This window comes from Bipolaris zeicola (assembly GCF_000523435.1).
Source record: "Bipolaris zeicola 26-R-13 unplaced genomic scaffold scaffold_37, whole genome shotgun sequence".
Taxonomy (NCBI): Eukaryota; Fungi; Ascomycota; class Dothideomycetes; order Pleosporales; family Pleosporaceae; genus Bipolaris; species Bipolaris zeicola.
Window position 1 is genome coordinate 1 of NW_006912086.1, and position 65,985 is coordinate 65,985.

Below are 65,985 nucleotides of genomic sequence, written 5' to 3' on the forward strand. Positions count from 1 at the left end.
TATATCGTAATAGTTTATTAACTATGATAAAAGTCTGTTGTAATAACTTGAAGTTGACGCGCTAGTGTAAAGTGGCCGACTCGCTTGGGTGGCCGACTCGCTTGTGAACCACGTTACCAAATTCTGCTACCTTTTTTTGGGGGGTTGAAACTGGGCTGGCTGTTTTTTTTAAACGCTGAGATATATATATATATATTCATCTTGATATTCCGAATCCCCCCCCCCCCCCCTCCATTCGGGAACTTGAATATGCAGAGAGAAAAGAAGTACATGTGTACCTTGTTCACCGACATAATGTTTAATTCCTAACACACCAAATGGCCAATCTCGCAATCTCATCCTCCAAATCTAGCACGAACCCCATGGTCAAGCGGAGAAACAGCAAGCGCTGCTCTAGATACACGAGGACGTCAAGATCCGTCTCGACGAGCTGGTGGGGCGTGCGGCCGAGGAGCTGGCACCATGCATCGTCTGAGAGGATGAGTTTGCCCGAGCCGATCTGGCCTGTTTCGTCTAGTATGGGACCGAGCTGCGTACATTTGAATATCAACTGTTTGTTCATTTGGTCAAGGACAAGGAAAAAGAAGACTCACGATTCTAGGATTGATACGTAGAGTAACTACATTCTCACAGTGCTTACATTTCATATTCACACTATTGGCGAAGAGCGGAATACCGCAGCACTCGTTGCTCATGAGCATGTTGCGCTTGAAGGGCGTGACGATGTTGAGGCCTGTGATGAGGACGCTGAGGTAGCCGACTATTCTTTCCTTTCTACTGGAATTAGATAGTGAGCGGGCGACGGTGTCGACGTCGGCAAGCGTGTAAAGTGCCTTTATAGCTGCGTTCTCAAAATCTTGGATTGCGGTTTGGGGAATGGTGAAGGGAGGGTTCACGTGTTCCCGCTTTGTGAGGCGTTGTGCCATTGCTCGGAGGCGCCGGGCGTCGCCCATGTCCGGGTCGATGTCGACTCGCGAACCACTTGTGATTGTAAGTTTGGCCATTTTGTCGATGCGCCAGCCGGGGTTTGAAATGAGTAGGATGGTCTTGAAAGGTGTGAAGAGCGATGCTGAGTCGCACATGGAGGAGTACAGAGTCAGGAGGCCATCAGCTGTGTCGTCAAAGATGCCCAGGGAGATGAGCTCGGAAGTTGTGCCGTTGCGGTTCATGTCTAGTGTGGTCAGTTTTTAAATAGTTGCATATAAGAAGAATTCCGACGTACACTTCTTTTTTGCTCCAATGCTCCTCACACAGACAAGCAGCTTGGGTTCGTCAACATCATACCCGCCATCCATGAAGCTTTTCAACGTCATCAGCCCAGCCAGTGCCCTACTCTCTGTCACGCCATACGGCCTCTTGAATCTGGTTCCATCATCACTACCCTCGTATACCGCAAAATGGCAGTTTCTCTCCCCTTCAGGAAACATACTCGTGAACAGTGGTGCCGTACTGGGTGCCAGTGCGTTGAATTCAGACGAGTTGGAAATGTGCACTGTCCATATGCCAACGAGCTGGCCAAGCTTCAGCTTGTATCGAAGTTCGGCATACCAGAGGCGTACAGTGAGTACCCCTGTGTCGTCTGCAATCATGACTTTGATGCATCCTTGGGCAGCTTTGTGTGACTTGCTAGGTCTCATTTGGTCGTTGAAATTCACTATACGGCCCATGAGAGCGAGGTTACATGGACCAAGTTTGAGAGAGCCTATATCGGCTTCTTCGTAGTCCAATGTGGGCTATGAGTTGTTAGCAATGATCTGATAGGGGGTGTTGAGATATCGTACTATCCATATACCTGCTGTGTCTACTGCTGCCGGGGCAAGAGCGGACTGCATTTCCCCTGCAGTAAAGCCATCACTGTTCTTTGATGGCGAGGATGAAAAGTAGAATTGTATTGAAGACGGTGATGGCATTATTGAGTGTGGGTTTCGGGTTTCAAGGCAAATGTAAATAGTTTGAGGTGAGGGTTGGTTCGAAAAAATACAATCGCTCCTTCCTCTTCCAACTACCTGACTAAAACAGCATCAACACCTGCCTGTAGCGTAAGAATTTTGAGATTCATATCAAAGTGGGTGCACATGCCCTGTAACTACAACGTTTGTTAGAAGACATTAGGAGTCGACTCGATTTTCTTGTCATGATGGTGTCCAGACATGGTCAAAGAAGGCTTTGACCTTTAGTGTTAAATATTTCTAGCGACAATCACATATCACGAAAGACATAAAGCAACTTTGGGAAGACATTTTATATTGCTTTAACGAGAGTAAAGAGTTGGCCAAACAAATCACAAGCACGTCTAGCCGTGCAAATCGTCAAGTCAGTCAAACAGCTGGTGCATACCAAGTAACCATCATGTGTTATTAGACATCTAGAAGAGCTTGTGCTCAAGAGTCATGTCGTTCTCAGGCTCAAGACCGACACAGGCACGGAAGATGTTGGTGAGAGCTGCACGCTGCTTGGCAAGAGCGTTGACGACTGGAGTGCCCGGAGGGGTGAGAGGAGCCTGGAATAAGTTAGTTGAATGAAAGGCATAACAGTATGTTTGACGTACCTTGAGCATGTAGCTGAGGACGCTAAGCACGCTATGGAAGTTGTTGAACTTGGCATCGCTACCTTCACCAGCCTGAGCCCTCCACTGTACACGGGTCATCATCTCGGCGACGAGCACGAGATCGATGATCAGAGGCGAAGCCAGAAGGGAGTCCTCGCAAACATTGAACAAGCTGATGGTCTGGTGACCGTCAAGGAAGATCTCAGCGTAGTACTCGTCCAGAGCACGCTTGTCGTCTCCAACAGCAGGCATGTACTTGATGACGACGCAGTGGTCAGGGTGCTCTCCATCTTTGTACAGAACGTTGTTGGCAGCGACCATGTCGTCGACAACGTTGGACTTGGAGATCTCCTTGGAACGGAACTGCTTCTGAGAGCTGAGGTTCATACCGTCGTTGTTACCCAGATGGTTGTACGAGGCAATCGAGGTGAGCTTGATACCAGCGCTGATCATGAAGTCAACGAGGGCAGACTTCATCTTGGTCTGGCCAGACTTGAAGTCATCACCACCAATGAAGGCATTGTGCTTCTCAGCGAGCTGAATCGCACCAGGGACAAAGGTGTTTTGAGGAGAGCCGTTGATGAAGGGAACACCCTCGAGGATCGAGGCGACGGCGAAGACAGTCGAGGGAGCAACTTCCTCGTGGCCAGATTCAATGGCTTTGAGAAGGTTGTCCGCAGTGTCGTTGACGCCCTCCAGGATATCGGCATAGCGCTCAGTGTTGGCAGTCCACTGTACAATCACCTTGTCGAGCCCGTTGGCAGCCTTGAAATCACTATTAAGATGTTAGCAAGGATAATCATGTCATGTTTAGAACGGCACTTACCGGATGTCCTTGCGGATCTGCTCAACATGGGCCATAGAAGCCTTGGTACCCTCCATGACGTTGTCAGCACGCTCTTCCTGGTTGGCGGCGATAAAGTCCGGGTAGTAGATGCTGGGAAGAGGCTTCATAGCGCTCATCTCCTTGCGAACCAAAGACTTCAGAGACGGGGACAGGACCTTGGCGCGGTCCATGGCGTCAGCCAGGTTCATGCCACTGATATCCCATCCGCCAACGACAAGGTCATTGGGATGGACCATAGGGAGGAGATCATGGAACGGGATATGAATCTCTTGGCCGGTCTTGCTGTCGACACCAAGCTTGGTAGTAGAACTCATGATGACGGAGCCATAGTAGTTGGCACCGCGCTTACCCTCTTTGGTTTCCCAGACAAGGTTACGCTTGTTAGCAATGATGCCGGCCGTGACCGTGGTACCGTTGTTGCCGCCCCAGCCTACCAGCATGACGCCAGTCTTGGGGACTTTGCGGTCAACCTTGAAGTCGTAAAGGGTCTCCTTGGGAACAGCGACATAGTGGCCGTCGGCGTTCTTGGTGACGTCCGTGGTGCGGTAAGTGTACTTTGTCTTGATGGTGTCCTCGGTATACTCGACATTGGGCGAGTTGACGACAAAAGGAGCCTTGGGGGCCGCCTTCACCTCCAACCCATTCGCGTTGCCGACGCTTTCTTCTGCGTGTGGTGCCATGATGATTTTAATTCAAGTTCTTGTTGATTTGGTGAACTTAGTTGCGGAAGTCTAGATCCGACGCTGCCCCAGAAGGAGAAGTACGTCGGCCGGCGAATGGGTTGTGGATCCTGCGGGGTGTTAGTCAAATCCACCTCCACGTCGTGATATCGGTCCCCATGGGGTTGTGGAGGGGTACTTACGAGCTGAGGAGATTGGAAAACGTCTTGACAGCTGGGCAATGGCCCGAGGGAAATTTCAGGTGTGGTTGATGGAAAGGGGAGATTGTAAGCTTGTCAGTTGGCTATGGTCTACAATCAGAGAATGTTGGTGTGTGAAGGTAGGCAGCAGCTGGGGCGCAGTGTAGTCACTTAAATGCTCTCGTGCCGCTGCTGACTTATCACTACCACTCGCAACCGCTCCCGCCTGCAGCCGGCCAACGTGTTCACCCACCGCCTCTTTGCCTTTACCTCTTGGTTCTCCACTTTTCGTCGTCGCCATTATTGCCGTAGTCCTCTTGAGGCGTAGAGACACCAATCGACGCTTCGCATGAGTCCTCGCGATATTCGCCATGTGCCGCTATTACCCCCACTAACTCGCCATTATGCAGCAGCAACCTCGTTGGGTTTGGCAAAAGATGCAAGCGACGTGGGACAGAGTGCGGTATGAGCCTAAAGAGACGGTACATTGCATGGACAGCTGTCGCTGTATGTGCTCGGACGCAGTCCTACAATCTCTGCTACAAAGCTCAACACATCCCGCCTTCTTGTCGAGTACCCCACCATCACGTGTTTACTACTAGTCGAAGCGGCAGGTATCTCGATACTAAGGCATCACTTGGACACCTTGCAAGAGCGCCTAGCATTAGACGGAGCGTTAGGCTTTAAGCTAAGTTATTGCCTTGGCGATTTCTACTTCATCAGTCTCCATGGACCACACCCAAAAGACCGAGTCTTCTCCAGCGCAGAAGTATGACGACCAGCTTCCTGAGCCAGATGTTGTTTCAAAGCTCGGCCGTGTCGCCAGTCGAGGACAAAGGTGGCATCCGAAACGCGATGAGCTTCAAAAATGTTTGCACAACGGCAAAGGCACGCGACGTGGTTGGCAGCAGAAAAAAAACGGTCACCAGGGCAATCAGAGGCTATGCAAGATATGAGTCCTGCCATCACACAATGTTCTAACATGGAAAGTATCTTGTACATGAATTCGTCACGGAGCCGCGTTATTTTAGCCGTCTGGGAAACAGACGAACATGTGTGGGGCCTAAACCTAGGTATTTGGGAGCAGGAACCCTGATACCGCTTGCATCAGGCCGGATACGGTAGGCTGCATGTGGAAATGAGCGATCGACCTGTGGACCATGTGAGGGCGTATGTGTGTGTGTGCGCAACATTTGTTGTTTGCGCCGCCATTGCTTGTTGCTCGCGCCATGAGACGATTCGAAACGTCAGGTTCCGATCTGGTGATGCAACACACTCATACACTTTGGCTCACTGTGTGTACTGACGTAGTAGTCGAGGGATAGAGTTTGCTGATTGTGGGCAAGTAGGTGTTATTTACGTTGCGAAAGGGGTGGTGAGGTGCCAATAATCTATTGTCTGCAACGTAGATCGGGCAGCTGGGAGCGATGTCACGTAGAGCCAATCACCCCGGGCGACTAATGCTGGTCCCCTGACGGTTGTTCGGCGCAGGGACAGGATGCGAACAAGGAGCCTCGGAAGGCCGACTCGCCAGCACAGTCAGTACAGTCAGTGTTCGGTCGATTCTTGACGCCTCGCAGTCTGGCCGCCGTGTGCGACAAGATGCAGGGCCAGGTGGCTCGCTCGAATGGCGGGCCCGTCATGGTGACGTTGGACACGGGCGACGCTGTGTGGTTGTCTTGAGATCCGGCGCGGGACGGGTTTCATGACAGTTGGCAGCTGTAATGGATGGGTATAGCTGGGTATAGTGGTGTGGATGGTGGAACGGCGAGAACCGCACGATTCAGCCGACAGTGCAAGCTGCCGCCCCGTGCACGCCAAAGGAAATGCCCGCCGAATCATCGCGCGCACGGCGGACAACCCCCCCGGCACGCCCAATTCCCCCAGGGCGCGAATTGCGTGCAGACGACGACGATAACCCCCGCGGGCGGCCACATGTGCCGGAGGCGATTGGCCGTTCGTCTTTGATTGCCGGCGAGCGTTGTCGCGTGCTGGCCTGTCTGTATGGGCAATGCGCCGACGCGGTCATTACCGTGTCGTGATTGCTTTCTGTTTAGCTTCGCGATACCCAACATTGCGCGTGTCGATTGTGGGGCCCGACACCCTCTAGGACTGCTAGATATGGACGTGCTAGGCCATTTTCCAGCCGCTGCCCTTCTAAGCTCGTAGCCTTTTCGGACCCACGCCCGCATGCTGCCCCTGATTGAGCATGGTCCACACCGTTTCTGAAGATCAAACAGCCCTGTGTGTCCAGCGTCGTCGTTCGGCGCACGCTTGTAGCCGTCGTCGACCACTGTCTACCGCCCGCCTTGCTCTTCTTCCATGTCACCACCCTCAAGAAATACAATCACCCCCCGCTGGCTACGAACAATCCCCATACTGACTCCGGCAACGCTTGCCTCGTTATCGCTCCCGTGCGCGAGCTCTGGATGCCAACATGGATCGAATGAGCACGCTTCCAACAATCAAGTGCTCGTCGTGTGCCGTCGACATTGATATCCTCCATCTGGCCGACCATGTCTGCGCTGCAGTCCCGGCGCCCGGTGAGTACCATACAACTCTGTATTGCCCACCCAAACTAATTCCCCTCTTAGCAGCGCCAGTGCCTGAGCCCATGTCTCCTACCTCGACAGTCGTCACAGACTCTCCTCAATCTCTTCTTTCTCCAAAAATCAACCGCGCAGCAACCTTTGGTGGCCCAACATTCAGCAATCGATCTGACCGGCCAGCGCCCTCTGGCCGCATGCCTCCCCCTGCCCGCATTGATTCCAACGCAGCGAGTAAGCAATCAGAATGACATCTAGTCTGCAGAGAAACTTGCATGCTGATTTGTGCAGACAAGCCATTCAGGCCATTAGAGCCTTCACCCATCAGTGACTACAGCAACCCTCCAAGTCGCTCTCCAGGACTGGCACCACCAAAGTCTCCTTACAAAATGAATCGCAGTGTAACATCACCGGTAGACCAATCAAGGGCACCTCGCTCGCCAGGCCTCAGTTCGAATCTAGACTGTGCGTTTCCGCCATTTCGTCCCAAGACACCAACAAGCGCCAAACCTCAACCACGAGAACGTCTGGATCCCTACCAAAACTACGCCCAACCAAGCCCGTTATTTGCACCACTTAGCCCACGCTTTGATGGCGGGGAAAATATCACCAAGCGTATGAACACTATTGCACCAGGACCGTTTGATGGAAAGAACGATCGAAGGCCAACTAGAACAAGCGCATCGAGCCAAGCCGTAGATGCATCTACAGGCGGCCACCAGAGGACAGGCACACAAGGCAGCATCTCAAGCAACAGGAGCTTTCCTCAAGTACGGTCCTCTGTAACGTCGAATACTTCGCGCAGCTCTGGATTTTCTAACCGCAGCGTTGGCCTCCCTTCCCACCCAAAGCTACGCGTTGGAAACATAGAGGCTCTGCCCCCGCACCCACAGGCTGACGAGCAGACTGAAGGCATCGATGCTTTCCTGGACCGCTTGCAAAAGGAATCTTCGCGCTCTTCTCAGCCAGTTCCGCCAGCTCAGGAGAACATCACGGCAGAGCCGGTGCGACAGAACAGCCGAGGCAAGAGAGAACCACCACCACGGCCAAGAAGGCCCTCAGAAAGAGATTTGCCGCCGATGGATATGAGCGACTTGGATACATCCGATTTTTTCCCTCCAGCTAACATGTTTCCTTCACCGGGCCCAAGCCGTAACGGTTCTGTGAGCGACATGCCGCGAGGCCTTGCACCATCTCGCTCCTTACGTCCTCCGCCACTGGCTGCCGCAGGGCCCAGTGATGGACAATTAAACTCGCTTCACACGCCTTCAGACTCTGGCTTCTCTGATGATTCCTATGGCAGCTCTGGTATCCGAAGCACGGCCAGTTCAAGATCAAGCCCGCCAGAATCGGAAGCTGCACACTCACGCCAAGCTTCCAAAATAGGCCGCCCAGACTATGCTGCCGAAGAAAATTCCAGGAGAAGTCCAAGCCCTAACGGATTAGGATCATACCCGCGAGCGCTATCTCCAGGCCCTCGCCAGCCCATGTTCCCACCAGGCATCAACATGCAGTATCCAGAGTCTCCCATAGATCCTGCTGTACAAATGGGTGCACGAACCCCACTAGGCATGTTCCCCAAGGACCCAATGACTCAGGACTACAGCCGAAGCCCACTTAGGAGTATGGCTGAGCCTGAGGTGCGCCAGCAAGATGCGCAGCGGCCCAAACCTGCTAGCAAGGGCAACTGTCGTGGATGCTCTGAGCCCATTGTTGGAAAGTCTGTCAAAGATTCATCGGGTCGTCTCACTGGGCGGTATCACAAGCACTGCTTTGTTTGCAGAGAATGCGCGGATCCTTTCCCCACGGCCGAGTTCTACGTCTTCAACAACTCACCGTACTGCGAGCGTCATTACCATAAGCTCAATGGATCACTGTGCAACACCTGCAACCGCGGTATCGAGGGCCAGTACCTCGAAACAGACACGCGACAAAAATTCCACCCTAGATGCTTTGCATGCTTCACTTGCCGTCTCATTCTGCGGGACGGTTATTTTGAAGTTGCTGGGCGAAGGTATTGCGAGCGACATGCCCAGAGCGCCGCGGCTCCGCCGAGAAACCACCTCGGACCTGGAAATTACAGACCACGAAACCTACAGAAACGTGGAACGAGACTCATGATGATGGCGTAAGCCCTCTTTCTTTCCTTTTATCTACTATACGCCAATTCCCTTTTCGATATGTCATGTCGTTTAGCGCTTTCTCGTTTCTTGACATCGTACGAATATTCACCATCTTCATTCTTTCTTGTCCGGCGAGTCCGGTTTTGTATCATATCTTCTGCGCTATACCCCTTACTCTATACATTCCTTACTCGTTGTAATCACCGTTTGTACTGGTGGCGGCCGATGAGCGTACGCAAGCTGAGTAGGTGGTTTGGTGATGGCTGGAAATATACCCCCCCTTTTTTTATTTTACACACTTGTGATCTCTGGAAGACACATCTTGGCCTGTTGGATGCGGTCCAAATTTACGTATACGCCTGTCTGTAGTATACATAATGTTTATTGTTCATTATGAAGTCTTTGAGTGCAGTATGTGGTTTTTGTAATTGGATTTGACTTGTCGAGCGGATGCTACCCTACTTGGACTGGTGATGATTGGAGGGTATCGGTCTGAGTGAACAGTGTTTTAATTCAGCCTCTACTTTAGGTGTATTCTGGGTATGCAGGGGTGAGTATCACTATCAAACATACGATACTGACTATCCGACAAAAAACTCGACACTACCATCTGCGAGGAGCAAGTTGAAATGCTTACAACTCAATTTATCTTCAACGACTCGGATATCAGTCAATTGGTCCTGTACAGGGATCACGTACTTACTCATCATCAACGCTGGTGTTTGGTTGACCAATGACACCTCAGGGGCGATAGTCTGGTCAACATGACGATATCCAAGTACATGAACGAGAGCAGGTTCACGTAGTATATACAGACAAAGGTACGCCACAATTCCGCAGATGAGAGCGCCACAAAGCCCCCACAGCGTTGGAACAGCGTGGCCTCTTTGAGCTTCGGTGGCAGCTTCGAGATGGCTCAGGGACGGAACTACGGCTAGCGCGCGCACGGGTAATTTCCCCAGCGACACGTTGCGAAAGCTACAATACAAACCCCCCTCTCACTTTCCATCTCCAGGCTGCCTTCAACCAACCTTTTTCACTTCTCCTTGTCTTCTTTCTTGTCTCTGGGCCATAGTTCGCAATCATGAGCGGCCGTAAGTCTACGCCCCCGCCCTCAATGGGCCCGCGATCGCCCACGCGCAAAACAGGGCGCACTGCGGCACGCACAGCTAACGCCTCCACGCAGTACGGTTCCTCGATCTTGTCAAGCCCTTTGTGCCTCTCGTTCCCGAGATCCAATTGCCCGAGAGCAAGGTACCGTTCAACAACCGCCTAGTATGGACTGGTCTCACGCTCCTCGTCTTCCTCGTCATGAGCCAAATGCCGCTCTACGGAATTGTGTCGTCTGATACCTCGGACCCGCTCTACTGGCTGCGCATGATGATGGCGAGTAACAGAGGTACGCTGATGGAGCTGGGTATCACCCCCATCATCACCTCGGGCATGGTCTTCCAGCTTCTTGCCGGAACCCACCTGATTGACGTCAACCTTGACCTCAAGTCGGACCGCGAACTTTACCAAACCGCTCAAAAGCTCCTTGCCATTCTCCTGTCCTTTGGCCAGGCTGTTGTCTATGTTATCTCTGGTCTCTATGGACAGCCATCCGACCTCGGTGCCGGTATCTGCGTCCTGCTCGTCATCCAGTTGATGATTGCTGGTTTGATTGTCATTCTCCTTGACGAGCTCCTCCAGAAGGGCTATGGTCTCGGCAGCGGTATCTCGCTCTTCATTGCCACCAACATCTGCGAGTCCATCATGTGGAAGGCCTTCTCTCCCACCACCATCAACACTGGTCGTGGCCCGGAGTTCGAGGGTGCTCTGATTGCGCTTGTTCACTTGCTCTTCACCTGGCCCGACAAGACTGTTGCGCTCAAGGAGGCCTTCTACCGTCAGAACCTCCCCAACGTCATGAACCTGATCTCCACCGTTCTCGTTTTCGGCGCTGTCATCTATCTCCAGGGATTCCGCGTTGAGATCCCAGTCAAGTCTGCCCGCCAGCGTGGTGTCCGTGGCTCCTACCCCGTCCGTCTGTTCTACACCTCCAACATGCCCATCATGCTGCAGTCTGCTCTGTCCTCCAACGTCTTCCTGATTAGCCAGATGCTCTACAGCCGCTTCTCTGACAACCTGCTTGTCAAGCTTCTCGGTGTCTGGGAGCCCAAGGAGGGCTCTGCTCAGCTTTTCGCTACCTCTGGTGTCGCTTACTACATGTACGTTCAAACAGTAAACCCATTCTGGTAGTTTCCGCACTGACATTGTACAGGTCTCCCCCTCTCAGCATCACTGAGGCGCTCTCTGACCCTCTCAAGACCGCCATCTTCATCGTCTACATGCTCGTCGCTTGCGCCGTTTTCTCCAAGACCTGGATCGAGGTCTCCGGCTCCTCTCCCCGCGATGTTGCCAAGCAGCTCAAGGAGCAGGGTCTGGTCATGGCTGGTCACCGTGAGGAGTCCATGTACAAGGAGCTGAAGCGTGTTATTCCCACCGCGGCTGCCTTTGGCGGTGCCTGCATTGGAGCTTTGTCTGTTGGTAGCGACCTCCTCGGTGCTCTTGGCAGTGGTACCGGTATCCTTCTTGCCGTCACCATCATCTACGGATACTTTGAGATTGCCGCCAAGGAAGGCGACATGTCCGGTCTCAAGGGCATGGTCATGGGCTAGATTGGCTCATAAGGGCCTCGTTCTTTTAGTTTTGGAACGGGGATGTGTTGGGGTTGAGTGCTTTGTCGCACGTTGTAACATACGATCTAAGAAACAAAAAAGTCTGCGAAGGAATTATGGCATCACTTTACGCATGAAATGTGGAACCTGGTCAGGCCACCACAGGTAAATCCTTGTGTAATGTATCATTGTTAACAGCAAGAATGCATTTGACCGAACCATTGAGGCAGTGATGATATGCTTGAACGCCTTTGACATATTACTATGGTTATTGCTACGGATTGATGCGAGAGAATGTACGGTATTGGTTGATTAAGCGAATGCGAAATCTGGCGTCTTACCCCTACATGCGCTAGCATACCTGACACTGAGTACACGGACATGGATTGTTTAAGCGAGTGCGAACGACTGTCTAGATAGACACATGACAACGGCAGCTTCGCAGCTAGGTACAAGGCACGCTACTCTCATATACGTTATGTTACGTTTTTGATAGGCTGAGCTATCTTACCTGACTTCCGTATGCATGAACATGGGTAGTGCGTGCAAGCGAGTGCGAAAGGATGTGCACGCAGATAGAGACATGACGATGTAGCATTCACAACCATGTAGATATAAAGAATGCCGTGAAGTCGAACAGATAGCAAGACTCACCTCATCTCATCTCATCACCCTCCCTCAACATATTCTCCAGACTCAAAATCAGCCAGATTCCCCCCCCCCTTCTCTCTCTCTCTCAATCTTTCACCTTACTTCCTCATCGTCCCAACCACGATGACCACCAACTCAATCCCGCTCAGCCTCCTCACCTGGAAACGCCAGAACCCACCCAAATCCCCAGGCTTCGACTGGGAAATGTACCGCTACACCCCTTCCCTCGCAGGAGCTATACTCTGCATCGTTGTCTTCGCAATCATGGCATGTCTCCACCTACTCCGCTTCTTTCGATCCAAAAACCGTATTATTGTTTTTCTTGTCATTGGCGCTTTATGTAGGTTCTTTTTTTCTTTCTCTTCCTTTTACCTACCTTTCTATCTATCTATTGATGACAATCATGAACTCTTTTTTTGGGGGGGGGCTAATTACCAATTTTTGGACTGTACAAAACAGGCGAAGTAGGAGGCTACAGCGCACGCATCGCTTCGCACTTTGACAATCAAGCTTGGGCCCCGTTTATCACGCAGGGTGTTTTGTTGCTGATTGGACCGCTGTGGTTCGCGGCGACGGTGTATATGATGCTGGGCCGTACGATTCGGCTTGCGGGTGCGGAGGAGATTGTGGGAGGGAGGGCGAGGTGGTATACTAGGGGGTTTGTGACGGCGGATGTTACGACGTTGGTTGTGCAGGGGTTGGGTGAGTCTTTTATTTTCTTTCTATCTCTTTTTTTTGAGGCAAGATGTGGGTGTGCGAAGGGGGAATTGGAGGAACAGATGCTAATGGAGAGGTGAACAGGTGCTAGTATCATGGGTACGATGCAACTTTCGCTCGCTATAGCGGGGGAAAAGATTGTTATTGCGGGGCTTGCGCTGCAAGTTGCTACTTTTATGGTTTTTCTCGTTGCAGCGGGGGATTTTCACCTAAGGATGAAGAGGCGTGTTGCTGGTGCTTCTGGACCTGTGATCGATACGCCATGGGAGAGGATGCTGTATATTCTTTACAGTGTCAGTGCACTCATTCTCTTGCGCTGTGTGTTCAGGCTGATCGAATATTCGATGGGGAACGCGGCATATCTCATTGCGCATGAGTGGACGCTGTATTGTTTTGATGCGGTACCGATGTTTCTGGTAGTTGTGTTATTGCTATTGTTTGAGCCTCCACGGTATGTAGCACAGGCTGAGAAGGTGCAAGCACAGATCGATTGCGAGGCTAGAGAGGTAAAGTAAACATGGGTTCTTTTTCGCACTTTGGTTGTTTCTAGCCGTATCATCGCTAGTATTTTGCTTGTATTTATTTATAGATCAAATAAGGTTGCACGCGAGAAAAAAGTCGAATTCAAAATCGAAACAGTAGTCTCTCAAATGGGATTAGACTTCGGCCACTATCATCACATTGGTTGTGCTCTGTAAAAAGTGGCCTAATCACACCCAATCTCGCGTTTTAGATGACGTAGAAGACTACAAGGATGGATCATAGCGGCTGGGCGCCTTACACATCACATAGCTCCAACCAGCCTCATATAGAAACATTAACTCTACAAAGCAATACTAACGTAAATCCAATGGTGCGTCGGAGTCCCGGCTTTGTGAGCAAACAGCCACATTCCAAATCAAGAGGCGGATGCTTAACGTGTAAAAGGAAGAAAGTCAAGGTTCGATCAACGGTTCTCGTTGGAGACTGCGAATAACCCAATGTAGTGCGATGAGGCGCGGCCAAAATGTCGTTACTGCAGCCAGAGAAAGTTCGATTGTGAATATGTTCAGAAGTCTTCATCGGCAACACCGGAATCATTATCCAGTCACGAGACTTCACCACAACCCCTGAGTAACGAGGTTGATTTCTGCATCTCTTCCTTTCAATCTCTCGTTCCTCCATCCAATACATCAATAGGTATATTTACCTCACTCGATCACTATTTACTGCAATACTATGCAACCCACGTCTGGCAGCGCTTCGTAATGTGGGATGACCCGGTGGTCAAGAATGTACACAAAGAAGTTGTTCCAAAAATGGGCATTTCGCATACCTTTCTACTCTATTCACTTCTAAGCATCGCAGCCACACAAAGCAATATCCAAACTCCAAGTAAACAAGTAGAAAAGCAAGCCCTGATATACAGACAAAAAACCTTCGAGTCCTACAAAACCGCACTTCAACACATCACTCTGGAGAATTACGAAGCTGTGCTCGCAACAGGAACGTTTTTGCTTTCCCTAGTACTACCATTGCCCTCCTACACGGACGACGAATACCTAGACTGGATATTCTCGCTATTGAAACTCAGCGAGGGCCTGCGCGTTCTAGCCTCTCTCCGCTGGGACCATGGTATAGAGAAGCTGTCTGTATATCCACTTGTACGACGAGAGTCGCGTATACTGCCTCCACCACCTATCATCAACCCAGCTACCTGTGTATCCACCGGTCCCTTGGGCGCCACACCCACATCTCCTAATCCACCACCAACATACACATCCTCTCACCTTGCGGATCAGCATGGTCTCTTCCTGCCACCCCTTCTCACAGCACTCTTTGAAAGCACCGTGTCTTTACAAGATGAGCCCAGGCCATATATCGCTACGCTTCTACCGGCTTTTCACGCTCTATCCCCGATTTTTCTCTCACTGTATTATCACCGCCTTACCGAAGACTTTGGCATCCGCATCCCTGTCTTCCCATCCTTCCTCATGCCGGAATTTCTTCATCTCGTACGGCAACGCGAACCCCGCGCTCTGGTACTTATAGCGTGGTGGTTTGCGCTTGCGGATTTGGTGCCACAGGGATGGTGGGTTGGTGAGACGGTAAGGAGGGTTGTTACAGCTGTTGGGCGTGAGGTTGAACGTGGAGATGATGAGGTGGCTAAGGTGGCAGTTCGTGGTGCGGAGAGAATTGTGCAAGTGTTTGAATCTGAGGGTCGCGAAGAGGCAGCAAAGAGTGTATTTGAGGGGTGGAGAGGGGTGAGGTGGGAGGTGGGACCAATGGATTTGGCGGCGTGGGAGACCGCGCAGTTGGTGCACCTGGAGAGTCAGTTTCATGATATAACAGTATAGGAGATAGTAGAGAAGCATGAAAACATGCGGAGTTCACTTGAGTAGTTGAGCAGAGTTTACATCCATATTAGATTACTGGTACTAATCAATGTATTGGTAGAACATAATCGCCTTCGTCATGTTTAGGCCGGGTTGAATTCACATTTCTAGAATTTAAATCACATCAGCTAAGGTTCCTCATCTGATACGCCATCAGAACTTACATAATTGCCATCGCAATTTTCACCTTGGAGTATGACTTGATGATAGCATGAGCATGGCCCAGTAGACCTCACAAGACAGGGAGCATTAGCTTAACATTTCATCACTGATGTATTTATGAATGCTGGAAATAAATGTCCGAGCTTCACAAGCAGGTCGAGGCGAAGGAAATGCATGTCGGGAGTAAATTGCGAGTAGTGAAGCTTCAGAAGTAGCAATGGGTGGACAGCGTTGAAAGATGAAGGTTAGGGAATGGCTTGAAGATTCGAAATGTGATACAGTACGCGTGAGTTTAGCATGGAAAAATCAAGTATCTATAGTAAAGTATTGGAGGTGTCTAGGGAGTTGTGGTACGTCTGTCACTAAATTAAAATGTTCAGTTTCATATGAGAAGCCTGATGTAGAATAGAACAAAAGCAGCATCTTCCATCACTGTACTGTTTCTTTAAACCTCATCCGTAATGATTTTGCCTCTAGTTCATAGCTCGTTTGTACCAGTCGATTCGAAGAGATAACATATATCGGCCAAATAAAGATCTCGTTGAATACGATATCAATCTACTTCGGGTACCAAGCCAGAAGGAGTTAGGGAGCGGCTACAGTCCAAGAACGAGATTATTGTGAATACATTCAGAATATGACTAAATTTCTTCAGTGGCCCATTGCGACAAAATCTAATGGTTTTCTCGCTGGGCTGATATAGGCTATGCTCGATCGTCACTGCATGTTCGAGATATCTGATCGTTCCGATCTAGATCTGAAGACCTCGACTGTGCTGTGGATCGAATGATATCGTCAAGATTTCATGGATCTGGGAAAAAGCCCAATATCAGATGGAGGGGTGGTCATATTCTTTGTAGATTTGCTGTCGGCCTATGTAATAATTTGTGGATAGAGATGTGTTGGTCAGGTGACTCGTGTTTTCTAACCAGTACCATGGCGTTGGTGAACTTAGACAGAGTGAATGAACAAATCTGGTGTTGCGAAGCTGTTCATACCTTTACGTTGGAATGTTGGTGGTGACCTCATGAGAAGTCAGAAGTGAGAAGGGATAACTCGTTTGCCCCAGTCGGCTCAATTCTTAGATTTCTGTCGGCCGGATTATTCACGATACACATAATGATTCTGAGATAGTTCTTCCGTCTTCTGCTGCGTTACGTCAGCATTTATTTCATCTCTTGAGATTTTGAAGTCATGAGATTGTACGAGGCGTACTACTCGTTCATGATTTGATCTGGACTATGTAATGCCAGCTTGAGATCTGGAATAGAATCTTACAACAAGAACGTAACGACAACCCTCTAATTACTTTAGTACCCCTCCATGAGCGTGGAAAGACAACGAAAAGTCCACTAATTAATAAAAAGCTCCATCTAGTCCGCGATCTGACGCATTTTCTCAATGTGGCAACTTACATTTAACAAAATGCAGCCACGCATCCTCGCACCATTCTCCCACCACTACACCAAGAAGCATCCTACCCAGGATACCCTCTCTTGGTCTCAATACACATCACAGATATAGAGAGAAAAAAAAAATAGACAACACGTAACAAAAAAAGCACGCACACTATACATCATCGCAACCACTACCTTTCAAACACCCATATCCAACCACACATCACAAACTACCACGTCAACCCACAAGCCCGAAAAACCCCTCAGAAATAAAAATGCTAGCACAAGCAGCCGAGAAAAAAGCTAATCCAGAACACACCATTTAGATTACATAAACATACTCACCGATGTGACTAGTACCTGAAAATTCAACCCAAACAGAGGTATACCCTAACCCCTCGAACACGTGTCCCTGAAAACAAACAAAAAAAGCACAATTCTGAAACGAACTGGATTGCGCGATCGAAGAGATGGATATAAAATAATAGCATATATCAGTACCAGAGAGTGCGAGATCAAAGAAAGAAACAAATCTAAAAGAAAAAGAATAAGAAAAAAAAAATTAAGGATGGGAAGTATGACAGCAGCAATTATGCACACACTTGGAAAAGAGTAAGAAGGCAGAGAGAGAGAGAGAGAGAGAGAGAGAACAGGAAGTGAGTTTTTAATAGTATTTAGATATATTGAAAAAGCAACCGGAATATACCAATTGACATGGCAAATCAGTATGACAGTAACTAGCTAAGTAAGCCCCCAAGTTTCCGCATTTCGAGAGAAAAAACGCGAAACAAACGCCAGACTCCTCGTCCATGTTTCCACCACCCCCCGGAGTTTTCTTCTTCTTTTTTTGGTGTGTTCAACAAAGTGACTATTCGAAAACATTCACGAATCGCCCCCAAAAAAAGAGACAACTTCTTCTTCTACTAGCCTCTCTTACACCCACATCTTCGTACATTTACTTCCTCACGGTCTTGCTAGCCTTCGCCACAACCTTAACAAGCTCAGCATACGCCTCAGCAAACTCATCATCACCCTCTCCTGCCTTCTTGCCAAGCTTATCCTTGCCAATCATGACAACGCTGGTAGGTCGCTTTGTAGCGCTAGCCTCGCCGAGCTGTGCGCGGCTCTTGATGTAGATGTAGGGCACGTTGTGGTCTTCGCAGAGGACAGGGATGTGCGCAATGACGTCCATGGGCGAGATGTCGGCGGCGATGACGACAATGGCGGTGGGGTCGCTAAGCGTAGAAGCAGCGCCTGCGGCGGCGGATTTGCGCAGCGCCTTGACGACTTCTTTGACACCGCGGCGGAGCGTCTTGGACTTGGCGGCTATTTGAAAAAAAAGGTTAGTCGAAATGTGTGGATTGTGTGAGCGCGTTTTTTATTGGGAATGGTGACGTACACTTCTTGACGGTCTTGAGAATCTTCTTGACTTCCTTGTCGTTGTCGGCGAGTGGGAATGCAAAGGGAACGAGGGCGCCGCGAGGCTCGTCGTCGCCGGATGCGCCGTCTACGACATTGACCATGGAGACCTCAGGTTCCTTCTCGAGTTCTGCCTCTAGCGCGTCGGTCATTTCGACATCGCCCTTGATCTTCTTCTCCTTCTTGTCCTTCTTGCTCTTGGTTACGCCATCCTTCTCGGCGCGCTTTTCCTTCTTGTCCTTCTTGTCCTTCTTCAGCTTCTTCTCCTCGATATCTTTCGACATTGTGACTGTATGCGACTGTGTTTTGAGGGCTAGAACGCCAAAGTAGAGGGATATATGAATATGGTGGACAATGCGTGGAACTGCAAGCAGACGGGCTGGTGTAGCTGGGCCTCGAAATTTTTGGAAAAGTTCAATTGGAGCTCTTCGCGCTAGTTATGCATGGTGGTCCGTGGGTAGCCATTATCGATTAGCGGCTTCACTGAACGTCAGATTGTGGTCGGCAACACTGAGATCCAATGGGCTTCACATACTGCCTGCGTTTAATCCCGACATACTCATGCAGAAATGTGTTCATACAATAATATTTGAAATCGTAATCTACCCACACTTCGGCATGGTCAATCTACTACTTCCACCCTGCCCTCCGCCGCCACGTAAAGGCGCCTCATGAAATACTATGGTATATGCACATCGAACCCCAAAAGCTCCATGACGAATAGAAAAGACTGCAAAAAATGACAGCAAACAAACGGTATTAGCAGAAATGCAGCAGAGGCAATACAGGCAGCAGGACCGAAGCAGAGCGATGACGCGCCTGGGGCCAGCCTCCATTAGTCCAGAAATGCCGATGGGTATGAGCGAGGGAAAGATATTAAAAGGACGCCAAACAAATAGAGCGCATGCTCAAGTGTGTAGCAATCTGGACGACTGCCCCTGTGCGCCGTATTACCCCAATCTTGAGAAAATGAAAAGAGATAAGAAATAGAGTACTAATGCTCAACACGCCCAAACTCCATGACATGCTCCCAGATGCAAGGAGGTGACTGTAGCAAGACAAACAAAGAATCCCAGTGACAGATAAACAGAGAAATAGACAAAAAATCAAAAACAGATCGTGAGTAGAGTGCTAGAGGTCAATCGCATGGCCCTAGTAGGCCATTTGCATCTCGAGTACTTGGACACCGCCAGCCGCCATGGACGGTGTAGCGGATCCAGAGCGAGAAGACATGGCGTCCTCATAGCCGACAAGGGCTTGTGAGTGGAGCTTGAAGGCCTCGCCCATAAGCTTGGTGATGCTACGCAGAGTTAGTGACAAGTTTCGCAGAGTAATCAAGAGATCAACATACCCCCAAACAACAACTTCGTCAATCATACTACCCCAAAGTCGAGCGACAGTAGAGCTTAGTTTGGCTCCGTAGACATCGACCGAGTCATCGTCGAACAGGTTACGCAGCTTGTTGTACATGGCTAGCTCTTCTTCGGTGGCTGGTTCCTCGTCGTGTTCCAAACGGTAGAGCCACAAGGTCAAAATTACCATCAGGTCCATACCAGTAAGAGGATGCTCGATGCTCCAATTGGTGGCTGAAGTACGTGCAACCCAGCGGATTCCTTGCACGGCAGCGACTTCGATGCAGTCAAAGCACTCCTGGATTACCTTGATCATCTCTGGTGAGCGCTGAACCTTGTCACGAGCGTTGGTCATGGCAGCAGCGACTTCATACGAGTCGTGATAACGGAGAGCCTCCTGGATAGACTTGAGATCAACGACTAGTCGAGCGCGCGTGTTCCTATATAGCGCCATGGCATTGAAGATTAGAGGGTGGCCCTTGTGGGGGGCGCTCAGCTGAACGACAACAGTCTCAGGTTCGCACAGCTCAAGCGACTTTTCCCATGTCTCAAGAGCCAGCCGGAGCTTGTACTCGGTAACCACGTCCTGGAGAGCTTCAGGGCTGCGCTTGTGATACCACACCTCGAGGAACAGAGCATTGATCATGACACGCGTGGCGAAGGCACTATAGCGTGCAGTCTCGCCCTGGAAGAGATTGTCATGCGCCTGACGGAACGTGATAATCTTGGACGAGCTCAGGCTTTCACGCCAGGCATCGTCATCTGAGACTTCCATAGTCCAGAGGGATTCTGAGGAGGGAAGTTCCAGCGTGTCAAATTCATTGAAACCCATAGCAGGTGTGTGGTTATAGGTAAGAGTGAGCAGACCAAAGAAGATGTAGACTGCGTAGTATGTTCGGCGGCACTGCTCGTCAACGACCCATTCCTCGTGGTTTGGCTGGGCACCATCACGCGCATCTGACCGAAGCTTGAGCTCGTATCGGTTTCCGGCAACCATGTTGGCCAAAAGACTCTTAATCGAACAGGCCCACTCGAGACCCTTTGGGTCACCGCTCCAGCTGGAAAAGATCATGTTGAGCAGTGTGCTCTGCATGGTCCACAGGGGGCATTTGCGCGAGCTAAAGTTCTCCTTGTTCTGCAGAAACTGGTTTACGAGAACCTTTGATCCGATGTGCAGCATATATGCCTGGTCCTGGTCGAATATGTACAGGGCACCTATCGACAGGACAGCAAGGAGCAGCGGGGCCGACACCTCTGTAGGGTTGAATGTGGCGGGATGCAGAAAGGGGAGATGGTGGTGGAACAGATCAAAGTAAGTCTTGAGCAGGCGGTTGAGGGTGTTGAGGCTGGGAAGGTGGAATGTCTCGAGAAGCGCGTTTTCACTGTCATACTGCTTGATATTCTCGTAGATCCTGGCGCACTGCTCTTCCGAGTCCAATTGAGGGGCTCGGGTCATCATCAAGGCTTGGTTAGGGCCGGGCGACTTGCGGTAGTCGACTGGCGAAACGGGTCCCATCATCGAGGGATAGGGCGACAGAGCACCGGGGGTTCCGAGGCCGTTGCCCCCGTTCATGGCGGAGAAGGTGGGCGCAAGGCTGTCGTTTCCCGACATGGTGCGCTCCATCAGAGGGGGCAGTTGGTGAGGGTGGGAGCCGAGGGCGGCAGCCGAGGTAAAGGCCGAGTGGGTGTTGGGCGACGACTTGGGCTCAGACTGGGGGACCATTGAGTCTCTCCAGGGCATCTGGGGCAGCATGTTCTGGCCAGGGGCGGTGTAGGGGATGACGGGCTCCATCATGGGGGGCCCGGTGGGGGAGATGACGGGCTCGTTGTGCTCGGGAATCATCTCAGGCTCCTGGCTGGCCATGGCCTTGTGGTGGAAGTCGGTCATGAGCATGGCGGCAGCATTGAGGTCGTCATCGTCGTGCATGGCCTCGGAGTCGTGCTGGATGCGCTCGAGGGTGGTGGCATTGTCGACGGGGGCGGGCTTCGAGGGCCCGGCATCGGCGGCCTTTGTGGTGCTGCGGCGCTTCTGCTCGCTGGGCAGCGGGGCGCCGCCGTCTTTTGCATGGACAGTGCGGTCGTGGCGGAGGAGGAGGTCGCGGCGCACAAAGGTGCTGCGGCACTTGAGGCACTTGAAGGGGCGTTCCTTTGTGTCTGCGGTGAGGGGCAGTTAGCAACACAGTGTCAATCTTCCCCGCAGCGCGACCACGGCGCGAAGGTGTCCCGCCGCAGTAAACAGCTACCCCGCTCCAGCCAGGCAGAGCTCCCATGGCGACGCTGGGCAAGGGGAGGGCACTTACGGGATCGCTCATGACGGCTGCGATGTTCGCTGCGGCTGAAGGCGCGGTTGCAGAACTGGCACTTGTACTTCTTCTCCGGCGCGCCCGTCTTGCGGCCGGCGGGCGACGAGTTGGACGCCATCACGGCAATGCAGAGATGCAGCGGGCAACTGCAGCAGCTGGAGGCCGATGCGAGGGGATGATGGAACGGCCGGCGCGCGCGAGCGTTAAAGTGTGTTGATGGGCGAGGTGCAGTGGCTGTGCCCGTCGTTCATCCCGCGCGTTTTGTATACACAACAGAAAATGCGAGCACAGGACAGGAGTGGCCGGCGGCAGAGCGCGATATACAGACGTCAGCGCCCCAGGGCTGCGTGCGCAATGATGAAGGCCGCGGGCTGCGTGAGGGTTGAGATGGATGCGAGCGGCGCGAGGGCGGAATAAGGAGACCAAGAGGGGCAGCAGCCAAAATCACAAGATGGGGGGGGGGAGAGAGGCACAACGCACAGTCCGCCAAATAGCAGGCTCACCAGCCCAGCCATCCCCTGTGATTTCCTCGCGGGACCGAATAATTACGTCCAGCATGACAGCGCTAGCGAATCCAACGCCAATTGTTGATGAAGTAGGTGTACAGCGGTCGCATCCCACGTTATATTTGCTTGTATCTATCGCTGCCCATTGACAGTGTGTCGTGCAGGGTTGCCCGCCCGTGGTTTGCTGCGTGCCCACGCCTTCTTGCCATGAGCATGGCTGCTTGGAGCGAGCCTGTCTCCCACTGTTGTGCCACTCTCCCTCTCTCCATCACGCACACTCCCCTCCCTCCCCCTCGCACCCCTCTCGCGTTCTGCCGCCCTGCCGCGCCCTACAGCCCCTCCCTCCCCCAAGCCAGGTCCTTGTAGCCATACCGCCCATCTGCAGTTGCGCCTGCACACCGGGTACTCCCTTAGTTGACGGGCTGGACCCAATTGCAACATGGCAATCGCGTGGCCAATGATTTTGATCGCACGAGGCTCTTGCCGAGCGTGCTTTCGCCGTACCACGCGCTGGCAGCGGAGTCGCCCTCTGTATCCACCACTTGTGGCTCGACATCTCAAAGAGGCGGTAAGAATGACCAGACGACTTTTGCCTCTTGAGTGAGTAGTCTGCTGGGGCGCCATTCCTCAGATGCAGGCCGAGCGCATGGAGCCTCACCGCCTCACTCTGCGTGCCTGTGTGCCTGCGCCATTCATGTTGGCACGAACCCCAACCCTACATACAACCCTACACTACATACATACATACATACATACACATGCACACCACCCAGGCGGGTGTTGCCCCTCGCTGGCCGCAATCGCTGGCCCATGATGACCTCACCCGGCAAAAAATAATAATAATAATAGTAAAAATAAAAAAAGGGGTGGCTGCAGCCCCTCGCTCACGGAGCCAACAAGATGACGCCAGGAGCACCCTTCAAACTCGCACTACGAAATGCTGCTGTGTGGCTGCGAGTAATTTGGAGACGATCGTCGGCTGCCCTCACTCGTTCCTGGAACTCTATCCATACCTCCGGGCCATGATCCCGTTCCCCGGACCCACAATCCTCCTGTTAGCCCGGTCCACACATGCACCAGACGGCAGCAGCTCGTTGCTGTCGACCGCACTCAAAACAAGCCATCGCGCGACGATGGAATGCTTTTTTACGCCTGTCCCTCGCCATCACAATGCCAACAGGCCCATAGCAACCTTGCCCTTTGACCTGCGCCAGCCCCCCACCACCACAACCACCGTCACTGTCCACCACAAAAATGCAAACACCCATCTACCTGCCTTCCCGGTAAGCAGCAGAGCACCTAGAAGAGCCCACTAACATGCCCCGCTTGCATCGGGGATGCGCGTATGTCCTGGAGCACATAGCGTCGGTCGCGGTCTGGTAAACGGCCTTGTTCCCGCGCCAGCCCATTTTGCCTTCACCGTCAGTTCGTTGGACTGCGCCCTCGCGCCACATGCCTCGTGCTATCTCTCTCACAACCCCTCAGTGTCAGCGAGGGGCATGCATGGCTGCTGGGCAAAAAAGCCCCCCCTCCCTCGCCCCTCGCCCCTCCTCGCGCTAGAACGCTTCACGTAATGCTTTAGAAGCGCAACGCGGCTTCGTGGTCGAGGTTTCATGTGGCAGGTCATGGTCTGTTCGCGCAACACGGACGCCATAGAGCCGCTACCGATCCGCCTGCGCCGTGAGATAATTTCAACAAGGTCAAGGCAAACCGACTAGAATTACTTAGTGTCAGGGACCATGGCCGGCTCGGGGCATTGCCCGTGTCCATGTGCTCGCCATTGTCTGAAGACGCAAGCTGAAATGCTCGGTGGCTGCTGCCCTTTTTCCCTTTTACCGTTTGGTGACGAACAAATATGGTCATGGCCTCTGGACACCGTCCGGAGACACCTCCACGTCCAGCGCCGCTCCCGTTGCCATGTGCTGCTTACTCGTACTTACTACAACCAAGCTTCCCTTTGCCCTCGCTATATCCCGTCATATCCCAACAATCTCCCTGCCACCCCGGGAGTGACAGCAGCATCATGGTCAATTGGGCGGGTGGCCGGCCCACACACCACTCCAGCCCAGTGTCGCAGAACCCAGAAGTCGAGGCTTCCGCTTCCACGCGACACATTAAGCAAATTCGAGAATGGTATCGGCCGCTAATTCCTCCATGATCACTCAAAGCTTCCATGGCGTCTTCGACGATGAGATGCGCGTGTCAGTCACCGCTCTCGCGTCCATGGGGCTGGCGGCTCTTGCTTGACTTTGCAGCTTCCAGTGTTCCACATGCTCTCTACCTTTACCATCAGCCTCGCCAGACTAGGTTGCACAACTCGTTGAGCGGCTCTTGGCCACTTGCGCAGCTGCAAGTATCGTTCGGCGCAAGCAGAGTGTCAGGACGCCAAGGGTCAGAAGTCGGACGACTGGACGGTCGCACAAGACCGGTAGGGTGGTATCATGCTCAATTGCTCCGGTATCCGCCCGCAAAAGGCGACAGGTCCCTGCCGTCTTTGGGACAACGTTCCATAGCGCATAGAAGGAGAATTAGCCAACGAGTCAGCCAGTGTTCTAGATGAATTGACGAGTGTATGGAACGCCTGAGGTCCTCCCCGCTCAGTCGCCAGGCTTTCCACTCGGCGCGCCTGCATACTTACATACTGACATACATGCATACCTACTATGGATGATGTACGTCCTACATTTCACATACCGCATCTAGCATCCGTACTGGAGCCGTGGGTGGGGGTTTCGCACGGTTCATGACGTTGTCGGACCATTATTGGCCAGGCGTAGAGAGACTACTCTGATGCGTATGGTGTACATAGTATGTGTGTACTTACATAGACATGCTTGAGGCCGGCGTGTTTAAACGGCCATCTGACAGACAACAAATCTTACGCGACGTGTTGGACCGGCGGCTTTTGGACAGACAATGGACATGCAGCCGGCTCCGGATGACCAGCAGCATAACCATCCATCTGGACAGACAGGTTGTGCGTATATGCACAACATGGGCTGCAGGCGGGCTTCGCATGTAGATACGCATGAATATTACAAGCTGTAGACAAGCAAAGCGGGCTCCGCGAGGGCTTGGATTGAGGGATGGGCCCGGGGCTTGACACATTGTTAGCTTCTTTTATCCAGAAACCCAGCTCTTCACGTGACTTGTGGCAGCAGTGTCCCCACATTCGGGGGGCCTCCACCGCTCACAACGCCTGCCCAGCGACCCGCCCTGGTGTTGCAGTTTCTTTCGCTCCTGAGCTCTCTTCCTCTCGACGATAATCATACACAAGTGCCCGCTGCGAGACTCTATTCGCTGTGCAGTTCAGCGAGGCGCGAATGCAAGGCTCCTCATTCGCATGCCGGTCCCGCCCCTAGCCCAATTGCATGCCCTCACCCACCCCCCGGCCATAACACGCGGGCTATCTGACCCTCGAAATCGACCGCGCTGTAAGAACGAGCGGCCCACCTTGCGAACTCTTCTGCTCTTGTCCTGGGTCGCAGTAGAGGGGCATCTTGCACCCGAGTGTGCAGAAGTCGTTGTTGCTCTCCTATCCCGTTCCCCCTCGAGCTGGTCGCGCCTTCCAACATGAACGGCTTCAGCGGCACGACCGACGCTGGCGGCATGTACGTCAAGGCCCTATACGACTACCAGGCCGACGACCGCACCAGCTTAAGCTTCCGGACCGGCGACATAATACAAGTCATCACCCAGCTGGAGAGTGGATGGTGGGACGGAGTCATCCATGGTGTCCGTGGCTGGTTTCCAAGCAACTACTGCGCCGTCGTGCAGCGGCCTAGCGAAGACATCGAGGAAGACCGAGACGGTGCCGACGCCGACGACGATACTCGTTCAGCCAGTGGCGCAGAAGGCGACTATTCCGACGATGGCTCCCTGAGCGGCGGCAACGACACCATCCTGCCCATTGAGCGCAACACCGCATCCACCAACAACAAGGAGGAGGAGGCTGCCTTTTGGATCCCCCAAGCTACCCCAGATGGAAGGCTTTTTTACTTCAACACCCTGACCGGCGTAAGCACCATGGAGCTACCGCTCGAGTCACCCGCCACAAATGAGAGTGGCCCGCGCAACCGCACAGATGTCTTCATTCCAGAAATGTCGCGACCGCCTGCTGAGATACTGGCTTCGGGCTCTGGCTACAACATGGAAGACACAGACGACGAAACATCCGCATCCGACTTTGAAGGTCCAGGAACAAAGGGTTCCTACTCCTCTCGTGTAAGTATCGAACCGCTCACCCTCCCTCCCACTTATGTGAGAGCCCCTCTGACTTTGCACTACAGCACAGACAACGCTTGTCCGGTGGACTCTCATCAGCCACCTCCATGGAGTCAATGAATGGGGGTTACCATGGCAGGGCCTACGACCAAAGTAGCATGAGCTTTGCCGCCTCTGCTGCAATGCCTCCTGCTGGTACCACGGCCACGTCCTTTGCAAACAGCCCTGGCCTAGGTGGACCCAACAGTACTCTCCCACAATCACGAAAGTTTTACGACGATGTCAGCCCAGTCCCTCTTACCTGGAACAGGATGGTCGAAGATATGCGACGCGCGATTGAACGATACAAACAGGCCATCAACAACAGCGATAGGTCCGAGTTTGTAAAGCGTGCTGAAGACATTTCAGATCACCTCCGGCTGTTACTTGCAGCTGGCTCGGGAACGACGGATAACCACTCTGGCAACCCTTCCATCATATCGACCAACAAGGCCCTATATCCTCACTTCAGAGAGACCATGTCGCGCTTTTCAAAGCTAGTCCTTTCTTCGCACATTGCCGCATCCGACTTTCCTCCCCCAGACTCTTACTCAAAGTGTCTGAAAGAAGCAGAGGGCGTGATGAATGGTGTCTTTGGATTCGTGGAAGTAGCTCGTCAGCAGCGGGGTGAAGAGATACCCCGCCTTGTGCCTGGATTCGTGGTCGGCAGCACCATTGGCGGTAGCTGGCAGAACAATGGCGCAGACTCCAGGGATGTCAATACCTCGATGTACTCTGACGCAGAAGACCACGAGCCGTCTTCTGTCGAGCCGACTCTCAAGCTAGACTCTCGTGTCCTGGAAAGGTTGCACGATGTAAAGAGATTGATTGGTTCAAGCATTCGTCGCTTGGACGACCACTTGGTCGTACGGGATACCGTCATCTCACACCAAAAACATCAGGAGATTGGCGACCACGTATGCAACGCGGCAAGCAAGGTGCTTGAAGCATGCCGACCCTGGATCTCAACCATTGAACAAATCAACCTCGCATCTTTGGACTTGGACTCTCAAGGATCGCAGCTCAGCGAATTCAGCATACAGAAACAAAAGACTTATGATATAGTCTCCGAACTTGTGATAGCATGTCAAGGAGTAGCGGCGCCTTTGGGAGACGAATGGGCCGAACTACGGGGAGACTCTCTAGAGGACCGAATCAACGCTGTGCGAGCCGTCGCCCGTGAACTCGAGACAACTTGTGCCCAGGAGTATGCCCTGCTACAGAACCTGTCAGAAAACATTCCCTTGGATGATATCATAAGCCGTTCAGATCCTCGGAGAAACACCGACAGCGAACTACCTAGTCACGCTCGCATTCCATCTGGACCTGAGAGGCCATTGCTTGGTAACATGCCCAAGGCTGACACATACAGCCCAGGATCGTCCCTTGGAAATGACGATACGAAAGTTGAGCCGATCCGCTCTGCCAACAGCAACAAGAAGCTCAAGGATTTCTTTGGTGAAGTGCCAGTCATTCCACAGCAAGCAGTTGAAGAAACACCAGAATTCTTGAAGCTCGACCACGAGGGCGAGATTTCCTACGATCACAAAACTACACCGCCTCAGCTCAAGGGTGGCACTTTGGCAGGACTTGTTGAGCAGCTGACCCGTCACGACCGTTTGGACCCCGCCTTCAACAACACATTCCTGCTTACCTACCGATCCTTTACCACCGCTTCCGAGCTTTTTGAGATGTTGGTCAAACGATGGAGTATTCAACCACCCCATGGTCTAGCAAAAGAAGATTACCAGCATTGGGTAGACAAGAAGCAGAAGCCAATCAGGTTCCGTGTTGTAAACATTCTCAAGAGTTGGTTTGATAACTACTGGATGGAGGGTAACGACGAAGAGGCACGGATCCTGATTCAGCGGGTATACAACTTTGCCAAAGACCATGTTGCAACTACCAGTACCCCTGGAGCAGCACCATTGATGACTTCAGTCGAGCAAAGATCGCGTGGACCAGACATGCCAACCAAACGGTTGGTCCTTACCTTGAGTGCCCAAACACCACAGCCCATCCTACCCAAGCACATGAAGAAACTAAAATTCCTCGACATCGATGCAACCGAGTTCGCTCGTCAACTCACAATCATTGAATCTAAGCTTTACGGCAAGATCCGCCCTACAGAATGCTTGAACAAGACTTGGCAAAAGAAGCTTGCACCTGGCGAGCCCGATCCAGCATCGAACGTCAAAGCGCTTATTCTTCATTCTAACCAATTGACAAACTGGGTCGCACAGATGATCCTTACCCAACAAGATGTCAAGCGCAGAGTGATTGTTATTAAGCATTTTGTCAACGTAGCAGACGTGAGTCAACCTGGTATACCTCTCTGCACTGCATGTGGCTAATGGAATACAGAAATGCCGACAATTGAACAACTTTTCTACTCTAACTTCCATCATTTCAGCTCTAGGTACTGCGCCGATCCATCGTCTGAACAGAACTTGGAGTGCTGTCAACCAGCGCTCCATGGCAACGTTGGAAAGCATGCGTAAACTCATGGGTAGCACCAAAAACTTTGCGGAATACAGAGACACTTTGCACAGGGCGAATCCACCTTGTATACCCTTCTTTGGTACGCGATGACCTCTCAAAAAAAACCACGATAGATACTAACATATACTCAAGGTGTATATCTCACCGACTTGACATTCATCGAAGATGGTATTCCCTCGCTGATCAAGCGCACAAATCTCATCAACTTTGCCAAGCGTGCGAAGACGGCCGAAGTCATTCGCGATATCCAGCAGTACCAGAATGTGCCCTATCCACTGCAGCCAGTGCCTGAATTGCAAGAATATATCCTCAGCAACATGCAATCTGCAGGCGATGTGCATGAGATGTACGAGATGAGTCTGAGCGTCGAACCAAGAGAACGCGAGGACGAAAAGATTGCAAGGTACGCAAAACCATCTTTGTGAAGAGAGAAAGATAGAAGATGGCGCTAACAATGGTGTTCCTAGACTGCTCTCTGAGAGTGGATTCTTGTGATGAAAGAAAAGACTGAAAAAGAAAAAAAACAAAGAATGTGTCCACGACGATGATACCCCCCCCCCCCACACTTTCCAAAACGAGGAAGAAACTCGCATTGGGAAAGTCTTGTTCGGATCTATGCGACTTTTGGCGGCGTTTATCTAGGTGTACATTTGACTCTTACTTTGGTCTTCTTTTTTTTTACCCTTTTTGCCTTATTTCTTCCTTGTTCCTCTTCTTTTGGCTACGTAAACCCTTTTATTTCTACCCTTTAACGAAGAAACGAAAAGAGTTTTGGATGCGATTTGGATTATTGTCTTTTTGATACTTTGGATTTCAATCAGCCTATAGGGTCTTTTTTATCCGTTTACTTCTCTGCTCATTTTTTTTTGGTTTGTTTTGGAGTTGTCATGTGCCTTTGACTGTCTGGTGTGTTGTGGGAGAGTAGTGTATGTGTGTGAGTTCAATGCGACTTTCTGATCTGTCGCTTGTTATCACGCTCTATCCCTCTCTTCACTGTCATCAGCAGTCTTTTCTGGTGTTTTTTGTTTGTTTGATTCGTTGTGGGGGCGTCAACGGGTAAAGCTATGGTTTCCGTGGGCAATCTGACTTTAGTTGTTTGCTATATCATGATAGGCGCTTCTTTTTTTTCCACAAAAAAAGGAATTAATAAACGCGTTTCCTTTTTTTTAACTAATTATCCGACTTACTTGAGTATTGAGGACTATGTGGGTGTGAATTGGGGTTTGACATTCCATGCGCGTGTCGTATTGAAACAACAGGTCAACGTGCCACCACCACCACCTCTTCTTACTACTAACTATAATTTCTGCATAAATCCCTCCATACATACGGCGGATATGTGAAGGGGTTCATGACTCATCCCAAATAGCAAAATCACACGCATACTTTCACAAGGTGAAGGATTGGGCGAACCCTACCTACCTACCTATCTGCCTGCCTACTTACTTACATACTCACACCCAGACCCTACATTACCTAACCCGCACACACACACACACACACACACACACACACACACACACACACACACACATTCTACACGAGTCTTAAAAAAACCAAGCCATTCGTATTTCGACTCAAGAAGGCGCCAACCCCCGTATTCTCGAAAGAGGGTAAAAAAAGGGACCGACCGTTCGTATGCCGGGGCCGTGCTTGGCGGCGTATATGTGGATAAATTCGGGGGGATGGTAAGGTAGGGTGAGTAGTTTGTTTTCCTTGGTGTTTGGCTTGGGGTTGTGTGTGGATACGAGGGGAGGGGGTTGGGGGGCGGGAAGGACGGGAAGTTGTTTGTGTTTGTTTACTGTGTATGGTTTGTTGTGTTATGAGGGATTTGGGGGGAATGGCGGGGGAATGGGGGGTTTGTGCAAGTCACGGTATAGCATGGACCGGGGATGGGAAAAAAAAGGGACGTTGTTACTTTGGGTAAATGGACGTGGCAATCACTCAGGGACGGGCGGATGCAAATGGGCATGTGCTTGGCGGGGAGGAAACGGTGATGATCTTGCGGAAGAATCGGACTAGGAGCGGAGAAGACGATGTGTATGGGAAATAGGGCGAGTTAGGCATGGCATGGGGTTTGTTTTGTACTACACGAAGTGCTAGTGGAAAGGTCGCGTGCTATCGTGTCGTGTTTGTATCGATAGCATCTGTGGAGGATTCTTGGTGGTTAGCGGTAACTAAAGTTGTGCCGAGATTCACTGCATCCTTCGAGAGTCGATGCATCTGTTTCTCGTCTTGGCAAACAGGACAGAGAGTGAATTCGTGCACAAGAGAGTGGAGAAGTGTCTGTCAGACGCGGCAAAGCAAGGACGGCGAGGCTCCACGTCGAGGGATGTTTTCGTGATCTCGGGGGCAATTGAAATTAGGATTGGCCCTGCGTATTTGAGTGGCAGTCCATTTGCGGCCACGTGGAGTAGCCATGTCGGGTAAGGGCTCCACAGAGATTGGCGTTCGACTCCGCATGGTTGCAGAGTAGGTAAACTGATAGGCACGAGACGGTATTTCAGTCACCAGGGGATAAGGTTCTGTTAATCATTGGACGGTGCTAACTTAGTTCAAGCCAGAATGGTGACATTTGCTGCAGAGAATAAGGGCGCCACCAACGATTAAATGTCGGTCATTTCGAACTCTAATCGAGATGGGGTGTAGGCATGTGTGCCGGTAGCCGCCGTCCTTGGAGCTGCCTCACTTGCACAGTTGGTGCAAGCAGACGCTGATTGGTGCAGAGGGTGATCGCCTCACCTCAAACAGCCCGAGGAGAAATTACAAGGTGACCAGGTTTTGTGCAAGAACCACAAAAGCCGTTGGATAATAAAGAATACCCCAGCTTTTTTTCTTGACTTCTTCCAAGAGTCCAAGCTGCAGTCACATGGGAATGGGCAGGGGCGGTATGTGCGCGTGGTGCCGGGAACTATGACATAACAACGTCGTTGTTCAGGCCAATCGAGGTGCTGGGCGGGTTGAAATAGGATGCAACCCAGTGTGCAGGATACGAGGCTGGTGTTATTGCTGTTGCGGTGGCCGAGACTAAAAAGGGGGGTGAACTAGAAGGGTACGAGGAAACGGTGGTTCCGAGTGGCACACAGACGCTTACGTGCATGGCAAAAGCAGATGTGGTGTGTGTGAGTGGACATCTTTGTCGATTCTTTGTCTCTCCACACAGGAGGGGAGGGGAACAGGCAAGGGAAAAACGAGACAGGTAGGTGATGGTGGGATGGGACAAGGAAAAAAAAACGCGTGCCAGGGCCCCTGTTTGCTTTGCGCATGTTGCTTTGAGCCAGTGGCAGTGGGCTGTGGGCAATTTCCCGCAGAAGGAGTGGAGCGCAGAAATGACGGGCGTGTGGGTGGAAGTCGACAGGCCAAGGGAACGGCAAGGGCTTGGAGATGGGGTGGTGATTGGATCGCTTTGGGGTGAAGGATGGCGGCTGGGACAGCTAGAGACGGGAAGGATTCGAGTGGGTGCATGGCGCATGGCAGACAGAGGACGAGACAAGAGGCTAGGCCAGAGGCCATGTCGACCAAGCCATGGGAGCGGACGTATGGTAGGACGCAGCAGGGCATAGTACCGTAAGTAGTCTTGCTATCCTCGTGCTATAGTGCCAGTTAGCATGGAGTCGTGTGCAGAGTGACAGCAGCACGCGACGAGTTGATGCACCCAGCCCAGACCGCGTGGCCGATTGGAGGTGGCCATGGCCGGTTCCCCACTGCGCGTCTTGGGCCGAGTGTCTTGTTCATTTATCATCTCGGTCCCATTAACGGGCGATCCCTGGGAGCGACAGCAGCGGACGGTGCCCAGGCCGGCTGGAGTCGTGTTCTGCATTTTGTGCTTTCTGCTTTGGGCATGCACGCCCGGGGGCATGTCCAGCTCCCCTACGGCCAACCCAGCAGTTCATCATCATCGTCAGCCCCCCCTGCCGTCCTTCTTTGCTGCTCCGTCTTGTCTTGTCTTGTCCGCCCAGCCCTACACCTCTTCCCACTACCTCACGCTCTTTTTACTTTTGTTCCGCCCAACACCACCTTGCATACCCACCCACGCTCTTTACTTACTCCATCCTTCCTTTTTCTGCTTTGTTTAAGAGCCTTCTCCAACCTGCCGACTACCCGCCCTAATATAATTTCTCTGCCGCCGCCATGCTCCTACACAACTCGTGGGGCGCCTTGCCCGCCCTGCTAATCCTCGCTCTCTCTCGCTTCTGTAAGTCTGCCTCCCGCCTTCACGCCACCATGCCCTTTGGCGCACGCAAGCGCTAACCACGAGTTTCTGTGCAGCAAATGCCGCCTGCGAGTGCGGATACTCGGTCAACTCCACCAGCGACTCTTCCTATGCCGTCTTCACCGAGCTGCTTGAAAATGACTTTCTCCACACAAAGACCGACGACTTCTCCACGGTAGGATGGAGACCCCAGCAGTACAACATGACGGCCCAGATGGCCAGAGGCCCCTTTGGCAAGGCTATGGAAGTCGGCAATGTTCTCTCCAACCCTCTCAAGGACGACAAGGCATGGGCGGGAGATGCCGAGCACGGCGGAGATGCCGGACTCGAGCTGTGGGTTCGTGGCAATCACGCAGACGGCTTCGTGAGCGGTGCCGAGATTGTTAGCATACGCAACGACTCGCTACTCGGCAGTTTCCGTGTGGGCATGAAGTTGTCCAACTCGTCTGGAACTTGCGGCGCATTCTTCTTTGTACGCCGCCATGACGCGCCCACTCAAACCATGTCCCCTGGCTAACAGTCGCAGTACCACAACAACTCGCAAGAAATTGACATGGAATTCCTCTCGCATCAATTCAACGAATCCCAAGGCGCCGTAAACCTGGTTCTCCAAAGCCCCCAATCCGTCTCCAACGGTTTCGCTGCTCAGGGAACAAACGGCTTTGTAGTCAAGCAACTCCCATTCCGCCCAGACGAAAAGTTCCACGAGTACCGCTTTGACTGGACCCCTGGCAGCGTCGAGTTTTTTGTTGATGGTCAACTCCTCCACCGAATGACCGAAAACGTTCCCCAGGAAGGCGGCAGCATCTTCTTCAACCACTGGAGCAATGGCGACCCATCATGGTCGGCAGGACCACCCGACCGAGACACTGTTATGACAATCTCCTACCTCAAGAGCTACTTCAACTCAACTGATACCGAGCGATCGCAAAACGACTACAAGAAGCGCTGTCCTACATTCGACCCGGCCAAGGTCTGTGCCATTCCCAACCAAATGAGCGCACCGGACCCAAGTCAAGGCGCCGAAGCGGCCAAGACGTACTTCTTCTCGACAGACCCCAAGGGCGACATGACTCCTGGCCAGACAACGTACAAGAACGCGGCGACAAGCATATTCGGCGTTCCGCTATCATCAATCGTCATTCCATCAATCATTTCCATGCTCAGCTTAGCCATGGCATGGTAGTCGCCCGAGACCCGCTACAAACTTTGCAACACAAAAGTCCGCTTTTCTCGCTTTTCTTTCCATCCATCGCAAAGACAGTCATTTGTCCCGCGAGCTTGTCATGGACTCGGGACTCGTTTTATGAGTATACGATCACCTTCCCCCCCCCCCCAGACATTTACGGCGTTTTTGTCATAATTCCGGCTATTCCAGCTTGAGGCACATATATCTTTAACTCGGTCGCAACGACACGCAAATTCTGATTGCTCTATTTACATTACTCCTTCTCCAACATATTTACTGCTTGGCACGGCCTTAGATGTGCTTCTTTGCACGCTTTCTTTTCTTGTATATACCCTTGTTCTCCGCAATCAGGCTTTTGCAGTCAGCACCAAGCTTGGTCTGTTTTGTCTAGCACGGCCAAAACAGTTTGGATCATTACGCATGTCGTCCTGCTTGGAATGGTACCACATCGCTCCCGTTCTGAACCAGAAAGCATTCTGCTTGCCAGTCCCCACATACCGCCAGCGCTTCCGGTACATGATTTCGGCCTCGTATTGTGTTTAGCCTTGCTACTATTTTGTATTGGACTGGAATCCTCATCCCAATCGGCATTAGAAGATACCAGCTTAGTCACTTGCGCACAATCAAACATACCACCAATTACCATTGTCACTTCCATTCTTCGTGTCGCTTCAACGCCACTGCCAAAACCAATGTTTCTTGAACCAGTCTCTTTTATTTTTGCGTCTGCGGCACACCACTGCCTGGGCTTAGTCTCTTTGTTCTCGCGTGTTCCTTACATATACGAGAGAACTAGTTTCAGCCGTAGAGTCGGAAGCGTGCAAGCCACTTGGCCTGGGTAGACTGAGGCTCAAAAATACGGCAGCGAAGACTCTCCTTTGAGCCGTACGTACTGGGTAACAGATCAGCCCATCCGTTAGCTTTTACTACTTCCGGACCTAGGAATTAGGCCCGTCAGCACAACAACAAAATAGAATGATGACGCGCCGACAGAGAGCGCGCAATGTCGCCTATTTTTTGCAGGCACGGCCCCTGGAGTTGTACGCCTAGTGAGCCCGGCACATGACGGAACCCGGGCGTGGCTGACGCTAGTTCCAAAGACGCACAGATGGCGGGCTGGGGCTGACTGGACTGACAGGACAGGACAGCCTGGCTTGCGCTTTGAAGCCTAGGCACATACCCGTCCGCATTCGTCTAAAAAAAAAAGTCACCCCCTCCCATTTTGAGAGGACCGAGTGGACAAGCTTTTTATATTTTTGTTGTGATGGTGGGAACCTGCCAAATAGCTTTGCAGACAACATGTACATACATATATCTGTAATGGGTTACTTGCGGATTATTCCATCTCGTATATCCTATCTATATATATATATATCCCGCGGAACAATCTCATCCCTTCATCGCGACCATACCCAAACAAATCCCCTTGCTAGCTCACAAATTAAAGTCCCGAGTCTATAGCTCACGGGAAGCGCGGATAAAGGACCGGAGCGGGGTTGGGCGCATGTGTGTGTGTGTGTGTGATTGTGAGTGTTTGCGTGCATGGCTTCAATGCTCATGTTTCCCACGGTTCCCACATTCACATTTCCTTCTAACATAGTGGTGGACTATATCTGGATTTTTTGCTCCACTTTTCTTTCTTTATTTTTCCCTTTTCCCCAACTAAGGATATTCTATTTTATATCTTTTTTTTTGGGGGGGGGGGGCGTCTCACGTAACCAAGCGAGATGGCGGGGGACGTGGAACGTGGAACGGAAAACTAGGGTTTTGCGAAGCAAGACTAGTTAGTGATGGGCTCGCTTTTTTCCTTCCTTTGCGGTGCAACACCGAAGAAAGCCGGATGGTGTGTGTGTGTGTGTATGTGTGTGTGTGTGGGTGCCATGTTTTCTTTTGTGACGCTTTTGTTTTTTTTTCTATTCTCTCTGGAAGGATGGGGTTCGCATATTTTGTTGTGATGGAGATGCTGGTTGGGAGGCGGGTTTAGAATACGAGAATGGCTCTATTGTTTTGGGATGGGGGGGCTAAAGTTTTACTCGGAGAAAAGACACCCTTTCTTTCCTCCATTTTCTTATTTTCTTTGCTATGCCTTTTTTCTCCTCGCTCTCCTTTCGCGCGCGCGCATGCGCTTTTTGGGATGGCTGAGCCCGACGAAACCTTTGTACCATTTACCATCCTCCAAAGCCCACACCAAAATTGTGACTTTTTGTAACCTGAGTTTTTTTCACAAGACATAAAAGGTCTAGAATGTGTCAGTGCGGGGGAATGCACAAACTTTGTTGCCTTGCGCTTTCCCTTTGAACAGAAATAGAAAGAGGGTCTGGTCCAGTCTCCCATTTTATGTCTTTGCTTTTTTTTATCAAGCGCGCTCGCTCAACGCGCCCAGTTGCCGGATTCGGGATATGCTAAGCTTTTGCCAAGATATGCGCTTAGCTTTTTTGGGGTGGCAGAGTGGAGAAGTAAAAGGCTTAATTTTCGGGCTCAGCATGGATGGTGAGGGTTGGGCTGGTTGCTCTGGTCTAGGCTTGTTATTTTCAGTCCACGATACACGTGCGTGCATCGGTTGTGGGGAAGAGTAAAGGCTGCAAGTTATCAGATGCATGGCAAAGAATCTCATATCCATGGGGTTTACGTGTGTCATATGGTAAGAAAAGAAAAATCGTCTGGCTTCGTAGGTCGGGATACGAAGATTGGACTGTGATCTCTATGAATCACTAACGTCACTCCAACACCGCAGCTCCCTATCTCAACTTGGAAGTTGTGGTTGCGGTAGAGACTACATCTGCACGTCACTGTCTGCTTTTCTCTTCCATGGCGAGCTACCGAAGGATTGGAGCACGTCGGACGACAAGGTGCAGAACAACAACATAATGCAATCATTTACTAAGGGATGTAGTTTCTAGGGTAAATTAGAAAGTCAGGATAGCACACTCAACACTGGCCGTCACTTGCTGTAGCATACATCGTCGCTTCTCCTAACGGTCTACAGCACCGTCACCGTCACTTCCGTTTGCCAGACTTCGCCATCAACGTCAACACCGTACACAATCCTTTTTCACATATTGAATCTCTACAGTCTCACATTCACTTCACTTCGGGTACTCCCCAACCCCACGTTCGTTTTGGTTTTGGCTTTTTGGCTTACCCACTTTCTTATCTCGTCTCTCGCTCCACGCCGTCTTTCTTTTCAACCAGTTGTGCTACCCCAACCACGGGTGTGGCGTTTCACAAGGCTGGTCAGTAGCGGGTGACTGGAATCTGGTCTCTTCGGATTTCTTATCAGAGCCTCACGTCTCATCGATGAGTCTTCACTAGTAACTTTCTCCTGCAACGCCACTTTTGTTGAAGTAGGGACGCCGCTTGGGTCTTAAGCCTCTACACACAACACCACTCAAAATCACCGCAGATAGCACTTTCAGCTACTTTACACTCTTCATCTCAGACAAGATGCAGGGTCATATCGTCTCAATGCTTCTGCTGCCGGCTTTGACTGCATGTACGCTCCTTCCTGTATCTGGATACCTGCAAGATGGGGAGACTACACTCATGGCGGGAGCAAGTCCGACATCCACCCCCAACCCAGTAGTGACTTTGACAACCGAACTCTACAGCTCTGGGTAGCTCCATACTCACATACTGACTTTTGAAGCCAGCTCACATAGTATAGGATCCATCAAGTACCTGCCGTCACTCTAACCAAGGACCTGTCTGCCCAGGGACTAGTCGTCAGCGTTCTAACACTGCCATTTGCAAGCAACCCAACAGTCGAACCAGCTATCATAGCCTCAGTCAACACTTCCACAGGCGATTCTCTTGAAGATGCGCTTGTAGCCCGAGTGGAGCCTGCTGATGTAGGGCCCCCGCCTCCAATTGCCAATCATGCGGCCAATCCTGTTCCGCCCGCACCCGCAACTACTTCTTCAGATTCATCCAGGACGGCGAGTACCAGTGTTACACATGCAACAACGTCATTTAGCAATGTGCCCTTCGTCACTGTGCAGTGGGTTGAGACATTCATCGGCGGTACCTATTCGACCTGGTGGCCCCACACTGTTTCTATTGACTTCAAGCCGCAAAGATCTGTGGCTCCAGCTCCGGGTAGAGGAGAAATTGGCATGGGGACTTTGACAGGCAAGACCGGACAGACTCAGACAGTTGTAGAGGTGGCGGCTGCTGCTGCTTCCACACAAAACCCAGGCTGGGTTAGGGGCGTCGCTGCCATGGTCGGTATCGGTGTTATGGGAGTTTTCTGAGGTGCGGAGGTGGAACCGGATAAGAACCATGGGTCTGGTTATGCGGTGAATGTTATGGAAGATCGAGGCCTATGTCGCCAAATATCCGTTGGGACACGTTAGTACAGCGAATTACGAAATGTAACGACTTATGAGAGATGCTTAGTGTATAACAGAGATGTCAGAAAGTAGCAGGGAGCGACAAGGATTGGAGTAGTTGCAACGTTGGACAAGTTTGCTCAAGTCCGAGTAAAATGCGAGAAACATGCTTCTTGTTGGGCCACTGCACCGTGCGTACCTACGTAGTTGATCATCGTCAGCTGCGGATCACACCACCGTACCACATATTTCGTAACCATGAAGTGGATTGTATTCTACAACCACGATTTCATTCTGGATGAGCTTGCTATTGATGAGAAGAAGCAAGTACTCAACTATGAGCCTGAAGGGGGGAAGTTGGGGCGAACGACGAGTGACCCCGCACGTCGATCAAGCACCGGCGACTAGTGTGTACTATCGAGACTGGCAGTTCAAACGAGCAGCGCTGTCAGACGTAAAAGGCTAACTTTGAAATAACTGACATGCTTCAAAAAGAAAATATGACGCATCATGCTGCGCTGGTCGTGAAGTGAAGACAGCGCACGTAGCAAGGGGCGGTGGAGTGACCGCTCAGCCTTGGTGGCGCGACCTTCACGCATCCTGGTGGGCGATCCGTTCCGCCCCGACGTTCTTATCGCTGGCCCGGATGATTTCGTGGTGAGACCACAGGTCGGTGAGTCGCGTTCACCTGCCAAACAACGTGATTGCGGCTCTAGCTTTTTCCAGAGCATCTACTTATAAGGCAGGTAGGGCTGCTGGTGGTTTAGCTTAATTCATCAGCAACCATACGACATTACAGTCAGACGTACGAACAATTATTTGCCCTACCTACATACACATCTGATAGGAAAGGGTATCACTCGATTTACAACCACCACCATTACAACTTGAGACGAACAATTTCAAGAGAACAATTCGACAACCGAATTGAGATAAGAGCAACAATCTCAATAAACCAAGCACAAGAGAAGGCACTGAACGACAACATGTCAATGGCATACTACTTTGCCGCGCACTTCAACGTGCTCAACACACATATGAGCGATAACGCCATATCAAGCACCACACCTCCCCTGCGCACATCACCAACAGGAGGACAAACACATCACTCCACCACACCCTCAAAACGGCTCCCTACATCCTCCCAAAAACAATCAATCTTCTTCCTCCTCCCGGCCGAACTCCGCAACCAAATCTACGACTACCTCCTCTGCGCCAACACCCCAAGCTCAAACTCCCTAGTAGAGTACTCGCAACAGCGCAGCCACGCCCCGCAACCCATCTACCCAGCCATCCTCGCCACCTGCAAGCGAATCCACCAAGAAGCCCAGGACCTCCTCTACTCAACCCACATCTTCCAAGCCCACCCTTCCCTCCTGACATCTCTCCCTCACCTCGTCTCCCCCTGGAAACCCCTCCTCGACGCCTCTGCAATCGCAAAGATCCGGCGCTGGTACCTATCTGTGCGTCTGGATACCGATCCACGGTTTACAGAGAAGCAAGCTACGGCTGCGTTTAGCGGAGCAGAGTACCTGGAGATTCATGCGTGGCAGAGTATGTTTGATGGGTGTGACGATGGCGTTTTACGGCTTTTTGCGGGAATAAGGGGTGTTAGGGTTGCGAGGGTGACGGGGTGTGCGAAGGGTGAGTTTGCGGCGTGGTTGGAGGGGCAGATGATGAGGCCGATTGAGAAGGAGATGGAGGTAGAGGAGAGCTGTAGTTGTGCGAAGGGCGTTTGTGGGAAGTGTGGGGAGAGGATTGTGTGTGAGGAGAAGGTTGTGCCGTGGATTGGCCAGGAAAGGGATGTTTGGACTTTTGGAAATCGATGAGTGGGTTTACGAATGGGGTTTCTTTGGTAGATGGGGTCAAGGCATGGATGCCTATGGGTATTTTCGAAAGAACTAAGAACAAAATAGAACCTCCCTGTCGCTTTTCTGCAATATTTACAATATTATATCGTACAGTTACGATCACACACTCATCTCGCAGCTTGGTGATATAGGACCTTTAGTTCTCCGTCCACACTTGCACTTTCCTACTTCAACTCCTCCCTCTCTCCCTCCTCTTCAATCTTCCCGCAAGGAAACGCACACTCAACTTTTCGTTCCTATAACCGTGTTAGCACCTGCTCTCCTAGATTCCAGCATACTATTGATCGGGAGAACTCACTCTATTAACCAACCCACTCTCTACCCACTCCCCTACCTGACACCCCGCCTCGCCTCCCTCAACTCCTTCCTTCTTCCCATCAGCCTCCCACTTCAACCCCCCCATCTCAAACCCCAACCCATTCCCACCATCCCGGCCACTAATCGTCAACGCCTCACCCCCCAACAACCCCTTAACAGCATACTTCTGCGTCGCCGACAGCCTTATGTACGAATTACGTTCCGTCGCCGGTTTCGTGGCTGCGATGTCGATGACGAGGCCGTTTGCATGATCGGTGATGGTGGGGAGGTAGATGTAGTTTTTGCGGGGATTGGAGGAGATTTGTTTGTGGTAGAGGGTGAAGGTGCAGTGGTCTTGGGGTGATGGGGTGGTGGCGCGAGGGAGGATGTAAGGGTGAGGGGGTTGGGGTGGGAGGATGTGGGCGGCTGTGAGTGTGGTGAGGAAGAGGGTGAGGAGGGTGGTGGTGGTGTGCATGGTGTTGGGGGTTGTGTGAGATGGTTTGTGGTGGTGGTGATAGTATGGGTAGTTTGTCGATTCGCGCGACTGGATGGACTTTGTTGATACAAAAGAGTAGGAGAAAGAAGAACTTCTTATAATAGAGGATCAAGCAAATAAAGATTAAGCTTGAAGCAAGATCTGAATGCGAATCTAGCAACAGTGATGCAGCGCAATTGGTAGTAAAAGCAAGTAGCAAGTACCTTTCCCTCCATTGCTCCTTCCGCACCCATCTTAACCTTTCCAACCCCCAACCGCGCCGCTTCCTTTCGCGCCCCCTAACCCCAGCAACCAAATTGATCATCTCATAAAGATCCTATTTCTATCACTCGGATCACTTCCTTTACTCGCCCAATGCGGTCGTGCGGCGGTTGCAACATGCGGGGTTGCGGCGCGGGTATCGGGTAAAATACATGCGGGCGCTAAATAAACGGGTCTGCCTTGTCCGCTCTGCGCAATGAAAAGCGTTGCAGAGCCGCAGGGAACGACATTAAGTGGGGGGGTTTCCTTATGTTTGCATGGGATTCAGAAAATTTGGTCAAGTGCGGCGTGGTTTTAGGTGGGACTTGAAGGAAGATGAGTGTCTTGGGAGTGCTGGGATGGCGAAATGAAAAAGACCCCGGGAAGAGTCCTAGAGGTGTGTGGCTTAGACGACAGGCAAGGCAGATTTGCTTTGTGAATTGACATAGCTGAGTGCATAAGAGTCTTGCGCTGTTTATGTTCAAGGTAGGATTTGCTCGTTCCCACGTGAAATCGAGTTATGTGTACATGGCAGTTGGCTTGTTCTCACCATTCTCTAGAATTGGAGGGCCAGCACCGACCAAAGGGTCCCAGTTTCCTTTGATAATGCATAGAGCCGGTTGATGCATAATTCGTGCATTTGCCATTGGTAAAGGAAAAGAGTCAATTATTGCCACGAAACAGGTTCCAGAAGTATCGCCAAAACGACAGGTATTTCTAAATAAATATCATTTTTAAGAAAAATTGTCACTCGCAATTATTTTCAACGTAAAATTATTACTGTCTGTAGGATTTGCATCATGGTCGCGCGGTACCTGGATGTGCACCAGGGACAAAGCGAGCAATCTCAGAATCCCAGTTTGGGAGGGGCCGAGCGTCGTAAAGTCTGACGTCTATCGCACAACTGCAACCAGCAATTCGCACACAAACACTCGCTGCCGCTATGCCGCGCCCATGCCAGAGACGGCGCGCCACTGCAGCTGAGAATCGAAAGTCCAAATCCACAAAGCCACAAGGGCCGCCCCCGATCCGACACAAAGCACGCCAAAAAGCCATCCACAACGCGAGGAAAGCAGAGCGAGGAGGAGCACGCGGAGGAAGGGGACGAGGGCGTGGCGGCCAACAACACAATGGCGGCGGTCGATTTGCACGCGGCAGAAAGAACAATGGGGATCAGGAAGAGCAAGACTTTATACCCCTGAGCGGCGGCGGCAACAATTTCGAGGCGTTGTATCGGGCAAGGCCAGACTATGATATGGACAGCATAGACGAAAGACATACCCAAAGAAGCGACAGCTATAGCGACGACGACAGCCTGACAGACTCGGACATACTCGACGACGACGAGGATTTGGAGGATACCCAAGACATTTCCATCAACATTGAGGAATCTTTGCCCACACATGGCAGGAGGAAAACCCCCAGGCCAACAGTCATGTTCACGATACCTGCTGCGGTCGCTGTCTACAAGGAAATGTACTTGTCTCAGTTCCCGCTCAGTGTATTGACGTTCCGTACCCATTACGGCCTCTTTCATGAAGACACTACCCCAGACTCTGGCGCATACATATCCCTTGCATCGTCCGCAGCCTCTCGTCCACCGACGGTGAGCAGCGCCACCAGCGATGAACCTGTTGTTATAGACGAAGCCATAAGAACCGATCTCGAGGCACATAATCCTGCACGTGACTATATCTTCAATTGGGGGGTGAATAGTGGCAAGCGATTCACCGAGGTTGACGACAAATATCTCCGTACCATTGGGGGTCAGCTATATAGATACACAGACATGCACCCTGGCTTGCTGGAGGCTTTTGAGTACCACAGGCCGGGTCAAGCACGTCTCTCACCGCCAAAGCCTGGCCCTCGGCCCCGACAACGAGGGTCAAAGGCAAAAAAAGCTGCACAGCAAGCTCCCCAGCAGCCTTCAGCACAAGGTTCATCACAGCCAGAGACGTCCAAGTCTCAAAAAGGGAAGCAAAAAGGCAAACGAAGGCGGCCTTGACGAACTTCAATATGGTAGTCCAGTCGTGTACTAGTGGTCACTACCACATATACCTTTCACTCGAGCGTTTGCAGGTGGCCCAAGCGGTACATTCACCCTTCACCACTCATCGCCCACAGTAAATAACTTGAATATTTATCTTACCCCGCCTTGTTTACTTGACAACAACCAAACCCTCCACACCGCAGTCTCGCCATACCTCAACCCTCGTCAAGTCAAACAATCATTCAAACATGAGCTCCGGTCCTTCTGGCTCTGCCCCTCCAAAGGGAAAGAAGCGGTCTCGCTCAGAAGGTAGCAAGCTGACGACGCAGCCGCAGCCATCATCCCAATCGCAGAAGGCTCCCATCCAGCCCAAGGAGACCATTGACCTTACCATGGCGGATGAAGAAACGTCACCCACGACGACCGTATCAACGGGCAGCCGTGCAACCAGTACTGAACCCCCCATAAAATTCTCCCTAAGGCCGGTATATGGAATGATTGACCTGACGCTAGAGTCTGACGAAGACAAGGACGTCATTGGCGGCATGCACGCAAAGTCCAACCCAGCCCCCAAAGGCAAGCAGAAAGAGGTAGTAGTCGTCAAGAAGAAGTCTGAAAAGGAAATCAAGCGTGCTGCCCAGCTTGATCGCATCGCCATCACGTTCACCCCCGCCCAGGCTATTGCTGCGCTTGCGAACCCAAAGCCGCGTAATATCACGTATGATATGCAGACTGGGGAGCGTTTTACGTATCCAGTCAAGAGGTCGTATCATTTGGGTGCCATGGGTCGCTATTTGCCTCCTGCTGCTGGTCCTGCTAGTAATGACAAGGCGTCTGCTGCCGAGAAGAAGGGGTCTACCAAGGGCAAGGCTCCTGCTGAGGGCGGGAGATCTACTCGGGATATGGCCTTTGATGCCGACAACTAGCTTGTCGTGCTCAAACTGCTAGAAAGGCATATCAAAGCAAGGGAGATTCGAGGGCATTCGACAAGTTTCCATGTACCTTTGTCATGACGAAGAAAATGATGTATTTTCTGGTATGACGGGTTTATCTTCGTGCACGGTACTTGGGTGTCGAGCTGTTCATGGAGAATTGAGGATAATAATTAAAATTCACTTCAAATATGCAATGCCCAAACGAACGTGATGATAATAAGTCTTCTGAGTTGTATAAGGTATCTTCACTAATGCATCCCTCTTACCCACTTTCTCCTTCCCCTCTTCATACATAACCATCTCTTAGAAAAACAAGAAACATGACCACTTTCATCTACTTTTTCTTGCCTCGAACAAAAACGAACAACGCCATAAACACACGCCCGAAGCGTGATAAAAACGAAACACCATCTATTATACTAAACCTGGATCAAACATATACACATGCGTATATATATCCAAAAAAGAAGAGAAGAAAGAGGAACAAAAAGAAGACTGAAATGTCATCTCTTCATCTTCCATGCAACAACACAGCATAACATATTAGTCATATCGTCATCCCCCCCTGTCTTTACTTCCTTCCAATCAAATTACTCAATCCACTCTTGCGCTTGTTGTTCTTCTTCTCGCGCTCACTTTCTTCCTTTTCGCGGGCTTCCTCGGCTACGCGCTCGTCTTTTGTAGGCACGCGGGGCTGGTCTGCGAAACGGATACCGGGGGTACGAGGAGCGGGCGAGAGTGTCTTTTGGCTGCTGGGTTCGGCGGCAGCGCGCGAGTGGGTACCGCGACCGGTTTCTAGGGGGTCACCGGTTTCTTCATCTTCAGAGTCGGATTCGGGGGTGTCGTCTTTGGCTACACCCAGGGCACCGAGACGGCGCTTGCGCTCTGCGGCTGTTTCGCCTTCGAAGGTTTCGCCTTCTCCAGCTTCTTCCTTGAGGGGCTGTTGTGTTGTAGGAGTAGGGGTTGCGGTGTCCTTGGGTCCCTGGCTTGAGGATTGCTCTGCTGCTTGCCGTCTCCGGCGCTCTGCTGCTGTCTCGCCGTTTTGACCGTAGGAGTAGTTTTCTAGATCTTGGCGCACAGAGTGGAAAGGAACCTGCTCATCGTTGCTGTCGACCAGTGTCAGGCCTTCTGGACCACGGGCATTTCCTGATTCGTCTGCTGCAGGAGACTCAATCTTGTGGAGCTCGGCCTCACCCTCTTTGCCTACAACAGGAGGTATGTTTGCTTGCTTAGAAGCTGCTTGGCGGCGCTGCTCAGCAGTGTGCTCCTGTGCGTCCTTGTGTGCAGCATCCTTGACGGCCTCGGGAACGTCGCTGTTTTGCACGAACTTGGCTCTGTCTTTGGGGTTCATTTGTGCCATTTGTTGAATGAACTCCAGCTTGCTCATGCGACGTCCGCCAGCGGTAACAGTGAATCGAATCAAATCGTCATCTTGCTGCTCCTTGGCAGCTGCTTCAGCCGCCTTCTTCTTCTTGTCATTCGCAGCTTGAGAACCCTCAGGGCCAGCGTGATGAGTGTTTGGAACGCCCATGTGAGTTCCCATGCGTTTCAAACTCTGGACGGCGCGACTTGACGATTCTGCCATAGATTGACCACGGGTGTTCACAGGCCGGCCATCCTTACTCTTCTTTGGCGCCGCTGGAATGTCGTACTTTTTCAAGACCTCGCCGTCTTCGTCTTCAACAATAATAGTGTTACCGTATTGATAGGCGAGAGCGGGCCCAGGCTTGTGAGCTGGCTTGTCAGCCTTCGAAGGATCTGCTTGCTTGCCGTCTTTGTGCATACGCCCTGAGAAACTTTGCATACGGTTGCGCCACGTCTTGTGAGGATGCTCGATAGCGTTCTCAATCTTACTTGGGGCTTCTTCAAGTTCACTACCATGCTCTTTCTGAGACACTCCCTGCTGAACCTCGGCCTGGGTAATCAAGTCTTGTCCTCTCTGGATATCGTGCTCCTTTCGTACTTGGCCATGTTCGCCGTGACTATCCCTCACGCCCAAAACATTTCCTTCCTTGTCTTCGAAGACGGTTTGATGGCCTTCCTGATAAATTTCTTCCTCAGGCTGGCGCATCTTCATCTTCTCCTTTGCGCTTGATGAACTGGAACTAGAAATGGCCATGGCATCGGCAAACGTGTCTGTATCTTGTTCTGGTGGTATGGCCTCTACCTTGCCCTCATCACGCCTGTTGGGTGTAATGGCAGATTGAGCAATGGGACCGCCAGGTCCATGACCAGCATCCCAGCGCCTGCCTCTACCCGTAGGCTTAACAGAGTTTGAACGGCTTGGGTTGTCTTCCTCCCTCTGTCGACGCAAAAATGAGCCACCGAAGCCTGTTGCAGCTGCAAAGTCAGATTTTTCGTCAAAGGATGATTCGGATGGGCGGCGTGCCATGGAAGATCTCGAACGCGATTGAATACGGGGAAGACGTTCCATCCAGCCAGGTCCGTTTTCGTTGCCCTGTGTGTACGACATTGATATCGTGAGGGTGTTGATACGTTTGCCAAGGGTGAAGACAGCAATCGAACTGCCATGGACAACAATACTGACAATAACCAAGAAACAGGTAATGGGCCATATCATCTCGATGATGTTCAGATGCTCAAAACCAGGTTCAGGTAATACAGCTAACGGCGTCGTGGTACCGGTCTCGAGCTCGGCTCGTGCAAGGATAGCAACGAACAAACCACCGACACCAATGGGTCCAAAGTGTCCAGCAAAAGATGCTTCGCGCCATGTCTTGAGATCCGGAATGACGGGTTTAAGCATCAACATGATTGGTATACGGCGGAAGAAGAGTACCAAGATGCCGAGCACAACCAAACGCCAGGGCGACAGTCCAATGATGTCGGAGTTGAACTGCTCCCAGGGAATGATGGAACCGAAGTAGACAAAGAAAGCCAAGTTAATGAGCAAGTCAATGACATTGGAAACATGGGACTCTTCTGTCTTCTCCAAAAACCATCCATCGTTCGAGAAGCCGACACCGCAAGCAAATCCTACGAGTAAGTCATCCATGCCCAAGAGCGAACCTGAGCCAGCGCAGAAAAGTGCGAGCACAAAGTAGAAGACGAGGAAACTTTCTCGATCGATGAGGTCGCGCTCGTGAGCATATCTAATAGCACGTCTTGCAATGTAGCCAATCACCACACCGTAGAAAGCACCAAATATGCACTCGTAGAGGATTGTGTAACAGAACCAGTGGTACGCAACCTTGCTGGCGTCGGGGCGGTAATGGATAAGGTAAATGGCCAGGTAAACGAAGGGAAAGGCCATACCATCGTTGCAGCCAGATTCAGCAGACAGCAAATCTCGCAAGTGCTTGGGGACTCGTTTAGCAAACTTGCCTTTGCCAACAACGGACGAGGCCAGGACAGGATCAGTGGCAGTAACGCAAGCGGCAACGCAGAGACTGTCGAGCCAGTTGAGGTGGGAGTTGAACAGGCCCCAGACGAACAGGCTGGTTATCAGCCAGCCAAAAGTCATGACTGGGAGGAGTAGCAGGACCACCGACTTCCAGTGCTTCTCCATGTATGCGCGAGGCAACTCAACACCGACGGCAAAACATTGCACGACGAGGACAACGCGTGAAAACTCTAGAGTGATCAAGTCGACGTTGCCCCAAGTCGAAGGATCTATGAGATTGGCTGCATGGGGACCGAATATGATGCCACATATGGTCGCGACCGTGGCTTCACCAATGTACAGGCGTTCCTTGATGACGGAGGAACACAGCATAAACAAGCTGGTGAAGCCTCCGAGAATCAAGTACACCAGATGCGGCTTGGTGATGGACAGGTGGTCCCACGCCATGATGAAGCGCGACTAGCCTTGCTTTTTTTCTTCTGAGTTTCTCGTTGTGTCCACCCGAGTATAGCGGCGTATAGGTACGAAGCGCGGTGCGCGGGCAAAAGGTTTGTTATGTGGGGGGGGGGAGTGAGGAGCCGGGGCCGCGTTGTCGAAAAGGTCGGCCAAGGTAGGAAAAAGATGGATCCAAAGTTGAATGCATGTACTTGAGGATCCGCCCAGGCGCCGGTCCTTTGATGGGGGGTGGATCGAGAGTGCCGTCTGGCGTGGTGGTACGAGGCCGGGAACGAAGCGCAGGTCGGCCTTGGGGGAATGCGACAAAAGGCGTGGCTATTGTTTTGACGGGTCAGAGCAGAAAAGTCTTGGACCGAAATCAAGAAATCTCAAGCCCAAGGCTTGCAGACACAGTGTTAGTCTCGGCAGTGCCAGCCGAAAGCTTGGATGGCGCGCGCCTGGCGGTCAGGTATCAACGATCCTTCACGCTCACCTTGCTCTTGGTGCGCGCGGATGGTTACAAGCAATGCGGTACTGCTCGATGGGCGCCTGGCAATTGCGTGTTGCCAGAAGTTTTGTTGTGGCAATTCAGCTTGACGAGCACGACGAGCGGACGACACAACGGCTATAATGTGATGGCCGTTCAGCGAAACTAAAGTGCTTGGTCGCTTGGCAATGACGTTGACTGGTCCGGGGGAGGTTGAGTGTCGCCTATCCTACGCCACAGATGCGCGAGCCTCAACGTTTTTGGTAGAGATAGGATGCCGACAATTGCCCGAGAGAACTGCCGTTATATCAACGGCCGTGCCAGCCGTGATGCCCGAGAGTCCCGAAGCTTTTCGAACCCATTCCTATCAATGTGCTTGTTGTTGCTTTTCTTTGGGGTCCATCGGTCCAGATCGCACGCATCTTTATCGAATCTGCAGTGTGCAGAGCCACCTGACAAAGACTTCTGCAGGCCGCCTATCACATGATGTCTTGAGATGTGCTGCCCTGCACTCTATCTGCATCAAAGCCGATCAGCGCGGTCAGCAACGATGCTTGGCCCGTGGTTACCGGTAGCACACGACTCGCGTGCTCGCATCTTACCCTTGACCGCTGAGCCGCTCAACACCATACAAACTGACGGCGGCGCCGTCCAGGTACTAGTTGCCAATGTAGGCCATGCATCCCCAGTCTGAAGAGCGGTATAGCCGCGATAAGCTCAGACCTAAGAGTGGTAACTAAGAATGCAGGTCATTCTTAGATATCCCATCCAAGTGGGGCGACAAACACCAAGCCACACCAGTGACAAGCCACGATGTAGATGTACATAGAGTACATACATTGTAGTGTATACACCTATAGTGCATACCTATACTTACAACACCGGACTTTGGGTTGATTGTCTAGTAATTTCTTGCCAGCCACAACACAAGGAACATGCAAGAAAGGCTGCCAACCATCCAACCTAGGGACATGCTAGCCTTTGCTGTAAGACATCGGGAGAAAATGACCAAATGGAAACCCTCGTATGCGAGTGCTGAAAACAACAACATGCGATGTTTTTGTTGACGCAAAGTACTACAGGGTCGTGTGCTACGTGGTTAAGCAAATATATACACATGCGGATGCGTAACATTTGCGTGTCGAAAGGAAGAAATACCAAACTCTAAAGAAAAACAATAAAATGGAGATGTAAATACAGTGGCTGCGCAGCCAAGAGAGCGTCTACTTCCGTCCCCTTTATGTATGTGCATGTACAAGGAAACGCGTCTCATCTATATGACATGTGACGCCTATCAAGCCCGTTGATCAACACGACCATGATACATAGTTTTTACCAAGGTGACATGTAAACATCCCACTTGCGAGCGGAAAATGTATGTATGCATACGTCATCTCCAGCATGGTGTTATGATGTTACACCGGTTTTTTTGCTCTCATCTGTCTCCCCTATCGGACCGAACAGAAACCACCACTCTATCGTACATATGTTCCTACTACAAGTTTTGGCGAGCAGATGATCACACGTCAGGGAGGGGTCAAGTGGGGGAACGCTTGCGTTGCGGCAGGATTCGTGTAATGATTGGAAGAAAATATTTACAACCAGCCTTGGTCGATGAGATAAGTACAGTGGGCGACGGGAAAAAAATGAAGCGGGGGCGGCAGGGCTTTGCAAGAGCCCAATGACCAAGCCCGACGATGCTGTCAACAACAACAATAACAAAAAAGCAAGCCCAATGCTAACCATTATGAAACACGCCAGACAAAAGGATCATCCCAGTCGTCCCCTAAACGCCCGAGGGCTGCAAACTTTCAACCTCGTAAAGAAATGGACAAGTATGAAATAAATCTAACATGGGGAATATGCAAAACATGCCTTTTCGCCTCATGTGCCCGTGGTCGCAACAAAACAAACCCCCCAGAATTCGCCCATACCCAGATATAAGGTCATATGCACAGACCATGTCTAAAACTGTAGTGAGAGAAAATATCATCCAATATAAGTAATGTGCATGAACGTAAAAAAAGATGCGTTACGCGTGACATCATAAGTCTCAGTCGTTGTTGCTCAATGACCGACCGGGAGCCATGTTCGCCTTTCATCCATGCTCCGGTTCGCACGGCCCCCTGGTGTTAAGGGTATCTCGACACGCGCCCGGTCACGGCGCTCAGGGTCGCTGTCAGAATCGTATGCGTCTGACAACCGCGAGAAGTAATCGGCCAATCCGTTCGTAGGCGATGCAATCGTCTCGTAAAGCGGCGGCGGCGTCTCTAGCGGCGGCGGTGGCTCAATTTCGGAGAAGGCTGGTGGGTTGAACGAGGGTACACGCAGGAGATGCATTGGTCGTGGAACGGTAGAGTCGTTTGGTCCGCCGATATGTGCTGCCTGCGGCCGAGTGATCCCTGATGCCGGTGATGGTAATGGTGGTTCGGTATGGCCTCTTGGCCGGCCCATACTACCCAAGGTTGGTACAAAGCTTGGTGGAGATGGGCGGCGAGATGGTGCGTCGGGACATCCGCACTCAGGTACCCGCGCTCCGCTCATCAAAGGTTCAGGTGACGAGTAAGCTGGCAGTGCTATGTTTGCTTGTGTAGCTTGACATGAAAGGATGTGGAAAGGTGAATCAATCGAGATTTCAAAGTGTCGTCGTTTTGACGGATCATTTGCGTCCGGTTTCGAAAGGCGCATGACAAGCTAAGAGAGTGTTAGCATATGCGACAACAATCCCTTCAACGTGGACTTACCTTTATCCAATGATGCACCTGAATGTTCTGGTACGTCGTGTCAAAGTGCAGCTTTGATGACTTGTCCTTCTCTCGGAGGTTGTGACAGCTTGGCAATTGCACATTGAACTCCATTTCGGTCGGACCAATGTTTGAGTCGGCACTGAGATTACCCAGCAAATTGGTAGGGTCTTCCACCGATACATCTTCGCCGCGAGAAGCTGCCGCGCGCATGTCGTATGGGACACCACCTCCAGACACTATCCGCATGGTGCTACCGGGGAAAGTGCTCGTCGGCGGGCCATCTGCACGTTTTTCGAATAGTTGGACCTTACGCACTGGCTCCATCCGATGTACCCGCTTATTGTTGCAAAAGTACTCGACATTCTCAGTAACAAACACCTTTATCCGATGGCATTGGACCTTGGCGAGTGGGGTAAGCTTAAAAGCAATTGGAACTTGTGCTCCAAGCGGAAATGATTTGCCCGAGATGACAATGTCATAGTGAAGCTGATCTTCCCAGCTGCGGCTGATGGCAATGGGCTCCACTTGCTCCAGCGATCCTTCTGAGGGTGCACGGATGAGCGTAACTTCCTTGGTACCAACGAGGTTGGTGCGGAAGGCCCCGGCACGCTCGACAGTGGCTTCAAGCTCGTACTTGACTGAACCAAGGTCGACGTCAATGGTCTCGGGAAGGTGACTGTCTAGTGGCAGCTCAAAGTTGTACATGTACTCGCCAGGATTGAAGGTTCTGTAACCTTTCTGTGCTACCGAAGGGCCGCCACCAGGGGTGTCACCCTTGCCGAAGCTTCGGGATTGGTTAACTTGGAGTGATAACCGTTTTGCTTCTTTTGTCGTGAGGTTCAATGAGGAGTTGTTGGGCGAGCCAGTCAAGCCACCGGAACTCTTGTATAATTCCACATGATCTGCACCAGTGCCATTTTCTGCCGTCGGGAATTGAGAGTTGAAGAATGGCCAGGTGTGGCTCATCAGGGTATCCACCTCTTCAAATTCAGTCTTCTTTGGGGGAATACCTATTGATAGTCAGTATTGTAATAGGCACAAGGAGGGGGCATGATCAACCTTCTGGCCATTTTGTGGTTGCCTTGCCCCGGAATTTCAAAGTGACGGCCTTTAGCTTCGCTGATTTGGTGATCTTCAGGCACAGGGTACCACGCAACATTGCAGTATTGCGCTCACCGTTCTCGGCTTGCTCAAAGCCCCGAAGAAACAAAACTGGTTCGGTGAGCTGCACATTGACGCTCAAGCCACCACCTGAAGCTATTGGTTTTTCTTCAGGCACGGACTTCACGCTGCTTATTGCGCTCTTGGTAGATGAACGCCCAGAGGACCAATGTGACTCTGTCGAGGGTCTTGAGATGCCGGTTGCGGCCAGTGTCCCACCAATTGCGCCGACGGCGTCACTGGGGGAGTTTCTCGTGAGCGATCTCATGTCGCGGGAGCGTGGCTCTGGAATTGAGGTAATGGAGCTGCGGTTGCTGCTAGAGCCACTTGTTGATGAGCGTGGAGTAGGAAGGTCTGCAGTTTCGGGTTTGGAGGAGAGGCGGTTATCAAGCAGAGAGCGGAAGAACCGTTTGGCACCTTCGTGATGGATCGCCAGTTTTTCGGTGATGTACGACTTCTCAGTCGTTCGTCGTCGCTGAATGCGAAGTAGGGGATCAGGTCCTACGTGAGCGATGTGAATGCGGTGTGGTCGACGATTGCGACCTTGGAATGTGCCGCGGTTTGTTCTTATTGGGTCTTCTAGATGGTCGGGAATATAACGTAAACGGCCACGATCAGAGTATACAGGTTGGTACTCTGGCATGTCGATGATGGGTTAGTATGTGTGTCAATTGCAGGTAAACGAAGTGATGAGGCGATGCATGCGGCGAGCGATGTCTTATAGAGCGTGGGTGTATGTGTATGTGTATGTGTGTAAAGGACAAGAGTATACAAGAGCTTGAGGAATGGAATAGTTCCGAGTCATGAACGGGACACAAAGAGGTGTTTGGTCAAGGCAACCCAACCATGGTCCTTGTCGATGCTTTTGGTAAGGAGGTTGTGGGTTGGGCGCTACTGAGACAAAGGGTCCGGGTGCAGTGAAGGGGAAATGAGGCGAGGACTTACGGGCAGGATCAAGGTATCAAGATGCTACGGTGAGCATAGTGATGTGTAAATGGGATGGGATCCGCACGACAGGCCGCTATAATAATGTGGAGCGGTGTGGTTGCCGGGGAGTCGGAAGGGAGCGGGTTTGCCCTATTACTGAGCGTCTGCGCTGTCGGTAAAGACGAGTGTTTTGTCAGGTGAATAATGGTGCGGGCGACAGGGACATGGAGTGTTTTGAGGTGTGCCCAAACTAGCATGCATTCATTTTACGGGTGGGCATGTCAGACTAAGCCAGGACAGACGGCGAAAGTATGCCGGGGCGCAAGTGCAGGGAACCGGATGACGCGGACTCCTCAGTGTGCTGTTGCTCGGCGGGGGTCGCGGCACTAGGCAGGCCGAGGATGAAGGGGTGCGCAGTAGGTTCTGCAGTGGCACGACTGCGTGGGCGAGGGAGGAACAGTATGTAGGTGGTAGTAGTAGAGTAATTTGCGCGTCAAGGAAGTGAGTCGGACAGTCGTCTAGCCGCGGAGATCGACTAAGCATGGGATTAAATGAGGTGTAGTAAGCTTGCGTGGACGGAGGCTCGGATGCATGACATCATGGCTGGCATCCAGAGATTGCAAGGCGCTGGAGACAAGCAGCAAGCGTTGGTTTCTGAACTGCTATCATCTGCTTCTAGACCGTTTGCCGGCTAGCGACCGACGCCGGCGGCTCACCCGGCAAGGTACTGAGATCGACGGATCATGACCTTGGTCTACCCACCAAGGTTGCACGCAGTCGTGACATGGACGCAGACAACCAGATCCTCGCGCAGCTGATGGGAGGAGACAACATGGCAGTGCCCGCATTGCCCGCCTTTCTATCTGGGCGGGCCTGGGCATGGTCATTGTGTGCCTGGGCACCGCACGGTCACAGTCTGACAGCATCCATGCGACGAGGAACAGCAGTCTGTTCACGTACAGTAGTATGGTATGTATACACCTAGTGCTGCTGCCATAAGCCCGCCAGACAAACCAACGACCGCAACCGTCTCATGCAACCGACAAAACTCGTACTCCGCGTGCCCTAGCACTCGGCGCTTGCACCATAGCCTGGACCCGGGGGCAGTTGACGCAGTATTGGCAGGGCATCAGCGGCATGCGTCCCACCATGGCATGGGTGTCGAAAAGAAAAGTGTATGGCCCAATCCAGTACTGATCGCCATCTGGGGGTGCTGAATCTGGAGGCAGGTTGCGCTATCGGCAGCAGAGCAGGTCATTGCCAACTCGTCGCCCCAAATGCGCGATCTCAGGAACAGGGCAGTTCGTCATGATGCCATCCCTGGAACAGTCAGATCAAGGTTTGGGGGTCTGGGTGGATACCCGGCAGAGGAAAAGCTTTTTTTTCTTGCTCTTGCATTTGCGTGGCCATATATGGATCGCCTGGGGGAGATCGCTCGAGGCAGAGCGGAAGGAGCAGCGAGATGGCGCCGACGCGGACGTAAGACGAGGCGAGGCGAGAGCCCGCCAAGGCCAGGAGAATTCTCTGACCGACAAGTCCAGGGCGGGGTCACGTGACTTCGCTTTTGCCAGACTTCCCCGCAACGCGCCCGCGCGCTACAATCGGGCTTAGCTCGGACACGCTGCTCGTTCGGCGCTTCACTTCCACACACAACATCGTGACTTGCGCATGCCGCCACAACGGTGATGGACGCAACAGATGGAGCCTATGGTGCGTTTGGCGCTCCCATATACTGCTCACCCACATGGACTTACACGCTGCAGGGACAAGCCAACTGCCCCTGGCTGGGGCCATCCTCTGCTGCACCTCGATTCCCCCCGAGCAGCGCGTACGCCCACCACCGCCCTGTTTTCTCTATCGCACCTGCTAACCCCATGTTCCTGTGCAGTCTCAACTCGCATCCATTGGTGCGCAGATGGGCGCGACCATCAAGCTTGACCTCACTTCGGACGTTACCCACCTCATCGTCGGCAGCATTGACAGCGCCAAATATCGCTATGTCGCAAAGTCCCGCGACGACGTCAAGGTTCTCTCCCCCGCATGGCTCGAGGCTCTCCGCGAGGTCTGGATGAGCGGAGACGACGATCTGGACGTGGCAGCACTGGAAAAGGAATATCGCATGCCTACTTTTTTTGGCCTCAGGATATGCCTCACTGGCTTCGACAACCGTACACCCCCACCCCCACACATACGTGCAACTATCCCACGCTGACTCCCAATAGCTGAACAACGGCGGAGTATCCAGGAGACAATTGACGCAAATGGCGCCGAATACCATGGCGACCTTACCAAATCCGTGACCCATCTCATCGCCGCCACGCCATCGGGCAAGAAATACGAGCATGCTGTGAATTGGAGAATGAAGATTGTATCTCTCGAATGGCTGGAGCAGAGCCTCGAGCGAGGCATGGCACTCGAAGAGTCCCTCTACAACCCAACCATGCCCACCGAAGAGCGGGGCCAGGGCGCCTGGGACCGCAGACAGCCCATGTCGCCCGCCATGGGCAAACGCACACGAGACACCGAACCGAGCCAGGCACTCAATCCGTTTCGAAGAAAGTTGCGACGTTCAGCGAGCACAAAGTTAGGCAGTCAGAGTGATGCTCTATGGGCGGGCATTACTGCGCCAAGCTTCGAGAGACCGATCGACGAGGACGAGTGGACTGAGGACATTCTTGCTAAGCAACAAAGCACTCGAGCAAGTACACGCACACATACACCCGTGTCGCCTGCCAAAGATGCGTCTACCCTGGCACATGATGCGCTTGCCGAGTCGAAGCCTCGAGACCCTGCAGATGCCCAGCAACCACCCCTGCCTCTGCAGCCTGACAATGATTCCGGATATAATGGCATTTTCCAAGGGCGCCTCATTTGCCCACATGGATTTGATGCAGAAAAGGTCCAACATTCCCCACCCGTGCGCTCTAGACCCTGCTGACATGCTGGTAGACAAGCATCTTGCGGCAACATCTTGAGAGTAATGGTGCGCGAGTCATCCGCGTCATTGACCTCAACAATTTCCCATTGGATCAACTCAAACAAAGCTATGTCGTGATACCGCATGACGCTGAGATTGATCTGACGGCACTTCCGGCCCATGCCGGATCATATGTGAGCTGGGTCACCAATTGGTGGGTCGAGCGTTGCCTGTATGGAAAGCGCCTCGTTGATCCTGCAGACGATGTCTTAAGCCGACCTTTTGAAAGACTAAGCATTAGTGGTATGTTTGTGGCCCACAAATCCCTTATTGGTTCTGACGTCGTCAGGGTTCTCCGGCTTGATCATCAACTCCACGGGGTTTTCCGGCATCGAACTGCTGCATGTGACCAAAGTCGTCACACTTATGGGTATGTGAATATTCGAAAAAACCGCACCTACTGCAGCAGTCTGACTCATTTGGCAGGCGCCACGTATGATGAACAACTGTCGGTAAAGACATCAGTAGTGATCTGCAATCCTCCCACTGTAAACACACCAAAAATCAAATTTGCGACGGACAAGCGTATACCAGCTGTTCACGTCACTTGGCTGTGGGCATGTCTGCGCAGCGGACGACTGCAGCCATATGACGAATATCAATTAAATAAGACGACTCAGCCACCACCGCAGGATCCAAAGCAAAAGCTCCAGCCACAAGCAAACGTAGATACTGAGCCACTTCCCGAGGGCCCATCCAAGCCTCTTCAGAAAGCGCAGACTGCGAACGTCGCGTCGAGACAGCCACCACAACAAATACCTCAACGGCCTGGGGGGCTTAATCTTGCACCGTCCGCCGATGCGACCTTGCCAATAACAGCTAACAAGTCTGCCCTTCGCAGTAAAGATAGCAATAACCTGAATCAAGATGATGATCCGATTATCAGCGCATATGATGGCGGAGCATCGCATCCCCATCAGGCAATCAATGCTGCCTCTCCACCCCGACCATCAACCCCATTAAACAATTCATATACTTTCTCACGGCCAAGAAGCTCATCTGCAGAGTCGCTCATTGCCCCCGCGTCCCGCAAACCTAAAAACAATCAAACCACAGTCACCAGACCCTTAGGCTCGGAACCTGGACCGGATGTTATCATTCCGCCAGATACCGAGCCGCTAGTCCCGCAAGAAGCGTCCAAGCCTCGAAAAACCGCAGAAGAGAAAGACTACTCGTCTATTCTAGCGCAACTACGTGCCAATCGTAAGACTGCACCTGGTCCTAGTGATCAGGCTACATCAAAAACACGCGTACGGCGTCAGCTCGGCCGGGCAACATCGACACGTTCCAATGCGTCGGGCGGGGAAAGCTCAGGTGATATACTTGCAGATGATGACAACGAGAATACTGTAGTGATAGAGGAATATCAGGCCAGTCAGACATTGGGCTGGGACTCGCCAGGTGCGGCTAAAGCAAGAGAGCAAATGATTCGGAAACTCGGCGGTACTGTGCAAGAGAAAAGCGTTGCTGTCGAGGAAATCGGTGTTGTAAGAGACGTTGGCGGTGAAGAGCTGCTAGGGAGAGCGGGCAGGAAGAGGAGAGGATGAAACATGTGAAATGTGCATATGTGGTTTGTATATGTATGCGGAGCATTCTGGATGTACAGCATCAAATTAGCATGAAATGAGCGCATAGCGAGGGTGTTTTGGGTAAAAATGCATATAGACAAGATAGTCTCTGGACACTATAATGACTTACCATGACTCTATTTCTTACAACACTTATATCCCTAACCTTAAATCCCATACGTAACCTTCAGCCTCCTCTCCAAATGCCCCTTGGCAGTAATAACCTCATCCTCCCCTTCCTCACTCAACCCCAACCTCTGCCTCTGACTCCTCAACTCCTTCTCCCCCTTCCCCTCACGCCCAAACTCTTCAATCAACGCACTAGGCACAGCCTCCAACCGCACGTCATCCAGCGGGTGACAAAAATACGCCATGCTATACCTCTCCTCCCCACCGCCAAACGTCACACGATGCACCGTCGACTTGAGCAGCCCATTCGTCCAATAGCACAGCAAATCCCCAATGTTAACCAAAATAGGCGGATGCTCTAGAGCATCCGGATCGGGATTCACAGGCACGGGAACCCAGCTTTCCCCGTTCTTCGTTAGCAGCTCCAAGCCAGCCTGCCCGGGGAGCCGGAACAGCAGCGTGACGCTCCCGTAATCCGAGTGCGCGCCTGCGCGGATGCTGATTTCGTCGGATGTCGCCGTAGCAGACGATGATGTCTTGGGGTAGTACAGTAGACGGAAGATGGTACCTGAAGGGCCGCGAGATTGGTCGTGGCGGGTGCTGAAGTAGTCTTTTTCGGGGATGAGGAGGGCGGTGGAGAGGAGGGAGAGGATCTGTGTGCAGAGGGTGTGGCAGGAGGTTTGGAAGCGGGATATCAAGGGCGTGGAGGAGGAGAGGGGGGAAGGGAGGGGTTGGAGGGCTGGTTGCGGTGGGGCGATGTTGAAGGCTTCTTTTGGGTCGCCTTGCTACGAAGGGGAGTTGTTTTGTTAGGAGAGTGGAGGTGAAGGGGGAATTTGGGGGGTTACTCTTACCTTTTGGCCTTGGGGGTCGAGCGATTCACCTTGCATGGATACCCAACCGCGGTTTATGCCGCCGGCTTTGTCTGAGTGGATTGCGTATTCGGCCTTTTGTTCTTTTGGGGAGGCGAAGAATTGTTTGCTCTGATTTGGTCAATCTCGATTGTTTGTTTGATGATGTGATTGTTGGTCCTACAAGTTTGAACATATCGTCTATGTCTTGAGGTGGGATGGTTGCACCATCATTCTTTATGTAGAGAAAGCCATGCTTAGATGCTGCATCGAGAACTTGTTGGGCTACCTCTTCGGATGGATTTGATATGTCGATGACCGGGATAGCACCCTGGTCGTGCTCGGTGCTAGACATTTTGTAGAAAGTTCGTATAGGAGATTGAAAGGATGAAGGGTATAGATAACACAAGTGAGGGGCAATGTTCGTATTCCAATGGCTGATGCACTAAACGAAGTCTACGCAGAGAGTGTGTAATGCTTGCCATTTCCAAATTTAAGGTTTTCCAGCTGAAGTATGCCGCCCGCTCATTGACTACACCTCCATACGCCATGCACTCGCGTAGCAGTGCGGCGCTGTACCTGAACTAGCGCCCGGCTGATCAGGGATTCCAAAGTTCCCACGTTACACGCCAAGACGTGGAGCTGCGTCGGAGCTCCCAATTTCCCTACACAAGCACCCCGCAAACACTTCCAATTCATCCACGGTTGCCCTGGCCATAGTCCTACCACACTAGTACCACGGTATCATTCCCAAACTTATATTAGACCACCTTTTCTTTAATTCCACCCCTCATTCCCACCGCCTATCTGGCAAGCCACACACGCGACTGGCGCCATGATCCGCGACTTTGTGCAATGGACGGCCGCCTTCAGCGAGACGGGCGAGCTCGAGCAGTTGCGCGGCTGTCGCGTAGGCATTGAGGCCGCCGAGTATCTCAACCAGCGTATTCTCAACCACCCCCGCGCAAAGGAGCCCCTCGTCCCCGCACTTGGAGGTCTCCCACTGGCATTGGCGCAACACATTGAAGAAGATCTGGCCGCTTTCCGCAGTTTCGAGATTGAGCCTTACTTTGTATTTGGTGGGTTGGACATTACAAAGCAAGGAAATCCATTCGGGCACAAGACCGCAGAGGCGACTGTGAATGCAGATGCATGGAATTTGTACGACAGCCACCAGGCTGAGGCTTCAGTCGCTCGGTTTGGAGAGTCAAGTATGGCAGTCGGAGAGGACGTGGTTTGCATACGGTACTGACTGGTTGCAGCATACGTCACACCAGAAGACCTCTTTCGCGCATTGCAATCTATCCTTACCGAACAAAAGACTCGCTGGACGGTTGCACCATACAGCGCCTGGGCTCAGGTAACAGATACAACACAGATGTGACAGCAAGGCCTAACAATGTACAGCTGGCATATCTTGAGAAGGCCGAATACGTCCACGCCATCGCCGCTTCGTCAGACACCCTCATCTTCGAAGCCACCCGGCTCATCACATCATGGGACTTTGAGACGCGGCAATTCAGCTTTATACGACGAGAGAAATGTATAGCCGATCTGTCCAAGTTCGTCAGCGCACCTCAGATTTCCGAAGACATCTTTCTTGACACTTGCATACTGGCTGGAACACCATTCCTCCCTACACTTCCCATATTGGATGCGCCAAATAGGGCAGAGCTTTTGAAACCCTACAGTGCCATCAAGATGATTATGAGCAACGGTCAGTCGGGCTACTCTGTTGTCGTTAGCAACAACGATGTCCCGCCCTCTGGGAAAGAGTATGTGACTAGGTACCAAAAGGCACGCCTGGCTGTCAAGAACCATCCTGTCTACACAGAGGACGGAAAGATTGAGCCTCAGAACCCGGCCTCTATACCAAATGATGCAGTCGAGTACCTGGGTCGTAGGCTACCAGATGAGATACTACACTACATGTCAAAGGGCCTCATCAGCCCACGCATCCTTCAGTGGCGTACTACTGGCGAGATATTCGAAGTTCCCCCTATGGACGGAGGAGACTCGCCGGAATACAGGAATCTTGTGAGCTCGAAGCTAATTCCACTGCGGACATCGGTCATAAACCTGCTTTCCAGCTCTCTGCACAACTGGTATCGACACAACGATCTTGAGCAGACAAACTGGTTTTCGCCTCCGGATTCAAATAGGAAATTGGCATCCACTACTATCCACGTCGAGAGGCCATCAGAAGCACAAGCTCCCTCCATTGTCGACACATGGAATGTCAAGGAATCCACATTCAAAGACGCCGTTGGAAAATACAAGGTAAACAATCTTCCCAACTAACTTTCTTCTGGTACTAACATGAACACTAGGATTGTGGAATCCTCGGGGCAGCCATCTTGTCTTTGCAAGATGCTGACTTCGCCGCCAAGACCATATCTAAGAAGGAACACAAGAATCCACTCGCATCCTCCACTGAGATCCTTTACAACTCAATATGGCGCTTCCTCGCTTTACGTGAGTACGTGGACCAGAAGACGCACAACTTAACCCAATGGGGAAAGGTTCTTGCGGCTGTTATCTCTGGACTCAAGGGTAAGCCAGAGCATGAAGAGGCAGCGGTGCTGGCAGTCGAGTTGATCCGCATGGGTCTCTTGACTTCAGATATCAACATGTTCCCTACATACAACGGCGCACCAATGCGCGGTAGCAGTGAGTCAACAGTTTTAGATACGTGCAAGTTCACATAGCTAACAACCCCACAGCAAAGGACAAGAACTCGAACATGCTAGTATCTCGCGTTGCTGGTCTTGGTATTTTGCACCACCGACCGATTGGTTTCACTGGTCCTCTTAGCCAACACCTTCTCGGATATAACTCCATCATCAACGTTGTCCGTCAGACTCTGCGGGAACTTGTCGAAGTGGCGTGTACACACATGTTTTTGACTGGCTGTGCCAATCGTCATGTTGATATTACATCGGTCGCTATGAAGTAAGTGATTTTGGAGACTTTTCGTCTCTTGTAGCATGCTAACGTTCATCAGACTTCCCTTCCTTTTACCGAACAACTGCGCACTGAGCATTGCCGTCAAATCCTACCTTGATGAGTTACTTAGTAACGACGCCGATCCCACAGCTGCGGAAACCAAAGCCCGTGTAATTGAAACAGCATCAACACGCTACTTCCCACAATCGCTCAACTTTGTTGAAGACCTCACGACGGCTTTCTCCATGTGGGACGCCATCTACGCTGGAGTCAACAGTGCAAGCAGCGCGACTATCCCAGAAGCCACCAAGCAAGCCTGGACGGAGACGAACCAATGGCTTGCTGAACGGCGATAGTACCGCGGAAATGACCAGTATATTGAGAGGTTAAAACGCACGATGAGAAGCGGAGTGGCAGATTACATAGCTCAGAAGACTCGATTGCAAATTGTCAGGGGTGCCATGCGGGGCCTGAGACAACGTCAGGCTGCAGATCCAAGGGCGAGAGAAGAGGACTTGGAAGCCCTTGATGAGCAAATGAGAGAGCTGGCTTTATTGCTAAACTATGGGGAATAGTCATGATAAGATGAGACTCGTAGGTTTATGCTTTCGAAATGAGAGATTTTACAGGAAATCTAATATTTTACACTGTGAATTGGTGGTATCTTTTTGCTTTATGAGCTGTAATGTGACCCTTCACTTATGAAATGAGTGTTGTGTAGTTGTAGTCATTCAGTGTTTTGAGCGTAGTAGGCGAGTCATGGTCATTTGAACACTTGGACTTGGTTGATGATTGATGAGTAGTACTTTCATATCTTAAAATGATTTATAGTGACAAACGTCTTTTGTTTTTTCTAATTTCACAGGACACATGTGCTGCTGACCTGATAGAATTGAATATCTACTGTCTCATACCAGCAGGCAGTCATTGTACTATACGAAATCAGGGCTTCGGGCAATATGCCTTATCGATACGTGAAGGCCCCCCCATCACAACGTGAAACCACCGCACCTTGCTTTTGCTGGAGCCACGTTGGCCATTAGTCTTATTAATATCCAGAGAGAGAGAGAGCGAGAAACAGTGAGGGCATGTCAAGCTGTTATACTCCGCCGGCGGGTTCGGGCCAGATTCACTTATCGTAAACACCCGAAGAACTGATATGGATATCTCTCTTGGCGTTGCTATGGTGGCGTAAGTGAGGCTGTAGCAGGCTCCAGGAGGATGCGTAGCAGCGCCAGTCTCAGTTGGGTACGGCTAGTATTGGTACCCACGGGATAATGATTGGCCAAGCCGGCGCCTGTAGGTGGCAATGGGATACAGCTCGCGGTGAAGGGGACACAGTGTTTCTTAGTACTTAGTTTTGCTTGTCTAAGCGGTTCCAGCAACTTCCAATGGCGTTGCGGACCGAGCACGGACCTTAAGGCAACATTGAGCTAGCTCTAACAGTGAGATCACCGACTGTTCAAGCTCCAACTTACTTAAACCACCACGCCCCAGGCATAGAAGGTCGTTTAAACTCCATCTAACCCCCCACCCTACCCACCGATACCCTTCACACCTGCGTTGCTGCGTCAACTGTCACTCTTTGTACCGGAATTCCGAATCCCGCAGCACATCACATAGACACATCAGCAACATGTCGGCTGAACCAGACCACACGAAGCCGAAGCCGGATCTCTCAAAGTGAGTTGATTGCCACCAGCTCTAGAATTGACAATATACTTACATCTCGATAGAAACCCGGACGGCGCTGAGCCCAAGGAGGTAGGCACTGATCAATGCTCTTGATGCGACGGCCCCGCTAACCCGCCACAGAACGATGAGACCGCGACCGCCATTCTCAAGAAGAAGAAGAAGCCAAACTCGCTGATGTGAGTACATCTGGAAATGAAACTTTGAATTGGATACTGACCTTTGTAGCGTTACCGATGCCGTCAACGATGACAACTCTATCATCGCCCTCTCAAACAACACCATGGAGACCCTCCAGCTCTTCCGCGGTGACACAGTCCTGGTAAAGGGCAAGAAGCGAAAGGACACCGTCCTCATCGTGCTCGCTGATGACGATCTCGATGACGGCTCAGCGCGGATAAACCGTGTTGTTCGCCACAACTTGCGGGTCAAGCACGGCGACGTTATCACCATCCACCCGTGCCCCGACATCAAATATGTATGTGTCATTATTACAAAACTGCGATTTCTGCTCAATTCTGACTTCTATCACAGGCCAAGCGCATTGCAGTCCTCCCCATTGCCGACACTGTCGAGGGTATCACCGGTTCGCTCTTCGATGTTTTCCTTGCGCCATACTTCCGCGAAGCCTACCGACCGGTCCGCCAAGGCGACACCTTCACAGCCCGCGGTGGTATGCGACAAGTCGAGTTCAAGGTCGTTGAAGTCGACCCACCAGAGTTTGGTATCGTCGCACAAGATACCGTCATCCACTGCGAAGGCGAGCCCATCCAGCGTGAAGATGAAGAGGGCAACCTCAACGAGGTCGGCTACGACGACATTGGTGGCTGCCGAAAGCAGATGGCACAGATCCGAGAGTTGGTTGAGCTGCCACTGCGGCATCCTCAGCTCTTCAAGTCGATCGGTATCAAGCCCCCGCGTGGTATTCTCATGTACGGCCCTCCTGGTACCGGTAAGACACTGATGGCTCGTGCCGTTGCAAACGAGACTGGTGCTTTCTTCTTCCTGATCAATGGTCCCGAAATCATGTCCAAGATGGCCGGTGAATCAGAGTCAAATCTGCGCAAGGCATTCGAGGAGGCCGAGAAGAACTCGCCCGCCATCATCTTCATTGATGAAATCGACTCAATTGCGCCCAAGCGTGAGAAGACCAACGGTGAGGTCGAGCGCCGTGTTGTCTCTCAACTTCTTACCCTCATGGACGGCATGAAGGCTCGCTCCAACGTTGTCGTCATGGCCGCCACCAACCGTCCCAACTCTATCGACCCTGCTCTCCGTCGTTTCGGTCGTTTCGACCGTGAGGTCGACATCGGTATTCCCGACCCCACCGGCCGTCTCGAAATCATGCAGATCCACACCAAGAACATGAAGCTTGCCGACGACGTCGACCTGCAGACCATCGCCGCCGAGACCCACGGTTATGTCGGTTCGGATTTGGCGTCGCTGTGCTCTGAGGCTGCCATGCAGCAGATTCGTGAGAAGATGGATTTGATCGACCTTGATGAGGACACCATCGATGCCGAAGTGCTCGACTCGCTCGGTGTTACCATGGAGAACTTCCGTTTCGCTCTCGGCGTATCTAACCCATCAGCTCTCCGTGAGGTCGCTGTTGTCGAGGTGCCCAACGTCCGATGGGAGGACATTGGTGGTTTGGAGGACGTCAAGCGCGAACTCATTGAGTCCGTGCAATATCCCGTTGACCACCCAGACAAGTTCCTCAAGTTCGGCATGTCCCCATCACGAGGTGTGCTCTTCTACGGTCCTCCTGGTACCGGTAAGACGCTTCTTGCCAAGGCTGTCGCCAACGAGTGTGCGGCCAACTTCATCTCCATCAAGGGACCCGAACTGCTCTCCATGTGGTTCGGTGAGTCTGAGAGCAACATCCGTGACATCTTCGACAAGGCTCGTGCTGCTG

At 51.8% G+C, this 65,985-nt stretch overlaps 26 protein-coding genes across 26 annotated transcripts in view; 17 read left to right on the forward strand and 9 right to left on the reverse strand.

The window, feature by feature from the left end:
• Positions 1-298: 298 nt before the first annotated feature.
• Positions 299-1,910, reverse strand: COCCADRAFT_90705 (uncharacterized protein; the record flags this gene model as incomplete). The annotated part of the gene is made up of 4 exons (XM_007712008.1): positions 299-529; positions 594-1,171; positions 1,223-1,733; positions 1,782-1,910. The coding sequence occupies 4 exons, from the start codon at positions 1,908-1,910 to the stop codon at positions 299-301; spliced, it is 1,449 nt and encodes a 482-aa protein (XP_007710198.1).
• Positions 1,911-2,365: 455 nt separating this feature from the next.
• On the reverse strand, positions 2,366-4,075 carry COCCADRAFT_24545 (uncharacterized protein; the record flags this gene model as incomplete). The annotated part of the gene is made up of 3 exons (XM_007711987.1): positions 2,366-2,500; positions 2,549-3,323; positions 3,375-4,075. The coding sequence occupies 3 exons, from the start codon at positions 4,073-4,075 to the stop codon at positions 2,366-2,368; spliced, it is 1,611 nt and encodes a 536-aa protein (XP_007710177.1).
• A 2,616-nt stretch (positions 4,076-6,691) lies between these two features.
• Positions 6,692-8,932, forward strand: COCCADRAFT_3276 (uncharacterized protein; the record flags this gene model as incomplete). Its single annotated transcript, XM_007711976.1, has 3 exons — positions 6,692-6,797; positions 6,849-7,034; positions 7,092-8,932. 3 exons carry the CDS (start codon positions 6,692-6,694, stop codon positions 8,930-8,932), a joined length of 2,133 nt encoding a protein of 710 aa, XP_007710166.1.
• A 1,075-nt stretch (positions 8,933-10,007) lies between these two features.
• COCCADRAFT_24547 (uncharacterized protein) lies at positions 10,008-11,583 on the forward strand (the record flags this gene model as incomplete). Its single annotated transcript, XM_007711988.1, has 3 exons — positions 10,008-10,017; positions 10,110-11,133; positions 11,187-11,583. The coding sequence occupies 3 exons, from the start codon at positions 10,008-10,010 to the stop codon at positions 11,581-11,583; spliced, it is 1,431 nt and encodes a 476-aa protein (XP_007710178.1).
• Positions 11,584-12,357: 774 nt separating this feature from the next.
• COCCADRAFT_90632 (uncharacterized protein) lies at positions 12,358-13,466 on the forward strand (the record flags this gene model as incomplete). The annotated part of the gene is made up of 3 exons (XM_007712009.1): positions 12,358-12,574; positions 12,694-12,936; positions 13,036-13,466. 3 exons carry the CDS (start codon positions 12,358-12,360, stop codon positions 13,464-13,466), a joined length of 891 nt encoding a protein of 296 aa, XP_007710199.1.
• A 335-nt stretch (positions 13,467-13,801) lies between these two features.
• On the forward strand, positions 13,802-15,287 carry COCCADRAFT_90712 (uncharacterized protein; the record flags this gene model as incomplete). The annotated part of the gene is made up of 2 exons (XM_007712010.1): positions 13,802-13,891; positions 13,938-15,287. The coding sequence occupies 2 exons, from the start codon at positions 13,802-13,804 to the stop codon at positions 15,285-15,287; spliced, it is 1,440 nt and encodes a 479-aa protein (XP_007710200.1).
• A 2,553-nt stretch (positions 15,288-17,840) lies between these two features.
• COCCADRAFT_3279 (uncharacterized protein) lies at positions 17,841-18,588 on the reverse strand (the record flags this gene model as incomplete). Its single annotated transcript, XM_007711977.1, has 2 exons — positions 17,841-18,211; positions 18,285-18,588. 2 exons carry the CDS (start codon positions 18,586-18,588, stop codon positions 17,841-17,843), a joined length of 675 nt encoding a protein of 224 aa, XP_007710167.1.
• A 484-nt stretch (positions 18,589-19,072) lies between these two features.
• Positions 19,073-19,294, forward strand: COCCADRAFT_90698 (uncharacterized protein; the record flags this gene model as incomplete). The annotated part of the gene is made up of 1 exon (XM_007712011.1): positions 19,073-19,294. The coding sequence occupies one exon, from the start codon at positions 19,073-19,075 to the stop codon at positions 19,292-19,294; it is 222 nt and encodes a 73-aa protein (XP_007710201.1).
• A 162-nt stretch (positions 19,295-19,456) lies between these two features.
• On the reverse strand, positions 19,457-22,077 carry COCCADRAFT_3280 (uncharacterized protein; the record flags this gene model as incomplete). Its single annotated transcript, XM_007711978.1, has 3 exons — positions 19,457-19,604; positions 19,656-21,810; positions 21,957-22,077. The coding sequence occupies 3 exons, from the start codon at positions 22,075-22,077 to the stop codon at positions 19,457-19,459; spliced, it is 2,424 nt and encodes an 807-aa protein (XP_007710168.1).
• A 520-nt stretch (positions 22,078-22,597) lies between these two features.
• Positions 22,598-23,089, reverse strand: COCCADRAFT_24552 (uncharacterized protein; the record flags this gene model as incomplete). Its single annotated transcript, XM_007711989.1, has 1 exon — positions 22,598-23,089. The coding sequence occupies one exon, from the start codon at positions 23,087-23,089 to the stop codon at positions 22,598-22,600; it is 492 nt and encodes a 163-aa protein (XP_007710179.1).
• A 2,949-nt stretch (positions 23,090-26,038) lies between these two features.
• Positions 26,039-29,725, forward strand: COCCADRAFT_3281 (uncharacterized protein; the record flags this gene model as incomplete). Its single annotated transcript, XM_007711979.1, has 5 exons — positions 26,039-26,689; positions 26,755-29,040; positions 29,093-29,309; positions 29,363-29,633; positions 29,698-29,725. The coding sequence occupies 5 exons, from the start codon at positions 26,039-26,041 to the stop codon at positions 29,723-29,725; spliced, it is 3,453 nt and encodes a 1,150-aa protein (XP_007710169.1).
• A 1,722-nt stretch (positions 29,726-31,447) lies between these two features.
• On the forward strand, positions 31,448-31,660 carry COCCADRAFT_90745 (uncharacterized protein; the record flags this gene model as incomplete). The annotated part of the gene is made up of 1 exon (XM_007712012.1): positions 31,448-31,660. The coding sequence occupies one exon, from the start codon at positions 31,448-31,450 to the stop codon at positions 31,658-31,660; it is 213 nt and encodes a 70-aa protein (XP_007710202.1).
• A 1,427-nt stretch (positions 31,661-33,087) lies between these two features.
• Positions 33,088-33,306, forward strand: COCCADRAFT_90618 (uncharacterized protein; the record flags this gene model as incomplete). The annotated part of the gene is made up of 1 exon (XM_007712013.1): positions 33,088-33,306. The coding sequence occupies one exon, from the start codon at positions 33,088-33,090 to the stop codon at positions 33,304-33,306; it is 219 nt and encodes a 72-aa protein (XP_007710203.1).
• A 55-nt stretch (positions 33,307-33,361) lies between these two features.
• Positions 33,362-34,629, forward strand: COCCADRAFT_90655 (glycoside hydrolase family 16 protein; the record flags this gene model as incomplete). Its single annotated transcript, XM_007712014.1, has 3 exons — positions 33,362-33,425; positions 33,500-33,915; positions 33,970-34,629. 3 exons carry the CDS (start codon positions 33,362-33,364, stop codon positions 34,627-34,629), a joined length of 1,140 nt encoding a protein of 379 aa, XP_007710204.1.
• Positions 34,630-38,076: 3,447 nt separating this feature from the next.
• Positions 38,077-38,882, forward strand: COCCADRAFT_3283 (uncharacterized protein; the record flags this gene model as incomplete). Its single annotated transcript, XM_007711980.1, has 2 exons — positions 38,077-38,246; positions 38,297-38,882. The coding sequence occupies 2 exons, from the start codon at positions 38,077-38,079 to the stop codon at positions 38,880-38,882; spliced, it is 756 nt and encodes a 251-aa protein (XP_007710170.1).
• Positions 38,883-39,946: 1,064 nt separating this feature from the next.
• COCCADRAFT_34985 (uncharacterized protein) lies at positions 39,947-40,789 on the forward strand (the record flags this gene model as incomplete). The annotated part of the gene is made up of 1 exon (XM_007711998.1): positions 39,947-40,789. One exon carries the CDS (start codon positions 39,947-39,949, stop codon positions 40,787-40,789), a length of 843 nt encoding a protein of 280 aa, XP_007710188.1.
• A 206-nt stretch (positions 40,790-40,995) lies between these two features.
• Positions 40,996-41,603, reverse strand: COCCADRAFT_90636 (uncharacterized protein; the record flags this gene model as incomplete). The annotated part of the gene is made up of 2 exons (XM_007712015.1): positions 40,996-41,067; positions 41,130-41,603. The coding sequence occupies 2 exons, from the start codon at positions 41,601-41,603 to the stop codon at positions 40,996-40,998; spliced, it is 546 nt and encodes a 181-aa protein (XP_007710205.1).
• Positions 41,604-42,807: 1,204 nt separating this feature from the next.
• COCCADRAFT_24558 (uncharacterized protein) lies at positions 42,808-43,869 on the forward strand (the record flags this gene model as incomplete). The annotated part of the gene is made up of 1 exon (XM_007711990.1): positions 42,808-43,869. The coding sequence occupies one exon, from the start codon at positions 42,808-42,810 to the stop codon at positions 43,867-43,869; it is 1,062 nt and encodes a 353-aa protein (XP_007710180.1).
• A 233-nt stretch (positions 43,870-44,102) lies between these two features.
• COCCADRAFT_3285 (uncharacterized protein) lies at positions 44,103-44,780 on the forward strand (the record flags this gene model as incomplete). Its single annotated transcript, XM_007711981.1, has 1 exon — positions 44,103-44,780. One exon carries the CDS (start codon positions 44,103-44,105, stop codon positions 44,778-44,780), a length of 678 nt encoding a protein of 225 aa, XP_007710171.1.
• A 580-nt stretch (positions 44,781-45,360) lies between these two features.
• On the reverse strand, positions 45,361-48,600 carry COCCADRAFT_90680 (uncharacterized protein; the record flags this gene model as incomplete). Its single annotated transcript, XM_007712016.1, has 2 exons — positions 45,361-46,344; positions 46,396-48,600. The coding sequence occupies 2 exons, from the start codon at positions 48,598-48,600 to the stop codon at positions 45,361-45,363; spliced, it is 3,189 nt and encodes a 1,062-aa protein (XP_007710206.1).
• Positions 48,601-48,830: 230 nt separating this feature from the next.
• Positions 48,831-49,244, forward strand: COCCADRAFT_90758 (uncharacterized protein; the record flags this gene model as incomplete). The annotated part of the gene is made up of 1 exon (XM_007712017.1): positions 48,831-49,244. One exon carries the CDS (start codon positions 48,831-48,833, stop codon positions 49,242-49,244), a length of 414 nt encoding a protein of 137 aa, XP_007710207.1.
• A 1,898-nt stretch (positions 49,245-51,142) lies between these two features.
• On the reverse strand, positions 51,143-53,626 carry COCCADRAFT_34990 (uncharacterized protein; the record flags this gene model as incomplete). Its single annotated transcript, XM_007711999.1, has 3 exons — positions 51,143-51,769; positions 51,820-52,832; positions 52,882-53,626. The coding sequence occupies 3 exons, from the start codon at positions 53,624-53,626 to the stop codon at positions 51,143-51,145; spliced, it is 2,385 nt and encodes a 794-aa protein (XP_007710189.1).
• Positions 53,627-55,595: 1,969 nt separating this feature from the next.
• Positions 55,596-58,434, forward strand: COCCADRAFT_90614 (uncharacterized protein; the record flags this gene model as incomplete). The annotated part of the gene is made up of 7 exons (XM_007712018.1): positions 55,596-55,620; positions 55,674-55,738; positions 55,799-56,078; positions 56,133-56,809; positions 56,860-57,130; positions 57,177-57,257; positions 57,314-58,434. The coding sequence occupies 7 exons, from the start codon at positions 55,596-55,598 to the stop codon at positions 58,432-58,434; spliced, it is 2,520 nt and encodes an 839-aa protein (XP_007710208.1).
• Positions 58,435-58,622: 188 nt separating this feature from the next.
• Positions 58,623-59,787, reverse strand: COCCADRAFT_90659 (uncharacterized protein; the record flags this gene model as incomplete). The annotated part of the gene is made up of 3 exons (XM_007712019.1): positions 58,623-59,369; positions 59,436-59,564; positions 59,617-59,787. 3 exons carry the CDS (start codon positions 59,785-59,787, stop codon positions 58,623-58,625), a joined length of 1,047 nt encoding a protein of 348 aa, XP_007710209.1.
• A 2,989-nt stretch (positions 59,788-62,776) lies between these two features.
• COCCADRAFT_90733 (uncharacterized protein) lies at positions 62,777-62,953 on the forward strand (the record flags this gene model as incomplete). The annotated part of the gene is made up of 1 exon (XM_007712020.1): positions 62,777-62,953. One exon carries the CDS (start codon positions 62,777-62,779, stop codon positions 62,951-62,953), a length of 177 nt encoding a protein of 58 aa, XP_007710210.1.
• A 1,061-nt stretch (positions 62,954-64,014) lies between these two features.
• COCCADRAFT_24565 (uncharacterized protein) overlaps positions 64,015-65,985 on the forward strand; it is a gene marked incomplete at both ends in the record, with an annotated part of 2,669 nt that continues 698 nt past the window's right edge. Inside the window, 5 exons of the mRNA XM_007711991.1 lie at positions 64,015-64,061; positions 64,115-64,142; positions 64,194-64,249; positions 64,299-64,548; positions 64,605-65,985. The exon at positions 64,605-65,985 is cut by the window's right edge and continues 698 nt beyond it. Coding sequence (XP_007710181.1) covers positions 64,015-64,061; positions 64,115-64,142; positions 64,194-64,249; positions 64,299-64,548; positions 64,605-65,985 — 1,762 coding nt within the window. The remainder of the gene's footprint in view (positions 64,062-64,114; positions 64,143-64,193; positions 64,250-64,298; positions 64,549-64,604) is intronic.